Source organism: Dermochelys coriacea, chromosome 3 (assembly GCF_009764565.3).
Source record: "Dermochelys coriacea isolate rDerCor1 chromosome 3, rDerCor1.pri.v4, whole genome shotgun sequence".
Lineage (NCBI taxonomy): Eukaryota > Metazoa > Chordata > Testudines > Dermochelyidae > Dermochelys > Dermochelys coriacea.
This window is the reverse complement of record NC_050070.1, coordinates 11,333,186-11,404,641: the sequence shown is the minus strand read 5'-3', so window position 1 is coordinate 11,404,641 and position 71,456 is coordinate 11,333,186. Positions and strand designations below refer to the sequence as shown.

General features: G+C 47.3%; 2 protein-coding genes across 2 annotated transcripts; both read right to left on the bottom strand.

Annotated features, from left to right (window-relative positions):
- Positions 1-7,219: 7,219 nt before the first annotated feature.
- On the bottom strand, positions 7,220-11,806 carry IL17A (interleukin 17A). The gene is made up of 3 exons (XM_038396813.2): positions 11,780-11,806; positions 9,324-9,568; positions 7,220-8,216 (listed from the first exon to the last, which is right to left on the bottom strand). The coding sequence occupies exons 1-3, from the start codon at positions 11,804-11,806 to the stop codon at positions 7,979-7,981; spliced, it is 510 nt and encodes a 169-aa protein (XP_038252741.1). The 3' UTR covers positions 7,220-7,978.
- An 18,498-nt stretch (positions 11,807-30,304) lies between these two features.
- MCM3 (minichromosome maintenance complex component 3) lies at positions 30,305-56,315 on the bottom strand. Its single transcript, XM_038397120.2, has 17 exons — positions 56,059-56,315; positions 53,849-53,961; positions 52,576-52,784; positions 51,084-51,214; positions 49,945-50,183; positions 49,336-49,444; positions 48,087-48,240; positions 47,857-47,988; positions 46,929-47,137; positions 46,089-46,263; positions 44,119-44,245; positions 43,469-43,619; positions 42,564-42,704; positions 36,044-36,141; positions 35,415-35,509; positions 34,291-34,366; positions 30,305-32,251 (listed from the first exon to the last, which is right to left on the bottom strand). The coding sequence occupies exons 1-17, from the start codon at positions 56,137-56,139 to the stop codon at positions 32,053-32,055; spliced, it is 2,439 nt and encodes an 812-aa protein (XP_038253048.1). The 5' UTR covers positions 56,140-56,315; the 3' UTR covers positions 30,305-32,052.
- Between the last annotated feature and the right edge of the window lie 15,141 nt (positions 56,316-71,456).

The following is a 71,456-nucleotide window of genomic DNA, read 5'->3' as shown; positions in this document are numbered from 1 at the left end:
AGGCTGCTCACTAGCTGCTTGTGACCCCACGGGCAATTTCAGTAGCTGCAGCTTGAAGGGTGGCTTACGAACTCCTATTATTATTATTTCTATTACTGTAGCACTTAGGAGTCCAAGTCATGGACCAGGATCCCATTGTGCTAGGTGCTGTACAAACACAGAACAAAAAGATGGCCCCTGTCCCAAAGAACTTCCAGTCTAAGTGTAAGATAAGAGACAACAGATGGATGCAGACAGACAGAGGAATACAAGAAAGAAAAGTGACAATATTAATCAGCATGACAGGTTGTGATCTTTGCACATCCGCAGCTCTGTGCCACAGGACATGGGATCATCTGGGGCCTGGATCCACTGGCTCTAGGGCTGCTTTGCACCACTGGAGCACTGGCTTAGGTTTGTAAGATCCGCTGAGGTGGATGCAATTTGAAAAAAAGCAGAACTATTCTGATTTGGACTCATTTGATGGTGGTGGTGATGAAATTATGCTCTTGACAGGGAGTCAAGGACAGGTTTGTCTGCCATTTGGTTAGTTAGATTCCTGGCAACGAAAGCCAGTCAAATAGGTCATTGCAAATTTTGGCATTTGCTTTTAAATCAAATAATCGTTCACAGATAAATGGTCCTATTGCTCAGCCAACTCTCTCCAGGAAAATGGTCTCTTTAGAATGAAATAAGCCTTGGTGCTGGTTCTGTTCAGGCCCAGTCTACACACAGGTTTGCTCTAGTTTAACTAAAAGTGTGCTTTTGAATCAGTATAGTTAGACAAGTCCAAAACCCTGTGTGGATGCTCTTAATTACCTGGTTTATATCAATTTAGCTAAAGTTAATATGTTGCTGGCTCGAGATAAATTGAGATGTTAAATTGAATTAAGATTGTCCACACAGGCACTTGCATCAATTTATCTAAAATTATTTAAAAGCCAGTTTAACTCTGTGTTAAGACAAAGCCTCGGGCTGTTTATTCCAGCTCAGCAAATTAGCTGGGGTGGAAACCAAGAGAGGGCTTATCAGGAGGCAGAGTATTTAGGTCACCTTAAGTAACAATAACTGGTGCACAGCATGTTGCTTGCTTCCTTTTCAGATGGTTACTGTAACAAGGGAACTCATATCATGTGGGGAGCTGCCAGAGCGCCTTGGTGGCTTTTAGGTGCTGGCCACATGGAGGGCTTGGCAGTCATAAAGAAACTGCTCTGTTGTCACAGCCAACCAGATTTCGCTTTGCTTTGTAACTGAATGAGAAATGCTTCCCCTCTAGTCACATCAAAGTAGTGTGTTTTACTGGTGTGGCTAGACCCCACTCACACCCCACAGGAGAAACACACTGCAAACTAGATAAGGGCTAGGTTAGTTGCCCAGACCTACTTCACCTCCAATTCAGAAGAACACGAGGGCTCCAAACCACAAGTTTGGGTCACAGATTGGTGGGAAGCTGGGAAAAAGACAGGGTTTATCTGCATGAAAAAGTTTCACCAGTCTGAACTGAAACTGATTTTGTTACAGTCTTGTGTGGACACTCTTTTGATTTAAGAGTGGCTTCTCTCTCTCTCTTTCTTTTTTGGTTTCAGAGTAGCAGCCGTGTTAGTCTGTATTCGCAAAAAGAAAAGGAGTACCCATGGCACCTTAGAGACTAACAAATTTATTAGAGCATAAGCTTTCGTGAGCTACAGCTCACTTCATCGGATGCATCCGATGAAGTGAGCTGTAGCTCACGAAAGCTTATGCTCTAATAAATTTGTTAGTCTCTAAGGTGCCACGGGTACTCCTTTTCTTTTTTCTTTTTTGGCTTAACTTAAATCAATTGGGAAGAATTTTGGTTTATCTATTCCTAAACCAAAGGTAGAGTATTAGCACAGGGATTTACACCAGTTTAAAAACTGATTTCATTTAAAACCGGTGCAACTTTCCCCATGTAAACAAGGAAACAGCTGGTGTAAACTGAAGTTACAGCTACACTAATTTATACCAGGGAAGACTCTAGCTCCCACTATGTCTAGAAAAAGAATAACACTTTAAAGTAGAAACCCTCAACAATCTAATCAAATAATAATAATTAATAATAATTAACAATAAATAGCAAGTCTTAATTACCAGATTATTTCCAGACTACAAATAGGAGTAAAAATGTTCATTATTAAAGGAAAATGAGTGAGTGAAGAGTAGGATATGCTACTGCCCCACAGAAGATTCAGGGGGATCCCCCACACATTCCTGTAGGACATATAGTGATACATATGATAGCCCCAAGCTTGCAATCGGATCAATGTGACCCTTAAAACAATTTGGGTTTGATTTCAGCATCAGAACGCATGATTGAAACTGGCAGCTTCACACCCAGGGCCATATGCTGAAATAAGCATCACACAAAGGAAATACTCCGAAAACGCAAAGGTTTAGGGAGAACATAAGAGCAGATATACTGGGTCAGACCAAAGGTCCATCTAGCCCAGTATCCTGTCTTCTGACAGGAAAAAGACTTGGCCAATGCCAAATGCTTCAGGGGGAATGAACAGAACAGGGCAATTATACAGTGATCATCTGTTTCTAGCAATTAGAGGCTTAGGACACCCAAACCATGGGGTTGTATCCCTGATCATCTTAGCTAATAGCCATTAATGGACCTACCTGCCAAGAACTTATCTAACACTTTTTTTTAACCCAGTTCTACTATTGGCCTTCACAACATCCTCTGGCAATGAGTTCCACAGGTTGACTGTGAATTGTGTGAAGACATTCTTCCTTTTGTTTGTTTTAAACCTGCTGCCTATTAATTTCATTAGGTGACTCCTGGCTCTTGCGTTATGTGAAGGAGTAAATAAGATTTCCTTATTCACTTTCCCCACCCCACTCATGATTTTATAGCCCTCTGTCATCTCTCCCCCTAGTCGTCGCTTTTCCAAGCTGAAGAGTTCCAGTCTCTTTAATCTTTCCTCATACAGAAGCTCTTCCATACCCAGAATCAATGTTTAATTTTTGCCAGGGCATGGCAGTCCTGAACCCCGGCACCTCTGGGCTTGGCAGTGCATAGCCCCGGCACCTCTGGGCATGCTGCATCAGTTATGAAAGTAAAAAAAATTGCTTGAGCCCCTGCACCTCTCTGATTACAAATTAAGCACAGACCCTAATCATTTTTGTTGCCCTTCGCAGTACCTTTTCCAAGTCTCGTATACATATTTTTTGAGATGGGATAATGAGAACTGCATGCAGTATTCAAGCTGTGGGCCTATTGTGGATTTATATCGGGGCATTATGATATTTGCTGTCTTATTATCTATCCCTTTCCTAATGGTTCCTAACATTTGGATAGCTTGTTTGACTGCTGTTGAATATTGAGTGGACGTTTTCAGAGAACTATCCACAATGACTCCAAGATCCCTTTCTTGAGTGGCAGTAGCTAATTTAGACCCCATCATTTTGTATGTACTGCTGGGATTATGTTTTCTAATTTGCATTACTTTGCACTTATACGCATTGAATTTCACCTGCCCTTTTGTTCCTGTAGCGAAGTGCCAACGCACTGGCGCGGCGCCTCCTACTGATCAGCCTGGGAATTAGCTCTCCAGTGTATGGAGCACCCTCTGCTGGCTCCTCCCCTGCCGCTGGACCTCCTGGACTCCAGTGCCCCTTATCTTGGGGTTCTACCCCAGCAGTACCCTCTCGCTCTGGGTCTCTCCTCCCAGGGGACCCCCAACCCTCTAAACCCACCTTGCCTCAGTGGCTACTGCCAGTCATCATCTAGCCCCCACTTACTGGGGCAGACTGCAGTATAATGGCCCCTCATCACTGGCAAAGGGTAGGACCTGCTGCCTTTGCCTATCTCTGGGCTGGCCCTCTGCAGCCCCAGTACCTTTGTAGGTTTTCACCAAGGGCTGCAGCCTGGGATTTTACCAGGCTAGAGCTCGCTCGCTCGCTCACCCCCTCTGCCCTTCCCCAGCACTGCTCCACCTCAAGTATCTCACCCCCAGGCAGCTAACCTTTCCCACTCCAGGGCTAGCATGAGACTCTTCCAGCTTCTGGCCCACAGCCCTCTTATAAGGACCAGCTGTGGCCTGATTGAGGCAGGGCCACAGCTGTGGCTGCTTCCCCCAATCAGCCTAGCTGTTCCCAGCCAAAGCCCTCTCTAGGGCTGCTTTTACTGTTGGCTCCCCCAGGCAGCCCTCTCCCAGGGCTGTTTTAACCCCTTCAGGGTTGGAGTGGGGTGACCACCCCACTACAGTTCCCCAGTCACCCAGTTTTGTGAGATCCCTTTGTAACTCTCCACAGTCTACTTTGAACTTACCTGTCTTGAATAATTTTATATCATCTGCTAACTTTGACACCTCACCATTTACCCATTTTTCCAGCTCATTTATGAATATGTTGAACAGTGCTGTTCTCAGTACAGATCCCTGGGGACACCACTATTTACCTCTCTCCATTCTGAAAACTGACCATTTATTCCTATCCTTTGTTTCCTGTCTTTTAACCAATTGCTAATACATGACAGGACCTTCTCCGTTATCCCATGACTGCTTACTTTGCTTAACAGCCTTTGGTGAGGGACCTTGTGAAAGGCTTTCTGAAAGTACAAGTACACTATATCCATCAGATCACCTTTGTCCACATGTTTGTTGACCCTCTCCAAGAATTATAATAGATTGGTGAGGTCTGATTTCCCGTGTTGACTCTTCCCCAACAAATCATGTTTATCTATAAATCTGATAATTCTCTTCATTACTATAGTTTCAACCAATTTGCCCAGCGCTGAAGTTAGGCTTACCAGCCTGTAATTGCTGGGATCACCTCTGGAGCCTTTTTTAAAATTTGGCATCATTTGGAGCTATCCTCCATCATCTGGTACAGAGGCTGATTTAAGCAACATGTTACATACCATAGTCAGTTCTGCAGTTTCATATTTGAATTCCCTCGGACATCCTGGGTGACTACCACCAGGACCTGTGACTTATTACTGTTTAATTTATCAATTTCTTCCAAAACCTTAAGGAGGAAGGTTTAGCATATTTTTTGGACAAGGTGCATAAAATGTGCATCTTTATTCATAACATTACTGCAATTCATGTAATAAGTAACAATTGCAGGCGTGAGTGGCTGTGAGTCTCGCAGCACAGAGGTGTGACTGAAGCATCTGTAGGCACAATAGCTTGCTAAAAATAGCAGACTGAAAAAGTGAGTGAGGTCGTTTTTATTGGACTAACTGCTGTTGGGGGAAGGCACAAGCTTCCAAGCTACACAGAGCTCTTCTTCAGGTCTGGGGAAGGTAACCAGTGTCTGAACTAACTACAAGGTGGGACAGACTGTTAAGCATAAAGAGGTTCACAAAAGCTGTTGGAGACTACTTAAACTGAAGTGGGCAATAAAGGGTTAGATGGTTAAGCATAAGGGGTTCACACATGCTGCAGGGACTTCCCCTACCTTCTCTTTCTCATATCCTGGGACCAACACAGCCACAACACTAAAAATTGCAGGGTAACTATGGTAGCACCAGCACAAGCTGTGGCTCAGGCTAGCCTCACAAGTACATGCCCAGGGCTCCAGGAGGGATCATAGCGGGGCGGCTAGTGCATGTCACTGTGACTTCACTGCTATCTTTAGTGAGCTAGTGAGATCAAAGCCAGCTGGGGTATGTCCTCACCTGCTGCAGTCACACCTCCCAATTGCAGCGTGGACGTACCCTTACACCTCAAACCATCCAGTTTATCTCATGTCAGTCCTGAGCCAAAGCCACCATTGTAGTCAGCAGGAGTCATTTCACTGACTTCAAGGGGCTTTGGATTAAGGCCTTCGACCTTTCAGATTGTGGCTTTTAAAAATCAAGGGGCATCATGCAGAGGGTCAGTTTATCCTATTTCTACTCAGCGATGGCCCTGGCAGGAGGAAATGAAAAAATAAAGACACTTAAACCTATTTTTTGGTGGGTCTTGTGTTGAAGAGGGCACAATGGGAGTCTCTCTCTCTCTCTTTCTCTCTTAGTACACCCCAAGCCAGCATACCTGCCTGTCCTCTTATAAGGCAAGCATGCTGCACACTCTGACATGGCTGTTAAGCAGCTGTCGGGACACCTAAGTCACACTGCCCAATGGTACCTTCAAACCACAGTACACACAGCAGCTCAAGCTTCCTACAAAAGCCTGCAAAGCAAAAGCTCCATCTCAAGCCTGTCCATAACTCAGCCTGCTCCTGCCCTGAGAGCCACTCAATGGGCCGGGTGCAGAACGTACAGTGGGTGTTGCTCCTACTTCTTTTCTCTCCAATGTTAGGAGAATGTGAAGTAAACAGGCTGAATAAGCAAGCAAGAGAATGTGAGTGAAAGCACAAGGCTGCACCCCCCGCCTCTCCCCGCAAGCTGGTAGCCTTGAAAATAAGGGGCTAATACGGTGATACCAGAGGGGGGAGGGGCACTACAAGTATAATTAAGTTTGACAAGAAGAAGGGGGCGAAAGAGGGAACTCCATCAGCATGCGGAGCTAGGGGTTAGGAGAAGAAGGGGTTTCTATCAGCGTATAGAACAGTAGTTGGGGAAGGGGGGAGGAATCATTTTGGCGTATAGAGATAGCCCGACTGGTGCAAAGGGCTTCGGAAAATGCTTGCTTGTTTAGCCTGTTGAAAATAAAAGCAAGGCCAAAAGCCAAATTATTATTGTTTAGTCTCTATCCTATTTACTTCACATTCTCCTAACATCAGTGTAATATTGAACACAGCTTCTGACAAGGTGAGAGGCAGTGTCGTTCAGAGTGCGAGGGCACTGAACTGGATTCACAAGACTAGGGTCTTGTCCCAGCTCTGCCACTGACCTCCTGTGTGACCTTGGGCAAGTCTCTGGGCCTCTCTTTTCCATCCCATCATTTTCATGCATTACCTATTTAGACCATAATTTCAGGGCAGGGATTGTCTCTTACTATGTGTATGTACAACGTCTAGCACCATGGGGCCCTGGTTTTAGTTGAGATCTATAGGTCCCTACCGTAATACTAACAACTTTTAATTGCCTGATTGCTTTCCCTGCCAGGAAAATAACATTTTTTAAAAGAAAGAAAATAGTAGCAAACAGAACCCTGTCCTTGTCTTTATTGAATAAATACAAATAAACAAACACAATGTCCTTGTACTCTGAGCACTTACAGGGCCATAAATATAGTCATATAAATAGATCATATAAATAGAGATATAAACATGTAACAGTTCTTTGCCATTTCTCCCAGAGTTTTTCATTTATGTCATATTTATTGCTAAACTCCAGCAGAAGCCAGTGGGTCCACTTCTCTCACTTAATCACAGGAGTTATAACAGGATAAAACCAGTGTAAATGAGATCAGAATCAGGCCCAAAATCTCTTAGTCAGAGCTACACTAGAAACAGTTGCTGGAATAGCAAAGTTAATTAGAGGTGGGATTTTTTTTGGGGGGGGTGCAATATTTCTATAAGAAAAAGCCTAGTATAGATGCAGTTATATCAGCATAAAGATGCATTTGCCAGTATAGTTTATTTCCCTTGCTGAACCAGTATAAGCCATACTGGCAAAAGCACTCAGAGGGTGTCCTGGCAAACTCTTTCTAGTGTAGAGCTAGTCTTACATCGATTTACAGTTTTCTATGTCAGATACAGACATGTACACACACAAAACAATTTGGGAACATAGCTGTGCTCTCTCACAAATCAGAATTTACATCTCCTGCTTCCCTTCCTTTTGTATGATGCTTGTCTTCTTAGACTTCAAGCTCTTCAGGGCATGGTCCATTTCTACTTTTATCTCAGTACAGCACCTAGCACAAAGGGGTCCGTGATCAGAGCCCGGAGGCCCTACCATAATGTAAATATTAATCAGCACTGGAAAAAATTCCCACTCCTACCCCCAATTCTGTATTGAAATTCAGGTTAAATTTCATGAGGATCTGACAGATCAGAGTAATCATGAATTTGTTACACATGTCATTTGTTATATTGGCTAACTGTCCATGTCCTGACCCTCTTAGGATTGACCCTCTTAGGAGTGATGATGGAGAACAGGCACAGCGCAGGTACAGCCTACGGTGATGAGCTGCTTCTCCAGCCGGTAGGCGTGCTGGCAGCCTCTCTGCTCCCGTCGGAGAACAAGGATCTCCTGCTGGATGGGGACAGAGTTCATGCTGTAGTCCTTCTGCCCCAAGGCATTCATGCAGCTGTAATGGCGGCACTTGGCCTCGGCGATCACTTCGGGGAACCGGTTGGGATCCTTGGTCATGCTGTGAATCAAGACACAAAGAGAATGAATTCTGTGAAATTGCTATTCCTCGGAGGACAATGCAGATCGGCAGGGTCTGAGTCTCCTCCATGAATCACTCAACAGATCAGTGTTTATTCTCATCCAATAACCTATTTCCAAATTGGGTGACCAGACAGCAAGTGTGAAAAATCAGGATGAGGGTGGGGGGCATTAGGCCCCTATATAAGACAAAGCCTCAAATATCGGGACTATCCCTATAAAATTGGGAGAACTGGTCACCCTATTTCCAAATGAGGTCAGTGAAGGATGTTTCTGGAGAAGCATACAGATGATACACTTAGGAACCACACAGTCAACAATCTTGGGGCTAATTCATGAGCTTAAGCTAGTGATCAATTTTTAGCCTGAAGCAAACAGATTGATAGGCCTTGTAATTTTATTCTACTTAATAAATAGATGCTATTCTTAGTCTGGACATGGCTATGTTTACTGTAAATTTGCCCAGAGAATAGGAATATTGGAGTGACCACACAAGATCAGACCAATGGTCCATCTATCCCATGATCCTGTCTCTGACAGAGGCTAGAATATCCTGTAGCAGTGACAGGTTTCAGAGTAGCAGCCATGTTAGTCTGTATTAGCAAAAAGAAAAGGAGTACTTGTGGCACCTTAGAGACTAACAAATTTATTAGAACATAAGCTTTCGTGAGCTACAGATCACTTCATCGGATGCATCTGTAGCAGTGAGTTTCTTAGGCTCATTATGCATGTGCAAAAGGTACTTCCTTCTATTCATTTTATATTTTTATCCTTTTTGCCCCATTACATGCCTACTGATCCGCATTAGGAGACACAGTAAAAGGAGTCCCCCTGTGTTATTTAGTTTAGAGTGATTTCCTAGATATGGCTGAAAATTTAGGAGAGTGTTTTTAATTCCTCCGTACCAGATAAATGTAGCAGTGCTCTGGCTGAGGAGACCTAGTGGAGTTCCCTGGCAAATTCACCCAATACCCTTTGTAAATGCTGGAAGCACACAACGACCTTCTTGTTTACGATGGGAACATGCAGATAATTGTGCAGTGCAGCGTGGCCACTGCATTTCCAGCCAATGTGATGTGCACGTTACCTGTAATCCCAAGGAGATATAGACCGGTTCCTGACATCATGAGCCATTCTGATAGCATGACTGGGGCTGCTGATGTGTATGTTGACTTTCACACTTAGAGGGAATCTGGAATTCTTTTGGGTCGGGCAGTCGTCGCTCATTTTCTCATCAGTGCCTCCTTCCTTGTTGGGTACAGTCCGTACAGCCCTCCCGTGGGCTGATTTAGCTGAGAGCACCAGGATCAGCACTAGGAGCAGTGTCCTGAACTGAAAGAGAGAAACGTCTTTCTTGATTCTATTCAGATCAGAGTTTGGAATTGACAAGAGCATCAAACAGCTCCAGTGACACCTCACTCGGGAATCTCTTGTGAAGGAAGAGCAAAGCACAAGCGAAGCACGGTGAACAGTGATTTAGAGTGAAGGCCAATTCATCCATCCTGGGGAATCAGCGCTGGATTATGGTTACCATTCACCCGCAACTCTAGCTCAGCTGGGTATAACATACTGGCCAGCACAGCAGCAGAGGCTTATGCTGCCTCCAATGGAAGGCAATTCAAAGGTGGACAGAGCCCAGAGTTTTCAAAAAAATCTTTGTTTATGGTTATCTTTGTCTTTAAAATAAATATTTGCACTCAGCAGAGATGACTCTTCTAAGAACTATGACAGGTTCTGCTCTTGGGGGTTGATTATTATCAGGCTAGGATGCACACCACCACACCACCAAATGCATCCGATGAAGTGAGCTGTAGCTCACGAAAGCTTATGCTCTAATAAATTTGTTAGTCTCTAAGGTGCCACGGGTACTCCTTTTCTTTTTGCGAATACCGACTAACACGGCTGCTACTCTAAAGGCTGGATATGGAAGAGAAGCAGCTAGCTGCTCCGCACCTCTGGAAAATCAAGGCACTTAGGAGCCTAAATATGGATTTAGGTGCCTAACTTTAGACACCCACATTTGAACATTTTGGCTACAGTGACTTGCCCAAAGCCAGCGCTGGCAGAAATAGAACCCAGGATGCTTGACTGCCTAGCTCGATCCAGAAGGCCACAGCTGCCCACTTGCATTGCCCCAGTCTCTTTTACACTTCTCCCTTTCCTTTACTCCCTTTTACTGCATCTGGTAGAGTACTTTGCAATGCAAAGTCCAGTCCATTTTTCCTGGTCTCTCTGTGCATGCAGGGGGCTCCAGGGACTCAGCCAAACATTGGAAATGCTGGGGAGGAGGGCACAGTGAAATCCAGCAAGGGGGGAGGCAGACACCATCACAAGGAGCAAAGCTAAGGACAAAAAACGGAATCAGATGGTGGTGCTCTAAGCAGGGTAAAGGCAAAGGGAGCAAATCCAAGCCAATGAGAAACAGATCAGCCAAAGAAAATCTCTGTCCCTGGTAAGCAGAAAAGTAGGATCAGAGAAAGACAGCTCCACAGCGGTTGGATTTGGATCCAGGCCTGGATCGTTCCTATCCGATCATTTCCCAAAGTGCAGGGGTGTTCAGATCAGGGGGATTTGCTGCAGATCCATGTCTACACATGGCCCAGGACATGAAGTGAGCACTGGGTGAACAGGTTTGGATGAGATTCGAGGCTGAAGATTCAGGCAATTGAATCGCTCCTGGGGAGGTTATATCACACGCGGGCACCTGAGGAATGCTGTGCATTCTCTCTTGGCTGAAGCTTTCAAAAAGGGGAGTACAATGGTTAGCTTAAACTTGCAAGTGATCCAGGCCCCATGCTGCAGAGAAAGACGAAAATAACTGAGGGTCTCCTCCAATCTGACCCAGGAGAAAATTCCTTCCCGACCCCAAATATGGGGATTAATTTGACCCCGAGCATGCGGGCAAGATCCGTCAGCCAGACACTTGGGAAAGAATTCTCTATAGTCACTCAGAGCCCTCCCCATCTAGTGTCCCAATACTGTCTCTGTCGATGAATTTATACACTGCCACTCCCAATCCGGACCAGTAAGTGGCACTGTCATTACAACTAAATAACAATAATGCACAGTCCTGTCCCCCTCGGAAGGGCTCCCTTCAGAACAGGCTTGGGGTACATTATTGAAACAGCGAAGGGCAGCTTGCACTGCCTGTGCTGTAGCCCCTCTCTGGTAGAGAAATGGCAGAGGTAAGTCCCCAGGGCTGTCAACCCAGCACTTCTCACCAGCCCTAAATCCACTTGAGAAAGCTTTAAAGAAAATCCCAAACTCATCCCACTGCCCAAGGGCTTAATCATGCTGCCTGTGAGTAGCTCCCACTGCAGGCAAGAGGAGTCATTCATAAGCGCCGCTGGCATAAGTGGGCCCTTGGTAGGGTTACCAGATAGCAACTGTGAAAAAACGGGACAGAGGGTTGGGAGCAATAGGCGCCTATATAAGAAAAAGTCCCCAAAAAATGGGACTGCCCCTTTAACGGATGATCACCCTAGCCCTTGGTTTCCAAAGGAGTGAGATTTGTGGCCACCTGGGTTAAATAAAAGTACTCACCAGTGAGGGGTGTCTTGCAAAAGCCATGGCGATCTCTCTTCTGCTGCAGAGCTGGACTGTCTGAAGCAGTAGGTGAGTATCCTTCCACAGGAGGTCTTTCAATGTGAATATATCTATCATCCCAGCTACAGCTTCTTTTTATAATGGTTTTCAATCACTGCCATCGTTTCCATTGCAGCGAAGATGTGGCTTTTCCGCTCTTACTTGAGGTTCTGAGTTAGGAGGAGCTGACATTTCACGTTCTCTATGCCACATCCTCAAGCTGTCACAGGGTGGGAGGCAGACAGGAAAATACATGTGATGAACCAACTACCCAGATATCAGAATCCCAGACCAAATGATCAGATGCAGATAAAGTGATAAATAAGAGATAAAATAGCCCTAAAGAGATGTAGAATGGTGACATCCGTTTTTGCACTTGTGTTGTCAGCATTTTTTCTTTCTTCATATTAGTCAATTCACTCTCCATGCGTACTCCACAAACACACACACCTATGTAGACAGACCTATATACTGCCTACAAAAATCTACATAAAAGAACATTAAGATCACAAAGTCAAGCACTCAAAAGTTAGATTGCTGGTGCCACTTTAATTAAGCGCCCATGTACCTGAGCATGACAATACAGTCTTTAACTACATGATCACCTGCTAGTTCTTCTACAGGTCCCCTGCCTCATTCTGTGCACAGGATGGACAGTGCATGGGGCAGCAGGCTACAAGACAAGAAAGGATGTTCCCTTGTGGTTAAAGGCACTGGGGACTAGGTTATATTCCTGACTCATTTCTGAGACTAGAAGAAAGTATTTTGTTTTGCCCATGATAAAAAATTCCTTTGGAAAGCTCTTGGACCCCTATATTTTGGAGCAAGGACTTGAAACTTGTCAGGGGGGTGTGCCTTTCGGTGTTCCCATGAAAATCCTCCCAAATTTGGCCAAATTATAAGCCTTTGAAAAACCCCAATTCCCACATCCTCAGTAGAGACTTCTCAGAGCTGAGCCGTTAAAATCTCTGAAGATTCAGTCCTCACTGTGCATGTTGGAGCCTCTCTCAGATCCTAGTACCAGGATCAGACTGCGCGTCCTCACAAAGTGATTAAGTATGGTCCTTCCAGCTCAGGGCTACATGGGACAAGCTGGACTTCCCTGTAATGGCTGCTCAGGACCAAGGTGGGGCCGGGCACCAGAACTGAGAGCAGAGATCCTGCCTCTCCTATGTTCTCAGTGACTTCTCTGTTGGCAACCAGGCAGTGTGGAAGAGTAAGTCACCTGGTTCAAATGCAGAGGGGACAAGAGCTGGACCTAGGAGGGGAAGGTGTGGGAGGAGATTGGGACAAGAAGCTGGGGTGGAGGAAGACTGGGACTGGTGGCTAGTGTGAGGGAGAGAAGGAAAGTGGGATTGGGCAATGGGAGGAGAGTGGGATTGACTGGGCAAGGAGACTGGACTGGAAGCTGGGGATGGAAATGGGGGATACTGGGAGCTAGTGGGGGGGATACTGAAATTGGAGGAGGAGCCATTGCAGAATCTGGAACTGGGAACCAGTGGGGTGCGGAGAAAGAGGTGGGAGAGGAGAGACAGATCTGACAAGGAGCCAGAGTGCAAAGGGAGAACTGGGACTGGCTGGGCAAAGAGACTGGGACAAGGCACCAGGGGAGGTGGAAACATCACGATTGGACAAGAAGCCTGGGTAGGGAGATTGGGAGCTGATGGGGAACATGGGTGGGCGGTGACTGGAGGCCAAGGGGGAGAAAGATGGATTGGGAGGGCAGGGAACTGGGAGGGCAAGGAGCCAGGTGTGTGTTGTGGAAACGGGGAATGGTTGGGCAAGGAGACTGGATAGGGTGAAAGACTGGAATTTGCTGGGCAAGGAACTTGCACAACCTTAATTCACCCCCTTGTGCATACATATTATGATACAGTTTTTAGTTACATGGTCACATAGCACTCTTTTTCCCAGGACCTCTGCCTCAGTCAGTGCTCAGGACGGACTTGCCCTGGGCATGAATCAGGACTGTGCAGTGAAGGAGATTTCTCTGCAGGACCCCATCCTCCTTTGTTGCAGAAGCTGGAAGGTGTGCAGTGAATAAGGCAGGGGACTGCAGGAAGAGAAAGGATGGTCCCATGGTTAAAGCAGTTAAATGCTATCCTGGAGAACTGGAATCTATCCCTTCCTCTGCCAGAGTTCCTGTGTGGTGCTGGGCAAGTCACTTAAACCAAACTTTTCACAGGTGGTTACTAACTGCATGTGCCTCATTGTCTGGGTACCTGCCTTGAGACCCTGCAGTCCGATTTGCAGAAGTGTTGAACATGCATAGCTGCAAAGGGACATGTGTTTTGACCATGCAGAGGGCTGTACAATGATAAGTACCCTGAAAAATGAGGTTCCCTAAGCACCTCAAACTGGGCACTCAAAATGTATGGCTACTTTTGACCTTAAGCTCCCCGTACTTCAGCTCCCCATCTATCAAATGGGGATAATACCAGCCCCTCATCTCAGAGCGGGGATTGTAAAAACATATGAATTGATGTTTGTGTGAGCACTCCGATGCTATTGTGATGATCAGAGAAACATGGGAGGCACTCTTCTGGGCAGGGTTCATATTGAACAATGAGGAGAAATCAAAATATTGAATGATTCATCTATCCTCACAGTGAATGCGGAGTCTGTGGGGGAAAACAGCAGGCGATCACATAATTAAAGTCTTTTTCATAATGCACATGCACAAGGGGACCATATTAAGTTTGTACAAGCAACCTTAACTCTTGTATTTTCTACTTTCTGAGTGCTTGATTTGGCAACCTTAAATAATGTTGTTCTTGTTGTTTATCTCAGGAGGGTTTTGCTTGTAATTCATATCTAGGAGATGCATGAATATTGCAAAAAATCCAAAACACATACTTGAAAATTTGTTAGAATAAAGCATGTGCATCCTCTTTGACTCTATGATGGGGCATACAATCCCTCAGGGGCTGGGGAGGATCGGGGGATGACCAAGAAAGCCTTGTAGATTTCCCTTTATGCATACATTGTACTTGAGAGGGCATTTGCCCTGGGTTAGTGTTTCTGGGCAAGGGTTCTGAAGGGCCTGGGACCCCTGCATTGGAAGTTCATGCCATGCATAGAGGGCAGCATGGAGGATCCTAGTAAAGGAGCCCTCAAGACTGCCATCCTTGGCAAAGTGTCACCTGGAGCTAAGACGTCAGATATAAGCTGTGGGCTCGGGCCAACTTTTGCCAGGACTTGAAGGTAGGCTAAGGGAGTTGACCTTACTCTGGTGGGCAAGATGGAGCCACTGAAGGTATCTGAATAGAGGTGTGAAGTGAATGGCTGGGGGAAATAATTTTAGCAGCTGCACTTTGGATGGACTAGAGGGGAGCAATGAAGAGCAAAGAGGGCAAAGAGGAATAGCTGAACAGCCAGGCAATGGAGCCTAATGGTTAAAGCCCTGGCCTGGGACTTACGAGACTTGGGTTCTACTCCTGGCTCTACTCCCTGCTTGCTGGGTTATGTTGGACAAATAATTTCACTCTCTGCCTCAGTTTCTCTATCTATAAAATGGGGATAATAAGATTGCCCTTTCTTAGTAAAGAGCTTTGAGATCAACAAACACACTAAATAAGATTAGCCTTGGATCATTATAGTAAACAGAACCATTCAACTCCATTCAGCATACACCTATTGTGTAGTGAGCTTCCCGGATGGATCCTCATTCACTTCTGGCCAGAGCCCATTACAGGATGAGACCCTTGGGCCCGTTTTTTGCAAGAGCTCATCTTAGCATTGCTGAACATGTTTTTATTAAACACAGTGTAAAGGATCACAGTATGTGAAGTACTGAAAAGCAATGCTTATGTACCTGCCATTAACTCCACATGCGATGGGCTGGCAGCACTGAAAATACACAGAGAAATGTGGTAAAGGAACCCTGGATTTGGATCACTGATTGTGCATTTATGGTGATTTCCCAGATTTGAAATGAAAGCTCAAAAAAACCCCAACCCCCCAAAAGAAGTGGGAAAGTGAGAGACTGTCATGCCGTGAAACGGCAACAGACACCAGGCTGCCTATCTCGGGGTTTCATCCCAGAGCCATCACAGTTACATTAGACAGCTCATTTTCTTAGCATTGTATTTTTCTTTGGTTAGTGAATTTGGTGCCGGTGGACAGATGATTGCACTGGAGACTGGGGCCACTCTTTAGCCACTGAATTGACGTATCACGAGCCTTGCAAACTCTCCTCACAAGCGCCTCATCCCTGTTGCCCAGGAACCCTCTCTAAAGCTTTCTGTCTGTCTAGATATTTACATGGCCCCCATCACCATACATCTCATTGTGGACTTTGGCCTCACAACAGCCCCATGAAGTATTTGGGGGAACTGAGGCACAGCATAGATTAAGTCACTTACCCAAAGCCACTCAGGCAATCTGCAGCTGAGCGGGGAATTGATGACAAGTTGCCTACGATAGTGGTTTTCAAACTGTGGGTCGCAACCCAGTTCTGGGAATGGAAGGCACTGTGTCACGGCTGCTCTGGTCAGCATCGGTGACTGGGCCATTAAAAGTCCCACTGGCGATGCTGCCCAGCTAAGGCAGGCTAGTCCCTACCTGTTCCGACACCGTACTGCACCCCGGAAGCAGCCAGCAGGTCCAGCTCCTAGGCTGGGGGGGGCATGGGGCTCCATGTGCTGCCCCTGCTGCGAGCAATGGCCAATGGGAGCTGGAGGAGGGAGCAATGCCTGCTGGTGAGAGCCGCGCAGAGCCGCTTGCACAGCTCCACCTAGGACCCAGACCTGCTGCTGGCCGCTTCTGGGGCGCAGCATGGTCCAAGGTGCCAGGACAGGCACCTCTGCACCGCAGCTGCGCCGCTAACCAGGAGTCACCGGAGGTAAGCCTGCGCCCCAAACCTGTACCCTAATCCCTTACCCCAGCCCTGAGGCCCCCCAATCCTGGAGCCCCTTCCTGCACCCCAAACCCCTCATCCCCGGCCCCAGCCCAGAGCCCTGACCCCCTCTGGCATTCCAACTCCCTGCCCCAGCCCTGAGCCTCTCCCACACCCCAAACCCCTCATCCCCAGCTCCGCTGGGTCGCGGGCATCAACAGTTTTCTTCAACTGGGTCGCCCGAAAAAAAGTTTGAAAACCACTGGCCTAGGGGGCACACCCCAAACCTATGCACTCAACCATCCTACCTCGTGTCGCTCATCAGGAAGCGGATCGGTGATAAGCGTGATGGTGGTCTCTGTGCTGTGACCTTAGGGGAGCCCACCACGCTCGTGGCCATGCATAAGATTTCCTAGCAGAGCTGCCCAAAACAAGCACTCCTTTAGCTATTAATTTGCATGGCTTTTTTTGAGACAATAAGACCAGGCTCCGTTTCACCAACCTCAATGTTGAATCAAGAATTGCACAGACACTTTCCATATAACTAGAACTTGGATGCAAGTCTTTTCTCTCCGCCCCCACCATTAGGGGAAAATACACCACTGATAGAACGTGAGGCTGAGTTCTTGTTGACCTTTATTCACCCGGGACACGGAGGGACCATTTCTAGGTGTTCAGATACTATGGTGATGGGCCCCATACAATAACTAGTGTAGAATAATCTAATTGTTCTAGCATACATGTAGCACTTCACACGTTCAAAGCACTTCATTATTATTGATTTGGTTTGGGGTAGCAACCAAGGGGTCCCAGCCTACTTTGCTAGACACTATACAAACATATGACAAAAGATGATCCCTGCCCTGAAGAGCTTACAATTTAAGTATAAGATGAGAAACAAGAGGTAGATGCAACAAATAACTGGGGGAGCACAGGGCAACATTGAGACAATTACGATTATCATGATAAGCAGGGGTCACTCAGAGATAAACACTGCACAGATTATTTTAGAAGCCTGACAACATCACTGTGAGGTGGATGGGTAAGCATACTGCAGTACCAGGCATGGGGAGACACAGGAAACTGACCATAACAGCTGTTGCAGATAGCTCCCTGTGTGGACACTCTATTCCAGAATAAAAGTCACTTGATTCCAGAATAGTTACCCCCCTTTGGAAGCAGAATAATTATTCTGGAACAATAGTGACTTTTACTCCAGCATAGAGTGTCCAGAATAGCTATTCCAGTCAACTCCCTCCCTGTACACAAGCCCTGAGACAGAAGGGGAAGCAACTTTCCCACAGCCACATGGTAAATTCCAAGGCAGTGCATTAAAACACAGGACTTCCTAACTCAACTTTGTGTTCGTTCCTCCAGACCACACTACCTTTGTAGAAAGATAGGGACTAGAAAGCCAATTATAAAGTCAGATTTTTAAGACCAAGAAGTCCCATTATGATCAACTAGTCTGAACTCCTGCAGAATATTTCATTGTTTGCCTTACAAATTCCTCCTTAAAACTCTTCTTCACTGGCATGCAGAGTCCACTGCCCATCATGCTGATCAATGTTTCCTTGTGCTCCCCTGTCTGTCTGTATCCATCTGTTGTTTCTTGTCATATATTTTGTTTGTATGCTTTAAGTATCTGGAGTAGATGACTTTTTGCTCTGTGTTTGTACAGTGCCTAGCGCAATGGGCTCTTGCCCAAGAACCTTATCCATCAACCCTTAGAGTCATTGCCACTTGTAATCCTGATTTTTGGACCCGGACACTTGTCTGGTAGGAATCATGTTGACACCAGCCACTCGTGTCACATTAACTTTTGATATTTCAGGTCACTACAGTCACCATCACGCAGACTCCTCTCTTTGGATGACAGCAACTTTCATGACACATTTTCTCTTCTGACTGCTTCCTGTTTGCCAGTAATGGCCCAGACTGTCATCAGTCTCTACATCCACAGATGAACACAACGACGAATGGAACGTGGAAGGAGACCGAGTGACAGTAGAATTACCAACGTTGCACATTTACAGGTCAACAATTGACCTATTTTCTGGTCTTTTCTTTTTCCTAATTGACTGTTTGAGGTAAAGAAGCAGAGCAAAGCATTGCGTTGTATATTAGGTTAGATTTTGCAGGTATCATGTCAAATGGAAATAAGTACAGGCTGCGCAACGGTGACATTTTTTTAGGTTTCCAAACACTTTCCATTATCGCCCCCTATTTTCGATTATGTAACTTCACCAAACTTTGTAACTTCAGCAAATATTAACTTCTCGAGCTGAAATTTTCCATGCTCGGCACTTGCCTTGGGTTGAAATTTAATGACACATTCATCAAAAAGGTTGCACACATTTTCCAGAAGGTCCGTCCAAAAGAGGTGATTTTTTGATACATAAAACAAATCTCCAGGCACTGTTTGAACAACTTTCACATCACAGGCTATAGGAGCAGGGAATCCAGATTTGGCAGCAATGTAGTGCAGAGGTCAGAGGGGTGCCTTTTACTGGCGTCACGAGAATCTGCCCATATTTGACTGAGTTACAATTAAGAATATCACTATTTTCACAGTGGAATTCATTGCACTCTTTGGCTGAAGTTTTTATGGCACCTTATGGAGTTAGGTGATCAACATCCATTGAATTTCATAAGAACATAAGACCAGCCACACTGGGTCAGACCAAAGGTCCATCTAGCCCAGTAACCTGTCTTTTGACAGTGGCCAGTACCAGGTGCCCCAGAGGGAATGAACAGAACAGCTAATCATCAAGTAATCCATCCCCTGTCGCTCATTACTAGCTTCTGGCAAACAGATGCTAGGGACACCATTCCTGCCCATCCTAGCTAATAACCATTGACGGACCTATCCTCCATTAATTTATCTAGTTCTTTTTTGAACCCTGTTATGGTCTTGGCCTTCACAACATCCTCTGGCAAGGAGTTCCACAGGTTGACTATGTGTTGTGTGAAGAAATACTTCATACAATTTCAGTTGGATTTGCATGCCGAACTCCCTTAGATGCCTTTGAAAACTTCTTCCTACCAGCCCACTGAGCCTCCTGCATCGCTTTGAGACAAATGTATGCAGTGACAGCTCTGAACAGGACATAGACACTGCTGCTATTGAAATACCTTTTGGCACAGAGGAAGGCCTAGGAGCCAGGAGACTGTGAGTCGAAGACTCATCTGTTCCACTTACTGATATTAATAATTTTCTGCAATTCACCACCTTTCCTACTGAACAAGGCAGGTATCATTCCCAGATGGGTAGCTAAGAACACCCAGTGCACAAGTGCGCTGCTGGCAAAGCTGAGAATAGAAAGTAGGTGTACAATGTGGCAAACCCAAATTTCATCCACTTACTTGCCCTGCCTTTCAGAAGGACTATGCAGTATGTCTGTGCTGGGCTATGGCATGTCAGCTAGTTCTACAGAGCCACAAAGTATGTTGAGACCCACATGGTTAGATGAATGAGCACTATGCAACAAATGCAAATCATAATTAAAAAAAACAAAGAGGACCCAGGTGTCCCCGTTCTCAGCCCTTTTCTAAATTTCACCTCTAAGATCACATCCCCCTCCCGGAGTCGGGAGGTCTACTGCTGTCTAGCACACTGCATGTGATGGAATTGCTTTGTTTCTCCAGTCTGCTTTAAATAAACACACCCTGGAAATTCCACTCAAAAAATGAATTTCAAGCCCATCAAGGGGTGGGCAAACTTTTTGGCCTGAGGGCCACATTGGGGTTCTGAAACTGTATGGAGGGCCAGGTAGGGAAGGCTGTGCCTCCCCAAACAACCTGGCCCCCCACCCCCATCCGCCCCCTCCCACTTCCCGCCCCCTGGCTGCCCCGCTCAGAACTTCTGACCCTTCCAAACCCCCCTGCTCCTTGTCCCCAACTGTCCCCTCCGGGGATCCCCCCCACCCCTAACTGCCCCCCTGGAACCTCGCCCCCTATCCAATCTCCCCTGCTCCCTGTCCCCTGACTGCCCCAACCCCTATCCACCCTCCCGTCCCCTGACAGGCCCCCCAGGACTCCCACGCCCTATCCAACCCCCCGATCCCCATCCCCTGACCGTGCCCCCCCACTCGAACCTCTGCCCCATTCAACCGCCCCCTGCTCCCTGTCACTTGACTGCCCCCTCGGGACTCCCACACCTATCTAACCTGACTGCCTTCCGGGACCCTTTGCCCCTTATCCAACCCCCCCCCCAACTCCCTGCCCCCTTACCATGTCGCTCAGAGCACCAGGACTGGCAGCCGCCCTGCCCGGCAGGAGCTCGCAGCCACATCGCCCAGAGCGCTGGCAACACGGAAGCTGAGGCTGCAGGGGAAGGGGGACAGCAGGAGAGGGGCCGGGGGCTAGTCTCCCCGTCCGGGAGCTCAAGGGCTAGGCAGGACGGTCCCATGGGCCGGATGTGGCCTGTAGTTTGCCCACCTCTGCCACAAAGCTAATCACACATGGTCTTTAATCACCTGACCACACTCTATTTGTCACCAGATAGTGGCACGATAAAGTATGGGATATGCCCATTATGGAAAAGGTTGCTGTCAGGAAAGGTAATAAGGCCAACCCACGTTTTGCGCTGTGGCTGCCTTTTCTCAACCCCGTGGCCAGGGGCATGTAAAGATACCATGCACGGTGCCACTGCCACCGCCTGCAGCAAGAAGGCACGGCATCGGTAAAAGCAGCCTGTGTGTGTGCTGTAGCAACATTGTCATGTCAACTGTTATATGCCAGTAAAACTGGCCCTGGGAAACCTTTCCAGTGTAGACCCGGCCTTAGCAATCCTTGCCCCATAGGGATGGTTTTGTAGGGAAAGTATTTTGGCCTAGGTTCAATGCCCAGTTCTTCCACTGATGCCTTACTGACATTTAATCTTTCCATGCATGAGTCCCTCATCTGTAAAATGGAGACAGGAATACTTTCTTTGTCCATCTTACCAATTTCGATTGTAAGCTCTTTGGGATAGACACTGTTTTTCACTCTGTGCATGTATGTACAGTGTGTAGCACAACCTTAATACAAATAAGCAATACTTATTCTGAGTGATTTTGTTTTCCTTGACTCTACTACCCCCCGCCCGTAATATACCTCACCCACAGACCATGACTGCATCCGCATAACTCTACCTGCTGCTTCTTTCTCTTCGCTACCCGAGACTCTCTAAAATAACACCCTATCGGTTTTCCTGAAAGCTCTCCTAGTGCATAGACATTTGCACTTGTTTGACTTGCTTGCAGTTCTGAACAACATGGAAAATCAATGTAATCAAACAGCGAACCAATCAACAAAGAACAAATTCTGGCGGACAAAGAGGTTGCCTAAGTATTTTGTCTTTCCTAGCTCCCATTGAAGTCCACAGGAAAACTAGGTAAATTCATGGAGGATAGGTCCATCATTGGGAACTAGATAAATTCATGGAGGATAGGTCCATCAATGGCTATTAGTCGGGATGGGAAGGAATGGTGACCCTAGCTTCTGTTGGCCAGAAGCTGGGAATGAGCAACAGGGGATGGATCACTTGATGATTACCTGTTCTGTTCATTCTCTCCACAGCCAGGATACTGGGTGAGATGAACTCTTGATCTGACCCAGTATGGCCGTTCTTATGTTCTTATGTTCTGTCTGGGTTCTTAAACATTCACCTGTCTGGTACAACAGCCACGGCCAGCTCTGCCTCTGTATTGTCAGAACCAGCTTTCTTAAAAGATGAGGAGGGATTATTGTGGTGTGTGGCTAGAGCACTCTCCAGGGTTGCAATGCAAACCTCACCATTTACTACTTCTTGAGTGTGGCTTCACAACCTGAACAAAATTATGCTTTCAGATTCACTCTGTGGGTAGAGCGAAGCATTGAGCAGCTAAGCGTGGTCTCATAGTCAGTGGCAGTGCCTGGTCTAGATCTGGTAATCCTGACTCCCAGCCCCGTGCTCTAACCACTAGTTAAGACACCGTGCTCATTGGCAAATTCCCTTTTTTGGGGGGCAGAGGACAGTCGCATTTAGTTCCTGGTAATCAACACCAAGACATATTCATTTTAAATTAACTTGGTCATTTGTCAAAAACAGAAGCACATTTCACTCACCATAGCCTCAGTAACAGCTCCTTGATAGAGAGAGTGTCACCTAGTGGACAGATCGCTGGCCTGGGACTCAGATATTTGGGGTCTATTCTCAGTTCTGCTGCTGGGCGATCATGGGCAAGTCACATCACCTTTTTGTGCCTCAGTTTTCCCATCAGTAAAATGGGGGTGATGATACTGTCCTCGTGAGTAAAATGCTTTGAGATCTCCTAATGAAATGTGCTATGTAAGCAGTAGGTGTTATTAATTGTCATCCTTATGCTCACTAAGTGCCTAGGTCCATGGTCCAGATCAGTGCTGACTGTTCCTCCACTCCCAGCGATCTCAATGGAAGTGTAGGTTGCATAAGCACCTCTTAGCACTTAGCAGAGTCTAACACGGCAGGGAGTTTTTCTCAGTCTGATTGCCACAGTGAGCATTGCCACCTGACTCCTTTCCACTCAGACAGCTGTTAGTCAGCAAATTATCAAAGACATTCTGGGGAAAGTCCAGCCATGTCCGTATTGAGCTGCTCTTCTTCGAAGGATGCAGCTTGGTTTTGCTGTCTATGTACTAGCACTTGCTGATTTACTTACAGACAAGGGCCATTGTACTATGTGGCACTGTGGAACTAAATCACCTAGCCAATCCTCTTTTCCCCACTTGCAGCAGAAGGGGAGCCCTGAATTATGCAGCGATATCAATGAATATCAAAGCGAGTCTTGGCTCTTCAGAGACATCGGTGTATTTCTTAAAACATCCTGCAAGATCTGGCGCTCTCAGCGCCCGTCCCCACACAACACAGAGATTATTAGTGAGGCAATAGCAAGGGGAGAACACTTTTGGATTTTCTGATATTTCTGGAATGAGCAAAACCATTACAAAAAAGTGAAAGATGCCTCCAAAGGCCTTAGATCATGGGGGTCTGCTCTTGGGTCTGCTCGTGTCTGCCAGCAGCGGCAAATCATTGGTGTAGCTGAATCAACGCAATCCCCGAGTTTAGACAGGCAAACCCACTATATGCCCCAGTGCAATTTAACAGTGGTTCAAAGCAGCAATAAACTGCATCAGTGGAAATCACAGCTTACAATTGCTTTGCCTATCCACACTGCAGGTTTGCAGCAGCACAGCTAACCTGGTGATTAAACCCCTGGGTAGATAGGGCCTTACCAACTGTAGACGCTCTAACCAGAGATCTGGAAGACAGGGAGAGGGTCTGAGAGATGCACAGTGTCATCTAACCTTGTTAGACAGCATGGGGATAAAAAGCCAAAGTCTTAGGTATACTAGAGCGCCACCTGGTGTACTACATTTGGAACTGCATGATTACTAGAGTATATGTAGGTTTCAGAGTAGCAGCCGTGTTAGTCTGTATTCGCAAAAAGAAAAGGAGTACTTGTGGCACCTTAGAGACTAACAAATTTATTAGAGCATAAGCTTTCATGAGCTACAGCTCACTTCATCGGATGAAGTGAGCTGTAGCTCACGACAGCTTATGCTCTAATAAATTTGTTAGTCTCTAAGGTGCCACAAGTACTCCTTTTCTTTTAGAGTATATGTAGGCCTGAGAGAACATCCCAGCTCCTCAGCAATAAGAACCAGGAAAACATAACAGGGAACCAACCAGCTGGAAGAGCGGAAGATACAGCAAACAGCAGCTAATTACAAAATGGCCGCTCTAAGATTACAGCTGTCTGGCTCTGCTCAGTTTAAGAGAAAAGTCCCAGAAAGCCATGCTGGGGGGCAAGCGAGAAACGTCCTTACAAGATGGGAACCCTGGGCTGGTGAAAGTTAGGTGGGACCAAGGAGTCACTTAGAAAGAAGCTCCTGGAGATATTGCTATCACCGTTGTAGTCCAGGGTCCACAAGAGTGAGCACACAAAGGATGCTGTGGCAAAAGTCTTGGTGATGGTCCTTTCAAAACAAACAGGCTAGCCCTGTAGTTTTGTAGTGAATAGCCAAAGCCTCCATGCAAAAAACCAAATCTTATTCTCGGGCCCAGTGTCTCACTTTCCAGACGATCAGGAGCTGGGAGTGCTGTGAAAACAGTTCTCACCTGTCCCAGTAGTTCCAGGGCTACCAACTGTACCCAGCACTGAAATCACTTGCCACAACTTCAGGTGGGGATGGAATGGTGTTTTGATACAGCATTTTGGCATTACATCCCAACATAATCACACTGCTTCAGGAGCCTGCCTCTTTAGCTCCAAGGGTCCCCAGTTCAAATCCTGCTCCGGTGGCCATCCCAGCAAGAACACTGCAGAACTTTCCCCACCCACTCCTGTAATTGACCCATGTTCTACTCCTTGCTCTGGTGAGTTGATGCTTGTGCTGTGTGTATGGTGCCTGGTTCAGAGAGGATAAGGGCCCTATTACTAGTGTCAAGTGAAGGAAAATTTCTTTACCTCAGGTGGTTGTGGCCTATAGCATGGGAGCTAGAAGATCAAGGTTCCAGTCTCATCTCCCTAACTGGGTGAGTGTTGGTTGCATCTCCTCTCTGAGGCCAGCTTTCCCCACCTGCTCTTGGCAATACCGGCTCTCACAGCTGTGGGAGGTTGATGCTTGGAGTGTGGGAAATGTGCGTGAGTTTGAACTGGGTAAGGTGCTTTGGGAGACCATTTGTATAAAAGACTCCATAGAAAGTGAAGCTGTATTCAGTGTGTCACATCCTTATCCACTGGTTCTGTCTGAGGAGATGACGCTCACTTTGGGTCTAGAAATTAGGTGGCTGGGTGCTGAAAGTTGAGCACCTACCACTGCATTCAGGCACCTAAGAGCTAAATTAGTGCTGATTAAAGTACATGGAAATTGAGGGCACTTGGAAGTTCCCAAGATCTGGTCATAAGAGAGATGGGAACTACCCCAGCCATCTCAGTGGGCACAACTAACTGTGAAGCCTTATAAAAAATTAAATATCAACATTGTTAACCATTTTATTACTGATGTCTTCAGCAGAAACAACCAGTTACCGTGGGATTGTGGGCCGTCTGAGCAGAGAATCAGCAATGTAACCCTTGCTTTTGGTGCTAATTTGCTAACTGTTACTATTTTCCTTTGGTCCATCATTTGTGAGCTTGGTTCCTGATTGTGATCTGCATTTGTATCCAAGTAAGGAGAGGGATGGGGTCTGCGCTAACAATACAGAGAAAGCCACCACAGAGATGCAGCTCAAAGTCTAAGCCTAAATGTAGGGCAGGAACGCTTCGATCCCAGTTGCGGGGGAAGAATGCCTTCAATTGCGAGAGTCTTGACCTCAGATCTTTGACCCAAACAATCAAAATGTTGCTGACTTGATCAAGTGCATTCGCTTCATGAGATGGGAATCGAAAGTTTGGTCAGCATAATTAGGTTAAACTGTTTTCTTGATAGTACTGTATTTGCATATGACACAGCTGAGCTTCAGATTTTATCTGTAAATAAGCCCAATTTGGGGCCTTTACCCATGAAAGTCAATGGGGGGAGGAGGGACTGTCTAGGTAGACTTGGGTGTCAGATGGATAATCGCCCCATGACGGGTCCTAGAAATAAAGGCCTCCAACTGGATCTCATAGCAGCTATGCCAAGAAAAGAGCAAATGTGGTCTTTCATTGAATAGCAAGAATGCTATCCCAGCGCTCAGGAAACATGGTGATGTTAAGTTATAGCTGTACATTTCACTCATCTATTTTTTGCTACCATGATTATTTGTATCTGGGGAAACACAGAGTGATTACAGCTGGGTGGAATCTTGCAAATAAATCGTCTTTTATCAGGGAGGCAAAAAAATGACCTTTTCAAAAATGAAAAATTTTGCGAAGCCAGTAAGTTCGTTTTCTTTTGGCAATGCTTAACTTTTCAAAAGTTTTTAATAGAAACTGCAAATATTTTTTTTTTAAAAAACTAGCCTGTTGGGCTTTTGGCCTTCATTTTTTCAAGTATTAATTATTTTATTAATGAATATTATTTGCATTACCGTAGCACCTAGGAGCGCCAGCCAGGGACCAGGAACCCACTGTGCTAGGCACTATACAAAAACAAAACAGAGTCACAATCTTCATTTTAGTTTTTGACTTTCTTCTCCTTGTACATTTAGTTTTCCCACACAGTTGTCTTCTTCGAGCTGTGTGTTCTAACATCCTTATGTTCAGCCATCATTGAACCTTTGTGTTTAGTGGTTCTCACTATACCTCCCTTCTTTTTTGTGTGATTGTGTGTGACAAGCCTTCTTTGTGTTCAGGCATCGACATTGCTGGTTTGTTTTTGCTGTAATGCTGATTTTGATTGGACAGCTCAGCCACCGGGGAGGGGGATTTTTTTTTTTTTTTCCAAAATCAAACGAAGTGTCTTTTTGAAAACCTTTGATTTCAAACTAAAAAAAAAAAAATAAAAAATCATTTTTGAAGATGAAAAATGTGTGCGGCAGGGTGTATCTCCCTTCCACTGGGCCTGCAGGGGTTAATGCAGACTGAGGAAGCCACGCCCCTCCATCCCTGTTGGGCGTACTCAGCCTGAAGACAAAGTATAAAGGGAAGCCGCCCTGCTCATTTGGGCTGGACCGCCAAGGAGGAAGGATGTGTATTGCAAGTTCCTGCCGGAGCCCCAGTCCACACTGGCCAGGCACGCCAAACCCCAGGTGGACCCTGGACTGCCTACAGAGACCTGCGAGGGAACTGAACCTGTCAGAGACCTCTCCAGCTGGAGGCCTCTGGGACCCAAAGATCCACGGCCTGCTGCACTGAAAGACAGGATAGGAAGTGGCCCAGGGAAAACAGACACTGGCCCAGCCATAGCGTCATGGTGGGATCCCTGCTGACCCAGTAGCGGAACTGTCTGCCACTGTTCGGGGCCTGGGCTGAGATCCAGTGGAGTAGGGTAGGCCTGGGTCCCCTACCACCAGCTACCAACCCCACCCCTGGGGTGGCAGCCTCCCCCCATTAGGCCTGTGTATGTCTGCTGCCTGGCCAGGGCTAGGGCAACAGACTGTTTGCTGTTCCACCCTGCCGGAGGACCCCAGACTGCATGTTTGTTGCTCTCCACTGTCTGAAATCCAAAGACTGAACTCGTTTGGTGCTCCACCTGGCTTGAAGGTCTGAGACCCTGCGTAATGGCCCCCAAGAACTCTGACCTTTAGGTCACACTGCCCTGAGAGAAAAGGTAGCCCAAAGAACTGACTGCTAGGCCACACACTCCCGTTTTTGTGGCTTAGGCCATCAGAGAGACTAGCAGCTGGGGAGTAAAGGCCCCTGCCAACTGTACATGACTGGATACCCCTGAATAGGGTGTGTCTACCCTGTGACAATGTGCAATAAAAATTATGCAGGCGATGTCAAACAACAAATCATATTTTGAAAACAGAATGAAAATGAGCTTGGGGATTTTCAACCAAGGTAACAATCTAATTATGTGGGTATAGATAAAAAGGCATGTAGAGGGGGAGAACCTAACGTGGATGCAATTATACTGCTATAAAAAGTGCTTGTGGTGATATAGCTTATTCTGGTTTGGTGTAATTGTCTATGCTAGGGTTTTTACCAGTATAACTGTTGTAAAAAATTACATCCCTTCCCCATATAGTGACACTAGTAGAATGTCTATGTGCAATCTAGCCCTAAATAACAAGCGTGAAATCCAGGGAAGGTGAAAATGCAAGTTAGGGCTACTGCTGAGACTGCAGTAAAGATTTAGGTCTAGATTGTGCTTGAGTAGTTAGTTACATCCACAACCCCACAACGTCTCATTAAAGCCAGTAGGTCTATTTGCGTGAGTAAAAGCATTGAAGTGTGTAAGCAGTCCATAATTACACCATCTTACTTCTGGGATTGAGGCAAGAGCTGTTACATTTGCTTGTTGTCTGCACCAAAAATAGCAGGCTGGGATCAAAATGTTTTCTGTCAGGGACAGCCAATCTTTTTACAAACCCTGGGACTCAGAAATCTGTAATACAGCAACTTCTTTCACCCTACTCCAACTGCCTGGAAAAGTGAAGAGTTAGGCTAGTTCTACCACACACCCTTTCCCCTTCCCCATTTTCCTATATCTAAAAAAGAGTTTAAAGTTGCATGGGTGGAAAAACAAGTACTAAATAATTTTTAGAAATTTCAGCTGGCTGGAAAACTGAGAAAAAAAGACATTTTCATTGCAAAAGTTGAGCAATTCATCAAAAAAAGCAGCGCAAAAAAGTAAGATGGACCAGTGACATGAAGCCTATCAGAGAGAGGCTGTAACTGAGTCAGCTCCCTGCTGGCATCTGCTGCAAAGCAAGGGGAATTGACTGAGTGAGGGTGTACCTGATTTAAATACCGACTGCCTTCTTTGCTGTCATCTGCTGGAGAGCAAGGGGAGTCAGAGGCAATACCTCATTCACATATTAACAGGTAATTTTGGGGACATTGGGGTATCATTTGGCTACGTTTTGTACTTGGGGACAATATTTTGGAGATTATCCTGTTGGGAACCACCTGGGCAAAGCCTGGATACTGACTGGGTTGGGGTCACCCTGAGGGAGACTAATGTTTGCTGAGGCTGGGGACAAAGGCCTGGGACTTAATCAGACTTCAAAGAGAGAGTATGTTCTGCTTTGCTGTTAGAAATGTCTTTTTGGTGGCAGGGGCGCTGCTGGATTCTTTAGATCTGTGTTTCTCAATCTACTGGCACTGTTCCATGGCAACCTCTATGCCGGTCCCTGAGATTTCCCTGAGATATTTTAGGAAAGCAGCAAGCTGGTCCCTGGTATCAAAAAGGTTGAGAAGCACTTCTTTCAATTACTGGTCCTTTTGCAACTGAAAGAGCTGAGCTGAGAACTGCAGTTGCCTTTGTGAGCAGAGCTCAGCTGTGACTGTGACAAGAAGAAGGCAGAGCTCAGCAGCCATTTTTGTCAGCTAGCCAGCAGTAGGTAGAGCAAAGTGGCAGGTGGGTCCAACCACAGTGTTCAGCAGACATAGCAATGGGGTGGACTATGGTGGGAGCAGAGGAGTTTGCAGGCCATTTCACTGGTCCCCTCTAGTGAGGCCTCCCTGTCCTAGCAGCTAAAATCATTATAGCAGGACAGGTGGCAGAGCCTGAGAACTGCTTAAGAAATAGGGACCCTGATTTTCCTGGGACCACAAACAGAGTGGGGAAACTGGGGACCCATGAACTGCAAATAGGGGATTGGGAGGTGGAAAAATTGCATCAGCCACTCAGGATCTAATTGTTTGCAGCTGTGATGCATGCCCCCCTGAGGTAGTAAGTGACAAAGTGAAACTGCAAAATTTGTTCAAGTTCACCCTTTCCTTTCCCCAATAAAACTCATTTGGTTAAACCTCTGTTGAATGTGCTTGCAAGTGGGTCCAACTTTGCCTATCAAAGGTGTCCAGAGTGGATGTGGGTTCCCAGATTACTGGGGGGGGGGCTCCAGCCAATAGTAAACAAATGGTAGAGAATCCCCTAGAAAGAAGGGCCCAGTCTTGTTACTCCCAACACCATTGGCAGAAGTGTTATAGTACATTCACCTTCCCCCAACTGCTTCACAGCTAAATTACACCTTCACGACCCCTCTGCTTGGGTCAGGGCTGGTCCAATTCCACAGAACATCCGCAATATAAGGCACCGCACTGGAGACATATGATCTTGACATTTTATTATTTGAATAAGTATTGTAGCATCCCCATCACTGAACACAAGACTGAGATGACAATTACACAAAGGAAAAAGCAGTATTAGCTATACAGAGTAAAATAGTAAGGACCACTTTCAACATCCACTCCTGCTGAGAGCCCTTTATAGGGAGTTACTAGTACAATTCTGATAGACCTTGCACCAACACTGCTAGGCAGGCACTGGCACCATGAAAAAATTACTCAGGACAGGTTCCATTATACACAAGTCATCTGAAACATAACTCTGGGCATATGGTTTTAGAGCTTTCTATCAATATATTATCTCTCTGTGTATAAACCTATTACACCATATAATGCAGAAGCCCAAACCTTCAATCTTACAAATCACTGGGCAAAAGGGAGTTAGTAACACTTTGCATCCTTCTCTGCTTGCCCCTGGAGAACAGTGATAGAAATGAGCACTAATTCAGCTGACAGTACTTATGGAGTTGCTGGGTAAAGTTTTCATATGTGCCTGAATCCTGTTAACTTTAAGTGGGCCTTGGTGCTTAAATCCCTTTGAAAATTAATGGGACTTAGGCTCAAAAGCACCTAAAACAATTAGACATGGCTTTCAATGCATCATGTGTCTTGTTCTATTCATTCTACAGGAAGACTTATTAACATGGATGAGAACTCTGGACAGAGGTCTGAAACCACATGCATCCCTTAGAAATTCTGCCGCCTTAAATTCCTTGATATGTAGAACCCTGGTATTGAAACAGGTTGCCAACTCAACAGTTCCTAACCTTTCCAAACCCTGTCACCAATCTGGCTTTGAAATTCCAGATAGGGCTGTGAGATTCACTCGTCCTTGGCTTTTCTCACCTACCACCAAGTCTAACATTGCATAGCAGGAAGAGCCTTTGAATCACATCTGCTAAGTCAAACCTGCCTACTCCTGGGAGTGTCAATTAAAATCCAATTGCAGAATCATTGTTCAAAATGGTCCAAATATCACAGCTCAGGTTGAGTTTGCAGCGTAAGTATTCAGGGAAAAGGACAAATTATCTTGACTTGTAAATGGAGCAGATTCACGTCTCAAATCACTAGAGATGATGGAACCCAATGTCATTTTGACGTCATTTTCCTAAGTGCATATTAATATCCCATTTAAAAACTTTAAAGTATGAGAATTTATAAAACTAACCACCAAATGGTGAATCTGTGCATTGCCATTGTAAAAATTACACTTTAGGCAGACATTTAAAAAATGGAGGAGGGTTTAAAAGGACCACCTCGGAATGAGAAATCTATGCTACGTGAAAGCATATAGCAAAAACTTGTGTCCTGAGCTCTCCACACGGAGATAAAAATCTCAAATCAACCTCAACTATTGGTGTCCTGAATGAAGCTTGTTAGAGGTTGCATACAGCGGAGACTCACCTAAAGCACATTTAGAAGACAAGTAATTTGTACTTAAGGGCTTTTTGCTGCTCATAAAAACAAAAACATTCCAATGGTTTTGGAATCAAACTAACCAAAACAGACTTTGGATCCCCAGGCCTTCAAGAACCAGCGTCTTTATTTCTTCTCAAACTACATGAGACAGCACAGAGCTACAGCTGCAGAGTTCACCAATTCCAGCTTGGGCTATAAGTGGCAGAAAGTTCAGTTCTGCCAAGTAATGCATTCAGGATGGGTCTGAGGACTCAAAGGAGAAGCGTTTCCAACTCCAATTCATGAGAACTTGGCAACTCCCGCCCCGAAGCTCAGATTAAGAAGATAATGTCATCAGACATCATGATCTGGTTATCGTCTTGCATGCGCTCCAATGCCACCCTGACTTCAGCTGCCGAGAAGGGGTCAGGGTTGTCCCGGTTGATGGACTCCATCAGGCTCTTCAGACCCACCGACTGCGCATGGGCAGCTCTGAACACCTCCAGGAGACCAGCCTTGAAAGCTTTCAGCCTAGCCAAGCAGGAGGAAAGGTAATTAGAACCAGAAGCTAGATTCAAATCATTCTTCATTCACAGCCATTAGTTCTTCCCCAGAGAGAGTCACAGCTCTCAGCATGAGACCAAAGATTGAGGACCCTAGCACCTGCAACCTATCTTGGGAATTTTTAAGGGGTCTTATCACCTTAGTACCCTACCTGCCAACCACGTGAGTAGGGGTCAATGGTATCGGCTATCTGACAGAGTGCCTTCCAAGCAGTAGGATTCCAAAGTGCTTTACAAACTAGATAGAATTGCTGCACCCAACCTGGAAACGCTGTTCAGGACAGGAAGCAAATAATACCCAACTGAACTGCAGGTGGTATTTTACCACCCACTTCAGAATCTGGTCAGCTCATAGGGGTTAAAGTGCCCTAACTCTTGTGATAGCTATTAAATGTATGAATGTTTTGTGCATGATTGTGTTCTACTCCATGGGGGAAAGGTCACCACAGCTCCACCAAGAACTAAAAACACTGGGGTGATTAAGGCAACTCACTAAGACTGTAAAACTTCCCTAGAGAAGGACCATTTTCCGGGGTGGTTTGGTTCAGACTGGGTTTGCCAAAGCCCAAGCAAGAAAGAATGAACGTGGGATACATAAACAGACCCAAGGCTTCAGCAAACAGATAGCGACAACTCTCATGGAAGAGCTGGAAAGCATGCTGGCCAATCAGACTTCCTATGTGGGAGACGGGTGATTTCTGACAGGTTTAGTAAGCATGTATGACCTGTCATTCGATATGTTTCCTCTGCAATGCTTTTACTCAAAGAATAAAAGTACTTTGCTTTGGAAAAAGCTGTGTGGTGACCTGTAACAGTCTTTGGTGACAACGCACAGCCCAGATGCTGGCTGTAAGGCAGACTGGCTGGCTGGAGCTATCACAGTGCAAGGCAAGGAGCTGGGCTGCCTTACAACCACCAGTTAGAAGGGAGTGGGACATGGGACCCTACTCAGAGACACGGGATGGCTGGAGACCTGAGAACACAGGGGTTATAGACACTCAACTGTCACAAAGAGTGCCATGTGATCTCCTGTGACCATAGGCCCTGACCATATCTTACATCTGTCCTAAGTGGCAGCATGTACCTCAAACAACACAGTCCCGCCCCTTAGCAACATGTGGGGCAAGGGCTCGGTACCTAATCAGAGATGCTAAATGGGTCACTCATACCCCTTCCTGGGTATTTACCAGAGGTTTCCCATTCAAATACTGCTCTAGCCTGGCGCTGCTGAGTTTATAAGACTTAAGGGGATTTAAGCCAAGATGGGGCTATGGATGCATAATATAGTAATTAACTTCCACCTCAGGCAGACTTAGTGCCCAGAAAAAGCACTGTGCTCTGGCTATATCTGAGCTGGCTACATCTGGAACCGCAGGCTCAGGTGAGACTTGCAAGGCCACAGCCGGTCTCCTTATTCTCTTTACTCTATGGAATGGACATCGTCCAACTCCCAGGTTGCTCCCCCAGCTGGAGTTAAATCCCATGAAGACAGCATACATTATCCTAAATTCTGTGTACAATATAAGCCCCTACCCCCCACCCCCCAATTAAGACTCAATATATTGTGAGCAGGGCAAAGAATCTGTTACCTACACAGGGGCTGACCCAAATCCACCCAAGCCAGTAATGACCAGGAGTTGCTATCATCCAGATGCCTATTTGAAGTGAATCAGGGCTAGTTAAGTATCTGCATCAAAAGCAGCCTTTCTATACACACTCAGCAGGAAGGGGAAGGTCTGGACTACCTCTCCTTTTCCCCAAGCAAGGAGAGAGGCCACACAGGGTGGGTCAGCTCATACTGCCCGATTGGACTGAACCCATTTTGTGAACGTCAGTCTCCAGGGTTGTCACGCTGGCAGTATTTTATTTAAAAGGAAGAGTGGTGAAATCCCCCAGGATTTCCATCTTTGTTTCTGGATAAGAGTTTATTTGATGCTAAGCCACAGAGCTGACTCCTTTGAGATCCAATGACACAACTCCCCATGGCTTCTTTAGCCCACCACTCACCTTGAGTCAGCCAACTCGGTCTTTTTGCTCCCTCCAGTCTCCGCAGGTTCAGGGGTCTTCGGGGTATGTGCCTGGACTAGAAGCAGAAAGCGAAGATGAGACATCTAGCAACTAAGAGCTACATGTCATCCCTCCAATGCCTGCGTGCACTCAAGATATAGTAGCATCTGCTGCAGCAACCAGGAGATTAGTACCATCTTTTAGCCTGTATCTGTACAGCATCTTGCAGTGTGGCGCTGTCACTAACTTCTTTCCAGAGCAAGGATATTATTCCTTCCATGTAGTTTTACAGTGGCTAATTAGTCTTACTGTTAATGCAGTATCTAGCACAACGGGGCCCTGGGATGCTACCATAATAATTAATATCCCTCTCACCAAAGCCATGAAAGGAATAATGCAATTGGTACACACCGGTGATTTCCATAGCTGTATCTGATCTCTGTAGTGGTTACATTCAGATATCTGGGGAAATGGGACCATGACGATGAGACAGCATTGCTACCTATAGCATAACACCCTGGTACTCAGTTTGGATTTTAGAGGTCTTTAGCATTCATGTGCCCATCATGGCCAATAAACTGTTCCTCAGCCCAAGAGATCTCCCTCCCAGGAAGACTTGCCCTATGCACACTCTGAGATGGGAGCAGGGTCTTCATCCCTGGTTGGACAGTGCCTAAAAACAACAGCCCCTTGCAAGTGGGCCCTTGTAAAGCACCGCAAGAATTTAGAGTGCAACATCAACGTGTAATGCCCACGGTAAACTTTGCTAACAGCAAGGGTTGCTATATCCTGGACCAGTCTCCCAAGCAAAGCAGTGGAAGCCCACTTTCTACAACTGGACAGAGGCTGTAGGGAACAATCCTGCACTGGCCCCCAGGGGTTGGAGCTGATCATCCAAGGTGTCTTGCTCCCACCTTCCAGTGTCCAGAGAAGCTCAGTTCATCTGTTGCCCCAAAAGCTGCGTCAGCAGGCAGCTTGAAACACAGCATGCCATCCAGTGGACTCTTCCACGGCATGCTCAAGTCCAGCACCAGTGCCCTTCTCCATCAGCATCAGGCAGGAGACAGCAACATACAGCCCCTTGTACACACAGGATCCAGGAAGAGGGAAAGAAAGCCGCTCACCTTCCGGCATTTCCTCTTCTGTATCACTGAAGTCATAGGGGTCATAGGACTCCCCCTCCTTGGCTTCCTGATCCCCAGGGTGCGCCTTCTTCCTCCTGCAGGGCAACAGAAGGTTACTGCCACTCCTCACCACTCTAGGCAAAACACCTCCAATGCCACAGGGGAGGCACTTCACACCTCTAACCACTGGGCGGGGATACAGCTGCGCCACCTGCAGATTATTGGTGAACCTCAGTGCTTCTCTTCAAACACTGAAGGAAGACACCTGGGTTGGTTCTGGTAACAAACGAGGAGCAGCCCTGAGGCTGGCCAAAGCTTTTGGAAGTTTATAAAAAGATTCAGATTTCCACCCCTCTAAAAACATGACTTTTCTAAAGCTTTCTCCTCTGCCCCCAAGTCCCAGACAGAGGTTCCAAGCCTACAGACAGTTGGTGAAATCCCCTGAGGCTGTTGGCTAGAGGGTATTTAGCTTTGTTAAATGCAGTCTGACCTCTCCAAGAAAATCCATTCCTGGGGTTGTTTCTGCACACAGTTGCGGCTGGTCAATTTCAGTCTCTCCCACCCAGTTGGGTTCGTCAATCCCAGCTAATTCTCCCTCCGAAGATGCATCTCCAGCCCCTCCAACACACCTCTTTTTCTTTCTCTCTCCACCCTCTGGTTCCTCATCCTCTTCAGTCTCTGTATCATCCTCCACCTGCTTCTTGCGTTTCTTTTCCTTCTCCAGCACCTGCAAAAGGGAGCCAAACAACCCAACCCAAGAAGATTAACAGGAGAATCAACCCCTCAGGCATTGAAGTTTTGGAATAGCCTTCCAAGGGAAGCAGTAGGGGCAAAAGACCTATCTGGTTTTAAGATTAAACTCAATAAGTTTATGGAGGAGATGGTATGATGGGATAATATGATTTTGGCAATTAACTGATCTTTAAATATTCATGGCCCATGATGGGATGTTAGATGGGGTGGGATCTGAGTTACTACAGAGAATTCTTTCCTGGGTATCTGTCTGGTGAATCTTGCCCATATGCTCAGGGTTTAGCTGATCGCCATATTTGGGGTTGGGAAGGAATTTTCCTCCAGGGCAGATTGGAAGAGGCCCTGGACGTTTTTCCACCTTCCTCTGTAGGATGGGCCATGGGTCACTTGCTGGAGGATTCTCTGTTCCTTGAAGTCTTTAAACCATATTTGAGGACTTCAATAGCTCAGACAATTGCGTCAGGGAAGCCTGGCTGTTTAAAAATAGCCGGAGCCTCGCGAACCAGCGGAGCGGCAGCGAACCAGCGGAGCAGCGGGGACAGCAGAGCAGCTCACAGCAGGAGTTTGCCTGGGACTGGTAAGTATCCGAGTGTGTGTGTTTGCTTGCTGAGGAAGTATCCGAGCGTGTGTTTGCTGGGAGGGAGCCTGAGTGAGTGTCTGATTGGCTGCTAGCCTGCAGGGGGCGGGCATTAGGGTGTCTGTGTGTTTGCGTCAGGGAAGCCTGGCTGTTTAAAAATAGCCGGAGCCTCGCGAACCAGCTGAGCGGCAGCGAACCAGCGGAGCAGCGGGGACAGCAGAGCAGCTCACAGCAGGAGTTTGCCTGGGACTGGTAAGTATCCGAGTGTGTGTGTTTGCTTGCTGAGGAAGTATCCGAGCGTGTGTTTGCTGGGAGGGAGCCTGAGTGAGTGTCTGATTGGCTGCTAGCCTGCAGGGGGCGGGCATTAGGGTGTCTGTGTGTTTGCGTCAGGGAAGCCTGGCTGTTTAAAAATAGCCGGAGCCTCGCGAACCAGCTGAGCGGCAGCGAACCAGCGGAGCAGCGGGGACAGCAGAGCAGCTCACAGCAGGAGTTTGCCTGGGACTGGTAAGTATCCGAGTGTGTGTGTTTGCTTGCTGAGGAAGTATCCGAGCGTGTGTTTGCTGGGAGGGAGCCTGAGTGAGTGTCTGATTGGCTGCTAGCCTGCAGGGGGCGGGCATTAGGGTGTCTGTGTGTTTGCGTCAGGGAAGCCTGGCTGTTTAAAAATAGCCGGAGCCTCGCGAACCAGCTGAGCGGCAGCGAACCAGCGGAGCAGCGGGGACAGCAGAGCAGCTCACAGCAGGAGTTTGCCTGGGACTGGTAAGTATCCGAGTGTGTGTGTTTGCTTGCTGAGGAAGTATCTGAGCGTGTGTTTGCTGGGAGGGAGCCTGAGTGAGTGTCTGATTGGCTGCTAGCCTGCAGGGGGCGGGCATTAGGGTGTCTGTGTGTTTGCGTCAGGGAAGCCTGGCTGTTTAAAATAGCCAGAGCCTCGCGAACCAGCTGAGCAGCGGGGACAGCAGAGCAGCTCACAGCAGGAGTTTGCCTGGGAGTTCGCCTGGAGTGAGCCCAGTGAGGCTTACATCTTGCCAACGTCTCTGAGGAAGCTCATAGTAGGTAGGTGATATGGAAGGGGGGGTTTCAGCTGTTGTGACCTGCACTGGATGTGCCATGTTTGTCTTTCTTCCACAGGACAGAAGCGACTTTGTCTGTACAAAGTGCAAGCTGGTCTCCATATTGGAAGAGAAGATTGAAGGTCTGGAGCAACAGGTAACGACCCTGCGTTGTATACGAGAGACTGAGGATTTTCTGGACCAAACTCAGGATAGCCTTCTAGGGGCACAAAGCTCTAAAGATGTAGAGCAGGTTGCACAGAGGAGCCAAGAGGCCAGTGAAGAAGCTTGGCAACATGTGACCTCCAGAAGAGATAAGCGGAATGTCCGGGTTCCAGTAACACAGACACAGGTAACTAACCGCTTTCATGTTCTCTCCACAGGTACCAATGCGGAGAGTGGACCAGATGATATGTCTGGGGGGAGAAAGCGGAAGGAGACTCCGCTGGTTGGGAGGCATGAGATGCGATGTCCTGAGGTTGGGGGTTCCACGACCACCACTCCCAAGAGGAGAAGGCGGGTGGTGGTGGTCGGGGACTCTCTCCTCCGGGGGACTGAGTCATCTATCTGCCGCCCTGACCGGGAAAACCGAGAAGTCTGCTGCTTGCCAGGGGCTAAGATTCGTGATGTGACGGAGAGACTGCCGAGACTCATCAAGCCCTCGGATCGCTACCCCTTCCTGCTTCTCCACGTGGGCACCAATGATACTGCCAAGAATGACCTTGAGCGGATCACTGCGGACTACGTGGCTCTGGGAAGAAGGATAAAGGAGTTGGAGGCGCAAGTGGTGTTCTCGTCCATCCTCCCCGTGGAAGGAAAAGGCCTGGGTAGGGACCGTCGAATCGTGGAGGTCAACGAATGGCTACGCAGGTGGTGTCGGAGAGAAGGCTTTGGATTCTTTGACCATGGGATGGTGTTCCATGAAGGAGGAGTGCTGGGCAGAGACGGGCTCCATCTTACGAAGAGAGGGAAGAACATCTTTGCCAGCAGGCTGGCTAACCTAGTGAGGAGGGCTTTAAACTAGGTTCACCGGGGGAAGGAGACCAAAGCCCTGAGGTAAGTGGGAAAGCGGGATACCGGGAGGAAGCACAGGCAGGAAGGTCTGTGAGGGGAGGGCTCCTGCCTCATACTGGGAATGAGGGGCGATCAACAGGTTATCTCAAGTGCTTATATACAAATGCACAAAGCCTTGGAAACAAGCAGGGAGAACTGGAGGTCCTGGTGATGTCAAGGAATTATGACGTGATTGGAATAACGGAGACTTGGTGGGATAACTCACATGACTGGAGTACAGTCATGGATGGTTATAAACTGTTCAGGAAGGACAGGCAGGGCAGAAAAGGTGGGGGAGTAGCACTGTATGTAAGGGAGCAGTATGACTGCTCAGAGCTCCGGTACGAAACTGTGGAAAAACCTGAGTGTCTCTGGATTAAGTTTAGAAGTGTGTGCAACAAGAGTGATGTCATGGTGGGAGTCTGCTATAGACCACCGGACCAGGGGGATGAGGTGGATGAGGCTTTCTTCCGGCAACTCACGGAAGCTACTAGATCGCATGCCCTGATTCTCATGGGTGACTTTAATTTTCCTGATATCTGCTGGGAGAGCAATACAGCGGTGCATAGACAATCCAGGAAGTTTTTGGAAAGCGTAGGGGACAATTTCCTGGTGCAAGTGCTAGGGGAGCCAACTAGGGGGAGCGCTTTTCTTGACCTGCTGCTCACAAACCGGGTAGAATTAGTGGGGGAAGCAAAAGTGGATGGGAATCTGGGAGGCAGTGACCATGAGTTGGTTGAGTTCAGGATCCTGACGCAGGGAAGAACGGTAAGCAGCAGGATACGGACCCTGGACTTCAGGAAAGCAGACTTTGACTCCCTCAGGGAACAGATGGCCAGGATCCCCTGGGGGACTAACATGAAAGGGAAGGGAGTCCAGGAGAGCTGGCTGTATTTCAAGGAATCCCTGTTGAGGTTACAGGGACAAACCATCCCGATGAGTCGAAAGAATAGTAAATATGGCAGGCGACCAGCTTGGCTTAATGGTGAAATCCTAGCGGATCTTAAACATAAAAAAGAAGCTTACAAGAAGTGGAAGCTTGGACATATGACCAGGGAAGAGTATAAAAATATTGCTCGGGCATGTAGGAAAGATATCAGGAGGGCCAAATCGCACCTGGAGCTGCAGCTAGCAAGAGATGTCAAGAGTAACAAGAAGGGTTTCTTCAGGTATGTTGGCAACAAGAAGAAAGCCAAGGAAAGTGTGGGCCCCTTACTGAATGAGGGAGGCAAGCTAGTGACAGAGGATGTGGAAAAAGCTAATGTACTCAATGCTTTTTTTGCCTCTGTTTTCACTAACAAGGTCAGCTCCCAGACTGCTGTGCTGGGCAACACAAAATGGGGAAGAGATGGCCAGCCCTCTGTAGAGATAGAGGTGGTTAGGGACTATTTAGAAAAGCTGGACGTGCACAAGTCCATGGGGCCGGACGAATTGCATCCGAGAGTGCTGAAGGAATTGGCGGCTGTGATTGCAGAGCCCTTGGCCATTATCTTTGAAAACTCGTGGCGAACGGGGGAAGTCCCGGATGACTGGAAAAAGGCTAATGTAGTGCCCATCTTTAAAAAAGGGAAGAAGGAGGATCCTGGGAACTACAGGCCGGTCAGCCTCACCTCAGTCCCTGGAAAAATCATGGAGCAGGTCCTCAAAGAATCAATCCTGAAGCACTTAGAGGAGAGGAAAGTGATCAGGAACAGTCAGCATGGATTCACCAAGGGAAGGTCATGCCTGACTAATCTAATCGCCTTTTATGATGAGATTACTGGTTCTGTGGATGAAGGGAAAGCAGTGGATGTATTGTTTCTTGACTTTAGCAAAGCTTTTGACACGGTCTCCCACAGCATTCTTGTCAGCAAGTTAAGGAAGTATGGGCTGGATGAATGCACTATAAGGTGGGTAGAAAGCTGGCTAGATTGTCGGGCTCAACGGGTAGTGATCAATGGCTCCATGTCTAGTTGGCAGCCGGTGTCAAGTGGAGTGCCCCAGGGGTCGGTCCTGGGGCCCGTTTTGTTCAATATCTTCATAAATGATCTGGAGGATGGTGTGGATTGCACTCTCAGCAAATTTGCGGATGATACTAAACTGGGAGGAGTGGTAGATACGCTGGAGGGGAGGGATAGGATACAGAAGGACCTAGACAAATTGGAGGATTGGGCCAAAAGAAATCTAATGAGGTTCAATAAGGATAAATGCAGGGTCCTGCACTTAGGATGGAAGAATCCAATGCACCGCTACAGACTAGGGACCGAATGGCTCGGCAGCAGTTCTGCGGAAAAGGACCTAGGGGTGACAGTGGACGAGAAGCTGGATATGAGTCAGCAGTGTGCCCTTGTTGCCAAGAAGGCCAATGGCATTTTGGGTTGTATAAGTAGGGGCATAGCGAGCAGATCGAGGGACGTGATCGTTCCCCTCTATTCGACACTGGTGAGGCCTCATCTGGAGTACTGTGTCCAGTTTTGGGCCCCACACTACAGGAAGGATGTGGATAAATTGGAAAGAGTACAACGAAGGGCAACGAAAATGATTAGGGGTCTAGAGCACATGACTTATGAGGAGAGGCTGAGGGAGCTGGGATTGTTTAGTCTGCAGAAGAGAAGAATGAGGGGGGATTTGATAGCTGCTTTCAACTACCTGAAAGGGGGTTTCAAAGAGGATGGCTCTAGACTGTTCTCAATGGTAGCAGATGACAGAACGAGGAGTAATGGTCTCAAGTTGCAATGGGGGAGGTTTAGATTGGATATTAGGAAAAACTTTTTCACTAAGAGGGTGGTGAAACACTGGAATGCGTTACCTTGGGAGGTGGTAGAATCTCCTTCCTTAGAGGTTTTTAAGGTCAGGCTTGACAAAGCCCTGGCTGGGATGATTTAACTGGGACTTGGTCCTGCTTTGAGCAGGGGGTTGGACTAGATGACCTTCTGGGGTCCCTTCCAACCCTGATATTCTATGATTCTATGATTCTATGACATAGGTGAGAGGTTTATCGCAGGAGTGGGTGGGTGAGATTCTGTGGCCTGCGTTGTGCAGGAGGTCAGACTAGATGATCAGAATGGTCCCTTCTGACCTTGATATCTATGAATCTATTGGATACATGCCGAGTCTCCAACAGAGAAGTCACAGCCGTGGTCTGGGAACAGAAAGTGTTTTACGTAGCAGTGGAGATCTTAGAGTGTTGGGTATCGTAATTAAGCCTCAACACCCCATCATGCCCATTTCACACAGGGAAACATGCACAGAGGTGGAGTCACCTGCCCACAGTTAGCAGCATAACCAGAAATAGAACCCAGGAGCCCTGACACCCAATATTCCAAAATTACTACAATACTTACTCCTATAGTACCTCTTGCTGCAGTCTCCAAGCACCATGACCCAGGATTAAGTCAACTCGCCACAAAAAAAGAGCAAAGCTCCAAATCCCTCCCAGATTAAGACCGCCAAGAGCAACCACCATTGCTTGCTTCCTAGACCACGCCGCGAAGAGCCCATCGCAGCTAGGGTCTTGGAAGGTGGCTCGCAGCAGGGAGTCTTCTACCCCACGCTACAGCTGCCAAGCCCCAGCACTCAGCCTGGACTCCAGCAACAGCCAGCACCACAGCTGAGAGCCAAACAAAGAAAAGCCAGATCCTGGAAGTTCCAACAGGGGGTTTTCCCCTTTAATTTAACCCTTTGGCACCCGGAGCCCTGGGGGGTTCCCACTACCTGCGGGCACCTTGGCTACATTCTCACCTTTTTGAAGTAGGCGAACTGCACCAGCTCTACGGCAGCTTCCGCGTCCTGCAGGTCAATCGTTTTGTTCATCCTGGCCTTTGCGTGGGCCGTGGAAAGCCTGATCAGCGTCTCCAGCGTACGGGCCGTGACAGGGGAGGTCTGGGAGGAGAGAGCAGAAGACAGCCCAGCAACTGAGCGATCAGACAATGGCTCCATGTTGCAGCAATGCCCACGTTCATTATGGTCCATGCTGGACAGCTGCAGGCAGTCCCAGCACAGATCAAGCAAGGCCACACCCCCGAAAGCCTTAGTCACGTGCATCTTTGCTGTAGTCTACATATGTCTTAGGATGCAAAGGAAGCCTGTGGAAGACACGCCCCTCAAAGAGTTGAGGGACAGTGCCAGTCATGAAACAGGAATAGTATGTACATGGTATGCTGTGGGCTATAGCCTCACGTGATCCATAACATCCCAGCGTACTAGGCCAGAGTGAGCCTTTGCTTGAGGCTCAGCATGTGTCTTTGGAGAAAGGACCATGTAAAACTAAGTGCATGTGATTTCCTCCTCTGTCCCCCCTGCCCCCCATCTCGGGGAATCAGCATCGGAAATGTGCTGCTCTGAAAAGCCCTGGCAGGCTCCAAACTGCAATTCAAGGAAAGAGACACTGCTTGAAAGCCAACTTTAGGGCAAGGGAAATAGGTCTCCCCCCACCCCGAGAATTATTAGCAAAAGCCTGGGAGCATGAGAGGAGCTCCAGAGAGGTGAACATCACCCCCCTAAGTGGGCGTCTCACAAGAGAGAACAGCTCAGGGCCGGATGTGTGACTCTGTTTCCTTGGCCCATGGGAAAAGGATGGAATTGACCCATTCTGGTCTCTTTCCTTGTCTGCTCCTGCCTCCCACACCCCGGAAAGATTTGCTCACCCTGGCAATGTCGGAGCTCATCTGGTCCTGGCTGCGGAGGCGGGAGTACTCCTCTGCTATGTAATTCGCTGACTCTTGGGTCAACACCGGCTTGATGATCTTGGCCACGTGGATGTATTTTCTCATGAACTCCATGCTAACTATCTTCTCTCTGGCAGAGACACACAAACATATACACAAGTTATGGAATGGGACCAGGAGACTCCATTTTTACTGTGCCACTCCCTTCCAAAAGGAAGTCGTCCCCCCAGCAACATGAGCCACACATAAAGAACAGGAACACTGCGGGCTGCACTTGGAACGTACACGTGCATGGAATGCTCAGCCACATAACAATGTTCTCCATGATCCTCTTTCAGACTTGTGGTATGGGCCAGGTGCAGAACGGCTGCTGTGTTCCACCCCAGGGCAGGACGTCTGTCAGCAGTGGGCTAGTGATCCTTCCAGGGATCCTTCCACACAAATGCCACTATATAAAGGCAAGGTACTGCTGCTGCAGGCGACATTTCTCCCACTCCCTTGGCAAGCCCACAAAGGAGCTTGGATGCCAAAGCCCCAGCAGTTTATAACCAGTCATACCGTGAACCTCCTCAAAGATGAAAACCGTGACTGAATCACCACAGGGATGGGGCAGACAGGGATACACTCACTTGTGCCTCTTGGGGCCATGCAGAAGGTTGTCGTGTTTTTCATACACTTGTAGCTCCTGGTCCTCCTCCTGCACCACATTAGGATCATCCGTAGCCAGGATCTCTATTGCGCTGCCCAGGGGCATGGCTGGGAGACACATTAGGAGAGCAGGATTTACACATCATCCAGGCCCGAACCCTTGAGAGGCTAATACATAGCTTGGCTAAGCCACAGATATCACCCCAGAAATCTCTACAGCTGACTAGCACCGAGGAGAGAGAGCCATGGTTTAGGGTGGTAACAGGGCACGTATAACTAGGCAAAATAGGATGCGACTGAACAAAGCAAACTGAAGACCAGACATCAGGTAAAGCTTATTTCCTGCGAGATCTGAGTATCCTTCCAAGGGGAGCGGAGGAAACGCCCAACTGGATAGGACAAGCCACTGGAGAATGTGCTGCAGACAACAGTCTTGCACTGGCCGTACCCCGGAGATGGACTAGATCCAATAGGATTTTCCTCTCATTTAAGACTCTGGGAAAGGAGAAGCTTGAGACCAATTATGCTGCAGGTTTTGAGCCCCCAGGAGTTTTGCGCATCACTCAGCTGAGCTCACCCTGTCACTAAATTAAGACAGAACAATGCAGAAAAGCACTTGAGATTAGTATGGCTCTGCCTGAGTCAAATACCTCAGCCATTCCTAGTAGCCCAACCTGCTGTTTATTCTGCTGCTGGCTTTCATCTACCACATTTGCCATGACTGTTCAGATAACCCGGCATGCAACAAGCTACTGGAGGGCGAGAGCTAGTCTGCTTAATGGTCAATGCACTGCAATGGGCGAGATCAGAGTCCAGCCCCTCAGGGCACAGGAATAAAGAGAAGCTTCCGACCAACCGAGTACGGGTCCCCAGATGGCAAGTGCAACATAAAGCCTAGAGAAATTTGGGGGTGAGGTGGGTAAGAGGAATCCCACGGTCTTGGGAAAGGGAGAAGAAACACTGTCAGTTGTACTGGGTCAGACCAATGGTCCATCTAGCCCAGTATCCTGTCTTCCGACAGTGGCCAGTGCCAGGTGCTTCAGAGGGAACGAACAGAACAGAGCAGTTATCAAGCGATTCATCCCGTTGTCAAGTCCCAGCTTCTGGCAGTCAGAAGACTAGGGACACTCAGCATAAGGTAAGGAGTACTTGTGGCACCTTACAGACTAAAATTTATTTGAGCATAAGCTTTCATGAGCTACAGCTCACTTCATCGGATTTATTCGGTAGAAAATACAGTGGGGAGATTTATATACACACACACAGAGAACAACAAACAATGGGTTTTATCATACACACTGTAAGGAGAGTGATCACTTAAGATGAGCTATTCCCTGACCTTCTTGGCTAATAAGCAGGGATGGACCTATCCAACTCTTTTTTGAACCCATTTATACTTTTAGCCTTCACAACATCCTCTGGCAGTGAGTTCCGCAAGCTAACTGTGCGTTATGTGAAAAAAATACTTCATCTTTGTTTTAAACCTGCTGCCTAATAATTTAATTGGGTGACCATTGGTTTCTGTGGTATGTGAAAGGATAAATGACACTTCCTTATTCATTTTCCCCACATCAGTCATGATTTTATACATCTCTATCACCCTTAGTCGTCTCTTTTCCGAGCTGAAAAATCCCAGTCTTTTTAACCTATCCGCATATGGAAGCTGTTTCATACCCGAATCATTTTTGCTGCCCGTCTCTGTACCTTCTCCAATTCTAATATCTTTTTTGAGCTGGGGCGACCAGAACTGCATACAGTATTCAAGCCGTGGGCATACCATGGATTTATATAGTGGCGTTATCATTTTCTGTCTTATTATCTATCCCTTTTCTAATGATTCATAATATTGTTAGCTTTGACTGCCACTGCACATTGAGCAGATGTTTTCACAAAGGATTGGGGAGTCAGGATGAAAGCAGGTGGGGGGAAAAAGAGAGAAGACTCAACTCACCATCCCCATCCTGCTCGCCAGGTCCTCGGTACCGGTGCATTCGCAGGACGTGGTCCGAGATCTCCCTGTCGTGCTCAGGGTCCATCTGATCCAAGACGATGAAGAGCAGATCGAATCGGGACAGCAAGGAGTCTTGAAGGCCAATGTTCTCCATGGGAGTTTTGTACTGATCGTACTGCAAAGAGCAGGGAGATGAGTTACAGGAGACCCTGAAACTATCAGAAGTGCTTGGACTTCGTTGCTTTTGAGGGACTGGGTGTCACAGGATTTAAGAACGAAGGTGCTAACACATCATCCCGGTCTGAACGCTGCACATTGGAAAATAAATGCTGCCTGGAAAATAAACCCAGCAGCATTGCCCCGCCCCACCATGCCTTGTTGCCCCATTTACAAAGGGAACTGGTACATTTTACACTCTGCCTCCCCCAGAGTCAACACCAAGCCAGGCGCTTTCCAGATCAGAGCTGAAAACCATGTGTTGCTTTAATTGCTCAGTTTAACAGCTCTTGGGCTGAGCTCCAGAAAATGGGCTAGAGGCCATGTTCAGTCTCCAGCTCATTGATTTCAAGATGCACTGGGGGTGCACTGGATGTGAGAGCAGAGTCTGGGCCCAGCGTGGACATTAGGATATGTTTTTGGCATCCGCAACTGCACGGAGACCTACCCAGGACCCTGTTATTTGGATCAAGCGTTTGTACCATCTAGAATTTCCATCAGGGCCTCTTGCTCACCCCTCAGGAGATCAGATGATCCTCTCCTGGAAGGTGGGTCGGGTCTCAGTAGCTACTAGGAGAAGAGCTGATCCAAGAGAGCCCCCCACCAGCACTCGCCCTGACTCACCCTGCCGTAAACAGGATTGGCTGCAGCCAACACACTGCAGCGGGCGTTAAGCCTGGCATGGATGCCTGCCTTGGCAATGGTCACGCGGCCCTGCTCCATCACCTCATGGATGGCCGTGCGGTCGATGTCGGACATCTTGTCGAACTCATCAATGCAGACCACGCCCCGGTCAGCCAGGACCATGGCTCCCGCTTCCAAGCGGCGTTCACCTGGGGGGTGGAGCAGGGAGTAGTCCAGGGTTATGTACGGGCCATCATCCCCAAGCCCTCCCCTTCGCTCTGAAATTCACAGAGATCTGACAGGTCCCCGGCATCTGGGGTTCAAATCCCCAAAACTCAGGTGCCCAAGGAGTACATGAAATCCTGGCTTCAGAGACAGCTCTGCCTAACTCTCCGCAGTGGAGAGCAGTGGGGGTAACGCAGGGAAAGCCAGTGAGATGAATCTTCAAGACAGACAGGCATGGGAGGACCTGGGGGTGGGATGGGACTATCTTGGGTGGAAAGTAACCAGATCCTATTCAAAGAAGCAGGTACCATTAGTTCTCGCACAGGTAGTTCCAGCAGCAGGAAGGTCAAGAACATCTGTGCAGTGATTTAGGGACATGGCACAACCAGCTCCTGCTGCCTATTGGGATCCCACACAGGATATGGAAGAGCCGAGAGCCATCTGCCTAGCTGCCCGAGCAGGTGCCTCTCAGAGACATGCAGCCTGAGAAGATGTAAGAAGCTGCATCCCAGCAGACATCCACCAACAATGCTCTGGCACCGGAGAAGAGGTTCCCATCATGTAAAAGCTTCCAGCAAGAGCAACTAATGGTTCTGTGATGGCTGACAGATGTTACAGCAGCCTCACATCTTACAGAGCCATTCCCTTTACTTCCTTCCTCCCAGCATCCTCTGCCAGCAGAGCGTTTCAACGATAACCTTACCAGTTTCTTGGTCCGTGGTGACGGCAGCAGTCAGACCAACTCCAGAGGAGCCCCTGCCGGTGGTGGGGATGGCCCGGGGGGCTGTGGAGAGCACGTAACGCAGCAGCTGAGACTTGGCAACTGAAGGGTCTCCTGGAAAGGACGAGTCCGAGCAACTATGAAGCGTCCCATCACACAGGCTTTGCCCTCCCGTCACCATAGCATCCCAATGCCACTCCCCTCCGCCCTACCTATCAGCAGGATGTTGATGTCTCCTCTGATGCGGCTCCCATTCTCCAGGACCTTCTCCACGCCTCCAAGCAGCATGCAGAGAATCGCTTTCTTGATATACTCATGCCCATGGATACTGGGGGCCAGAGACCTCGAGAGTTGGTCAAAGACATCCTAAGGCAGAGGAAACGAGGTGTACCACATAAAAAAAATCCAGCCGACAAGAATGGCTTCCTTTTCAAAGGACACGATCAGGTAGTTTAGGCTTTGCTAGTCTAATGAGTGGGCTTAAAATCAACAGGAAAGGTCACTGGCAACTGTTACACATCAGGCACGTTCCCCTGCAGGACAGGAGCTCCCGACAGCATGGGACTAGGTCAGGAGAACTAGAAAGAGAGACACTGATTCAGCTAGTCCAGCTGAGAAAAAATGGGTGTTTTAAATCCCTTCAGCAGTGACCTAAGGGGAAGAATTTTTACAATGCGATTTTAACCTGCGTGCACTTCTGAGAGACAAAAAAGGGAGGTTTTTTCTTTTTTTTGTTTTGTTTTTTATATTGGGCCAGACCTTGCATCGATGCTATTTACAGGAGAGATTCTGAGCTTCCTTTAACATTCCTGCCCATTGCTCAAGTTCTCTCCTCCATGGTAAAGCAGCAACCCCTTTAAGAGCAAGGTAGGCTGGGAAATTTCTCCAGGATATGGTTCTAAAGGGGAGGTCAATCGGAGGGCACTCTCTGGTTAAGAAAAGAACTGCAGGCACTGCAGTAAGAGAGGAGGGGTATGGATTAGGGTTGATTTGTTTCTCTAATAGAGAAGTGTAGGATTTGACCTTGTATCCTTTGAGTCTTGGCAATGCTCAAACTTTGATCAGCTAAGGAGAAGGGGAGGGTCTGAGAGTGAAGAGCAGACACGATTGGATTCCAGCGTGATCAGTGCATGCACAAGAGAGACGTCTGATCAGATAGATGCTGAGCTAGTATCTGAAGAGCATCAACATGAAGCAAAGGAATTGTTTATGCTGGGCCGAAGTGATGAGAAGAAACTAAGCAAATGATACTGGGACGACCGAGTAAGAGCCCCCCTACCCCCGCACAGAATAAGTGGGGGAAGCTATATCTTTAGAGCCATTTAAAGCTGGACAAAGTACTAGAAAACATTCAGAGCATCCTGTCTTGCGCCATGGGGATGGGTTAGCTGACCAGTGTTTATGTTCCTATCTCTAATATACAACTTTCTACAAGGTGTGTTTGAAAATAAAGCTTAATACCTTTGAACGACTTTTGCTAAATCTCTTGATCTTGGCCACATCAGAGGCAGAGTAAAGAGGCCGAACCTCTTTGCTCATCTGCTTCACATGGCAGGCGATCAAAATGGTTCTGAAAAGGAGAGGGAGCTTGGTCAAGTGTAGAACACAAAAACCCTGCAGACAGCCCAACCATCCAAGGACCTACAGATTACAGCAATCACCCACAGCGTCCTTCCATAAGGGTCAACTCCTCAAGCTGAGTCTTGGAGACTGGAAAGCTCAGAAAACGATGTATCCTGATGCCCTCGTGTCTGCTTAATTAACTGAGCAATAAGACCATTCTTCATCTGTGTCTGCAGCACTACATCCCTATCCTTTTTTTGGTCCTGGCCATCCACAGTCACTAGAAAGCTAATGGGACCTTCCAAGAGATTCAGGGTGTTTGACTCGATGTTCTGGCCCAATTACAACACCATACTGCTGTTCAACAGCTATTACATCCCACCCCAGAGCTGGCTGCATCTCAGTGGCAAGTGAAGTGCTCCTCCTATAAAAGGTACAGAGCATTCTGGGATCTTTCACAATGAAAGCAGCAATATGAAGGGAAGGTGATTATACTGTGTGCCTCACCTGAATGTCCCTGATGTGTAGCCCCCCTTCTTCCCGGGCAGACAGCGGTAAGTTCCAACAACCTGGATTCGGTCCCCAGGCTTCACCCTGTCCACCAGGTCATCATCCAGAACAATGTCCACAGAGCGAGGAAGCTGACCAGCTGGAGCCTTCTCAGGCATCTCCTGGATGGTGATGGTTTGATGGTCCTTGTAGACAGAGAGGCCAAATTCCGTCTCCAGGGGATTGTTCTCTTCATCCTGGATGAGCGACACAGTAATGAGATGCCTCATTCACAGGAGCATGGCAAAGGAGTCTCTGGGATCAGATGGGGTCACCCACACAGGGAAGGGAGGCTGGAGTGTCCTTGTGATAGCAGTGAGACAGGACTGTGCTGCAAGGGGATTCTTTATTGAGGCTGCTGGACACAGAGACCTTGTGGTTCACCCAGGCTCTTCAGCTCCCAGACTAACAGCCAGTTCTACCTTGCGTGAGCCCCTTCGGCCTACTCAAGTACTAGCACAGACTAAGCAGTCATGAAGAGCTCTGCTGGCTACACCAGACAGGCAGTCACAGATCACCCATGCAAGAGCAGTTACATGAGCAAGACCTTCAGGTGAGAAGAGTGTTATTTGGTCACTGGCAGCTCAATTACCCACTATGGTCTCCAGAGACCAAGTGATCACTCTGCCTAATAGACCATTTGATCCAGTCTGATTAACAGATGCTTCCATCTGACCAAGAGCCTAGGTTTGAACTCCATCAAATCCAGCACAGACTACGAAACAATTCATAAGCTGCCTCCTTTGCACTGCTGCCTTCAGGTCTGAAACGGTGTTAGCCGATGCTGATGTCTGTTTCTTGGGAGGGCATTCAACTGGCCACTAGGAGGGGCTCCAAATACATCAGCACCTCTGCTACAGCAGAGCCTATACATTACTGTTGTTTAATCAACATGCATGCCCCACAGATGAAGCCAGAGGGAGGTAACTCGCTCCCAATAGCTATATGGGTCGACTGCAGTGAGGTCCACTGGACTGGGACTCAGGAGACCTGGGATCTATACCCAGCTCTGCCACTGGCCTACTGTATGGCCTTGGGCAAGTCACTTCCTTCCCCAGGTCTCTGGCAAATATTTGACACTGCCTCCGTTTGCTCACCTTAGTGGGGTAGACAGAGCTGGATGGAAAAGCTTCGAGAGTCGTCATGTCCGTGTATCGGCGTTCAATGGTCTTCTTGGTAGCTGGGCAGTAATGGACGCTGCGGACGATCTTCGGGCGTACCAGAGAGCCTGCATTCAGATTTGTTTGGTGGGAGGAAAAAGTTAGGAGGGAAGAAACCCTGTAGACCTTCCCCACTCATAGAATCTCAGGGTTGGAAGGGACCTCAGGAGGTCATCTAGTCCAACCCCCTGCTCAAAGCAGGACCAGCCAGGGCTTTGTCAAGCCTGACCTTAAAAACTTGTAAGGAAGGAGATTCCACCACCTCCCTAGGTAATGCATTCCAGTGCTTCACCACCATCCTAGTGAAAAAGTTGATCCTAATATCCAACCTAAACCTCCCCCACTGCAACTTGAGACCATTACTCCTTGTTCTGTCATCTGCTACCACTGAGAACAGTCTAGATCCATCCTCTTTGGAACCCCTTACAGGTAGTTGAAAGCAGCTATCAAATCCCCCCTCATTCTTCTCTTCTGCAGACTAAACAATCCCAGTTCCCTCAGCCTCTCCTCCTAAGTCATGTGTTCCAGTCCCCTAATCATTTTTGTTGCCTTCCGCTGGATGCTTTCCAATTTTTCCACATCCTTCTTGTAGTGTGGGGCCCAAAACCGGACACAGTACTTCAGATGAGGCCTCACCAATGTCAAATAGAGGGGAACGATCACATCCCTCGATCTGCTGGCAATGCCCCTACTTATACAGCCCAAAATGCCATTAGCCTTCTTGGCAACAAGGGCACACTGTTGACTCATATCCAGCTTCTCGTCCACTGTAACCCCTAGGTCCTTTTCTGCAGAACTGCTGCCTAGCCACTCGGTCCCTAGTCTGTAGCGGTGCATGGGATTCTTCCGTCCTAAGTTCAGGACTCTGCACTTGTCCTTGTTGAACCTCATCAGATTTCTTTTGGCCCAATCCTCTAATTTGTCTAGGTCCCTCTGTATCCTATCCCTACCTTCCAGCGTATCTACCACTCCTGCCAGTTTAGTGTCGTCTGCAAACTTGCTGAGGGTGCAGTCCGCGCCATCCTCCAGATCATTAATGAAGATATTGAACAAAACCGGCCCCAGGACTGACCCTTGGGGCACTCCGTTTGATACCTGCTGCCAACTAGACGTGGAGCCATTGATCACTACCCATTGAGCCCGACGATCTAGCCAGCTTTCTATCCACCTTATAGTCCACTCCTGTTCACCATGACTTCAGCAGTGGGGTTTCTATCTGTTCCACTGGGAGATCATCCCACAGAATAGCAGCTCTCGGGGCATGTTCCCTGACAACAAGCCTAAATTTCTCAGCTACCTTTCACTCCATGACTCCTAGTTATACCCTAGAGCATCCCTGACGTTCCCACCGTTCTAGTGCCTACAAATAGCTATCAATCCCACGTGTGCATTCGGAGGGAACATCTCAGCCCCCACACACCATACTCACATTTTGTCACAATGCCCTCCACGCAGACCATGCAGCCCAGAAAACAGGATGTCAGTGTCCGGGGCGTCACGTGTTTGGAACCAAAGCTGCCCTCGAGCCCGATGTAGAATTCCTCATACTGCTTAGCGTATGTGGCATCGATGGACGCAACAAAGTCCTTCAGGGCGCGCTGAAAGGCAACTAGCTCCTCGAAGGCATTGCTCAGGAGCCTGTAGCAAAGGGCAGCAGGACTCTGGTCAGTGCAGCTGCTAGGAGTGGATCTTGCCAGCACATCCGCAGCAGGAAGACCCTTCTTTCACACAGTGGCAATTCCTAATGCCTTCACAGGTTAATAGCAGAGCTGGGCAAACACCAACAGATGTTTCCCCATCACTCACATGAGAATTTACTTCAGTCAAGAAGTGAATGTGCAATGGACATTAAGTCCCTAACCAGGTTACGCACCTAACTCCCACCGCAAGTCTATGGGATTTAGGAACCAAAGTGACTGAGGCAGTTTTGAAAGTCTCACTGGGAGCCTATCTGTAGGTGCTGAAATATTTGTATAAGTCTGGTCCTAAGCCCCCATTAGATTCCTAAATTACTTGGGTGCTTTTGAAAGTGTTCCCATCCCCTATATTCGCTTTCTGCTTGCCAATGTCAAACCAAGGAGGGGAGTATAGTGTTGACATCATCTAACTACATCATGATAAAAGCTACCTGTGCCTCATCTCCTGTGATTTTACATCAAGATGGCTAATGCATGGTAAAAAAAAAACAAAAACAAAAAAACACACTATACACGCACCCCTTTTTGGCAGTGAAGACATAACCTTAGGTCAGGTCCACACAAGAAACTTTTGCCAGTATTGCAAGTCTGTTTGTGTTAAAATGGTTGTCCACCCCCCCCCCCCCAAAAAAAAATTAATATGGCCTATTGTAGATGGTTAAGTGCTTTGGCTGATGCATCTTCTGTTGCTCAGGGACCGTTATAAGATATAGTGGCAAACACACTTTAGATGTCGGTATAAGCTGTGTCTACATTAGGATGGTTTGCTGGTATAAGTACACAGACAAACCTTTTCTAGCGCAGACTAGGCTTTAGAGACAAAGTAAAAGCTTAACCCATTGGCCCGCCTACAAAGTTTGCCAACAGGGCAACAACTGTAATGGCTCTCCTCTCATGCCAGTCACAAAACCTAAGGACATTCAGAAGGTTGCATGCTATGCAGTAGCCGAATGGAAAGTATCTTGCTAACCGCTCTTATCCAGTCACTTCAGAGGCCACTCTTACCGGTTGGCTCTCTTCTCATTCTTCCTCCGCAGGTCATTGATGCTGACAATCAGACGATACTGATTGTCACTGATCACATCCCGGACTTTGCTCTGGTAAATCCCCTGATCCTCCTGCAACATGCCATGGGAGAAGGGATCCATTTTATAAAGTTAAGCCAGTGAGATGTAGCCCCTTTGATCTGATTCCAGAGGAATGTCTTTAGTGGCACAGAAAGTCCCCAACTGTTATTGATGTCAGAATATCTTTGTTGCAAGGAGTCAAATATAAAGGGAAGAGTAAACACCTTTAAAATCCCTCCTGGCCAGAGGAAAAACCCTTTCACCTGTAAAGGGTTAAGAAGCTAGGATAACCTCGTTGGCACCTGACCACAATGACCAATGAGGAGACAAGATACTTTCAAAGCTGGGGGGGGGGGGGGGGGAAGAGAAACAAAGGCTCTGTCTGTCTGTGTGATGCTTTTGCCAGGAACACATCAGGAATGGAGCCTTAGAACTTAGTAAGTAATGTAGCTAGATATGCGTTAGATTCTGTTTTGTTTAAAAGGCTGAGAAAATAAGCTGTGCTGAATGGAATGGATATTCCTGTTTTTGCGTCTTTTTGTAACTTAAGGTTTTGCCTAGAGGGATTCTCTATGTTTTGAATCTAATTATCCTGTAAGGTATTTACCATCCTGATTTTACAGAGGTGATTCTTTTTACTTTTTCTTCTATTAAAATTCTTCTTTTAGGAACCCAATTGCTTTTTCATTGTTCTTAAGATCCAAGGGTTTGGGTCTGTGTTCACCTATGCAAATTGGTCAGGATTTTTATCAAACATTCACCAGGAAAGGGGGTGTAGGGTTTGGGAGGATATTGGGGGGAAAACGTTTCCAAGCGGGCTCTTTCCCAGTTATATGTTGGTTAGATGCTTGTTGGTGGCAGCAATAAAGTCCAGGGGAAAAAGGAAAATAGTTTGTACCTTAGGGAAGTTTTAACCTAAGCTGGTAAAAATAAGCTTAGGAGGTTTTCATGCAGGTCCCCACATCTGTACCCTAGAGTTCAGAGGGGGGAAGGAACCTTGACACAAAAAAAGCCCAGATAGAGGGAGGCACTCTCAATCCCCCTCCCCACCCTGGGGTACGTCTGCACTTTGAGTTGGAGGTGCAGTTCCCAACTTGTGGAGACATACCCACACCAGCTCTGATAGAGCTGGTTCACTAAATATAGAGCATAGCCATGCCAGCGTGAGACGCAGGAGGGACTAACCACCCAAAGCATGGACCCCTCTGAGACCAGAGGCACATACTTGAGGTGGCTAGTAGCCTCCCGCCACCAAAGTTACAATCTATTTGTAGCACGTTAGCTCAATCAGAGCTAGCACAAGAATGTCTCCTCCAGCTGGGAATGGCAGCATAGGAGCAGTTTGTAATGGGGGGGCGGGGATCTCCACCCAATAGAGGCCAGGGTGAGAAATGGGGAGGGTGGGAGAGAGCTGAGAACCCCCAGCTCACTCTGTGGGGCTGGAGAAGGAAACAGGAAACCCAGGAACAGCCCTCCTCTCCCCCCAGCACCCATCCCCTCTGCCGCCTCCCCCCCAGCACCCCTTCCCCCCATCCCTCTGCCGCCTCCCCCCAGCAACCCCTCCCCCCCATCCCCTCTGCCGCCTCCTCCCACAGCACCCCTCCCCCATCCCCTCTGCCGCCTCCCCCCAGCAACCCCTCCCCCCATCCCCTCTGCCGCCTCCCCCCCCAGCACCCCTCCCCCCCATCCCCTCTGCCGCCTCCCCCCCAGCACCCCTCCCCCCATCCCCTCTGCCGCCTCCCCCCCAGCACCCCTCCCCCCATCCCCTCTGCCGCCTCCCCCCCAGCACCCCTCCCCCCATCCCCTCTGCCGCCTCCCCCCCAGCACCCCTCCCCCCATCCCCTCTGCCGCCTCCCCCCCAGCACCCCTCCCCCCAATCCCCCTCTGCCGCCTCCCCCCCAGCACCCCTCCCCCCATCCCCTCTGCCGCCTCCCCCTCCTCTCCCCCCAGCACCCCTCGGCCTTTCTCCAGACCACCCCCCCCACTCGTTCCCTTTCCAGCCCCCCACATCCCTTCTGCAGCCTCTCCGGCAGCGGCTAGAGGCGCTACTGGCGCAGCCTGGACCGGCCGGACTCGGGGCTCCCCGCCGCCCCGCAGCAGGGCCGGGAGCCCGGGGACTCCGGCCCCCCCGCGCCGCTGCCGCCTCACCTCGTCGTCCAGGAAGTCGAGGTAGTCGCGCTGCGCCTCCCGCAGCTCCGCGTCCTCCAGCCCGGCCGGGGGGGCCGCCATGCTGCCTGCGCTGGGGAGCGGACCCGGCGGGACGGGACCGGAGGCTGCTCGGGGCAGAGGCTGGAGGGGCGCAGGCCGGGCCCGCCGCGCTCGCGATCCCGCTGGCTCCACCCCGGGCGCCAAAACGCGATACGTTTTCCCGCCAAGGCAAAGGTGACAAAAGGCTCCCAGCCTGGCCTTCTCCCATTGGTCAGCCTCTGACGGCGCCGGCTGGCAGCCAGCCAATAGTAGAGCGCGAGGGGAGGAGCCTAGCCGGAAGGACGGGAATGGGTCCCAGCTCCAGCCAATCACCGGGGAGGGCGTATGGAACTGGGGGGCGTGGTAAACCGGAGGGGGGGTTCTCCCGAGCGAATGAGAGGCCTCCGCCGAGAACGGTATGGCATGCTGGGATATGTAGTTTCTGCAAACTTCTCCGAGTCGGAGAAAACATTGCATGCTGGGAGATGTATTCTGGCCAGAGGCATCCTGGGATATGTAGTCCATCAGGGTTGGCTGGTTTTGGATCAGTTCTGATTCTCTGAAACAGCCAAACAGGCACTGAAACGTTGCTAACCCAGCCCCTGTCACTCAAAAGTCAGGAGTGAGGCCCCCAAACTCATGAGATTAGTAATAATAATAAATGGAAAGTTTGTGCTATTTGCCTACAGGTTGCTCACCTTTAGTGTGAACTGGGGGTCACATTTTCATGCTTTTCTCCACCTCACCTGACCCCCAAGGGATGGAAACATATGAGTTATTAAAATGGAAACAGAAATTCTTACGTATTCACATGACTCCGGGAGCTAGGGCTTTCAGAAAATCACCAGTTATCACAAGTGAGGCTCACAATAAAGTAGCAAGTGTTGGCAACGCTGCTGACTTAGACCCTGATTTTGAGAGGTTCTACATGCTGACATCAGTGGGAATTGCAGAGGCCCACCGCCTCTCAGCGGCAGGCCACTAGTTTTTCCCCAGAGAATTTCCTTGACTTATGTTTATAAGCTGCCCATTGGAATCTCTTTTTTTAAAAACAGGCTTTGTTTCACTGCAATTAAATATAGATGCAAAAGAAAAAAAAGATAGAAAGACTGTCTTTCCGTTGAATGCATCCGATGAAGTGAGCGGTAGCTGTAGCTCATGAAAGCTCACGAAAGCTTATGCTCAAATAAATTTGTTAGTCTCTAAGGTGCCAAAAGTACTCCTTTTCTTTTTGCGAATACAGACTAACACGGCTGCTACTCTGAAACCTGTCTTTCCGTTGTGTGTGTATTGCACCTAGCATAGAGGGTCCCCAATACTTCTTTGGGGCTTCTAGGCACCACTATAATACAAAATGGTAGTGGCAGCTGTGATGATAATAAATGCCCATCTACGATAGTGGAGAGACAAGATGGGTGAAGTTATGTCTTTTATTATTTTTAATATCTTGTTAACTCACTCATCTTGTCTCTCTGATATCATGAGACCAGTGTGGCTACAACAACACTGCAAATATTGCAACATGTTGTTTGCAATATTTAGCACAGATGCTCTGCTTCCCCAGACCTGAAAAAGAGGTCTACGTAGCTTGAAAGCTTGTACCTTCCATCACAGAAGTTGGTCCAATAAAAGATATTATCTCATCCTCCTTGTCTCTCTAGCAGTCAGGATATTATCAGCTCTGTAAAATGCTACATCAAAATCTTCATTCATTCCTATCCAGTCCCACTAAGGGAAGCAGCTTCAGATCGAACACATCTAACTGTTGTCTGTGTGTCCAAATGAGAGTATATAACAAGTAGGTGTCTTGTTTCCTCTTTACTGGGTTAGGTATCAGGATCAGCTCCACCTAGACATCTGAAATCTGCTAAATAGTTATTTTTACTAAATTAGAATGATATCCAATCCTCAAGTATAATCACCCCACTCCTGTAATCCTTTTTACTGGTTCCGCAACTGAAACTGTACAGCTCTGACCCTTCTTGCTTCTCATCTCTGGGTCCAATTCCTCTCTCCTCTCCTCTTGGAATCAGAGTAGCAGCTGTGTTAGTCTGTATCCACAAAAAGAACAGGAGTACTTGTGGCACCTTAGAGACTAACAAATTTTTTGAGCATAAGCTTTCATGAGCTATAGCCCACTTCAGCCTACCGTTTTTTTTCGTGAGCTATAGCCCACTATAGCCTACTGGTTTTTCAATGTTATGATTCCTGATGTCAGATTTGTGTCGATTTATTTTTATTTTTTTTTATGGCTGACTTAGAACAAGGCTTCCTCAGCTCTCATCCCTAACGCCCCTACTCTACATGTGCTACATCTTCATGACATCTTCATCATCTGGACCCATGGAAAAGAAACCTTGAGGAATTCCACCAGGATTTCAACAATTTCCATCCACCATCAACCTCAGCTTAGACCAATCCACACAAGCGGTCCATTTCCTGGACACTACTGTGCTAATAAGCTATGGTCACATAAACACCACCCTATACCAGAAACCTACTATCCGCTATACTTGCCTACATGCCTCCAGTTTCTATCCAGGACACACCACACGATCCATTGTCTACAACCAAGCTCTAAGATACAATCGCATTTGCTCCAATCCCTCAGACCGAGACAAACACCTACAAGATCTCTATCAGATATTCTTAAAACTACAATTCCCACCTGCTGAAGTGAAAAAACAGATGACAGAGCCAGAAGAGTACCAGAAGTCACCTACTTCAGGACAGGCCCAACAAAGAAAATAACAGAACACCACTAGCCATCGCCTTCAGCCCCCAACTAAAATCTCTCCAGCGCATCATCAAAGATCTACAACCTATCCTGAAAAATGATCCCTCACTCTCACAGATCTTGGGAGACAGATCAGTCCTCACTTACAGACAGCCCCCCAACCTGAAGCAAATACTCTCCAGCAACCACACACCACACAACAAAAACACTAACCTAGGAACCTACCCTTGCAACAAAGCCAGATGCCAACTCTGTCCACATATTTATTCAAGTGACACCATCATAGGACCTAATCACATTAGCCATGCCATCAGAGGCTTGTTCACCTTCACATCTACCATGTGATATATGCCATCATGTGCCAGCAATGCCCCTCTGCCATGCACATTGGCCAAACCAGACAGTTTCTACGCAAAAGAATAAATGGACACAAATCTGACATCAGGAATCATAACATTCAAAAACTGGTAGGAGAACACTTCAACCTCTCTGGCCACTCAGTAACAGATTTAAAGGTGACAATTTTGCAACAGAAAAGCTTAAAAAATAGACTCCAACAAGAAACTGCTGAGCTTGAATTAATATGCAAACTAGATACCATTAACTTGTGTTTGAATAGAGACTGGGAGTGGCTGGGTTATTACACATATTGAATCTATTTCCCCATGTTAAGTATCCTCACACCTTCTTGTCAACTGTCTAAATGGGCCATCTTGATTATCACTACAAAAGTTTTTTTTTCCCTCCTGATGATAATAGCTCATCTTAATTAATTAGCCTCTTACTCCACCTTTTCATATTCTCTGTATGTATAGATATATATATCTTCTTACTCTATGTTCCATTCTATGCATCTGATGAAGTGGGCTGTAGCCCACGAAAGCTTATGCTCAAATAAATTTGTTAGTCTCTAAGGTGCCACAAGTACTCCTGTTCTTTTTTCCTCTTGGAATAACTCAGTTGAAGTCAATACAGCTTCACTAGTGTAAAATTGGTATGAGTGGAGAATCAAGCCTCTCCTGCAATTCCTCCACTCAGATGCTTCGTTTCACCAATTCTGCTTCTGTTCATGACCATTTTGCTATTTCCTGTGCAGTCCCCCTACAATAGCCTGCCTGATCCCATGTTCTCAGCAGCCTCCTGGTCCTTCAAATGTATCTCTTTCCACAGTAGCTCTTAGAATGAGCTAAATTCTCTGCTTAGTTGTAATGACTTCAATGGGGCTGTGTAACTGAAGGGGAGGATTTGGGCCCAATGTCACACACCTCCAAGCTAACCTTTGGCATCCTAGGCAAATCTAAACATAAATTCTAAGCTAATGCAATGTAACATGACCCTTGTAATGCGCAAATGCATAACCGTATTGCATATCCCATGCTTCCCCCTCTGTCATGTCTCCCTCCAGCATTTCATCCTGTGTCTAACCTAGGTTGGAAGATGTTTGGAGCTGTGACTCTGGACCTGATACTCCACAAAGTAGGTATAAAATGCTACCCCGGTCAGGATGGTAACTCATGGCAAATGACTACACAGTATGCAGGGGAGAGGAGAATTAGGTCCTATTGATCAGGTTCTGGTCTGAATGCTTTGTGTCTTTCTGATGGCGTGTAGTAGCTAGAATACATTGCTAATGAAGCTGGAGATTCCCCTCAGATAAGGGCATAAACGCAGCTGTAGCTGACTCTATACCACCTGCCTTGGATCCACTGACAAGGAAGCATGTTGGAGGCAGAAGGAAGTATGGCCAAAGCACAATGCACTCCAGGGATCTGGGGTTAGCAGAACAGCCCCAGAAGGCCATTCCAGCTGGTGCCACTTAGAGCACCTTTGAGGGTGAGGCTGCTCCAATTCATGCTTGGGGTCAAACTAGCTCTTGGCAGCCTTCAAAATCAGAGGTGATGGAAAGGTGGTAAAAAGCCATATGCTCCCTGCTGGGGTGCACCAATCAGGGCTCAGGTTCACCTGTGGATTTGTCCCCACATCTTTATTTTCTCTGTAAAGCACCATGCACACCCGTGTAACCATGGGGAAGAAAAACAGCAGTAGCAGAAGAAGAAAGGAATAAGGACCTGCTCCTGCTCCCACCGAAGCTATTAGGAGTTTTGCTATCGACAGAAATGAGACTAGGATCAAGCCTTATATTTTTACAGTTGAGAAACTGAAAAGAGCTTGCTGGGTTTTGTGCAGGATGGAAACATCCAGGAATATGCTGACTAATGCATGTGTAGATAACAGCCCCAGCCCCTGGAATGAACTGATGTGTGCAGTAAACACAGGTGACAGGCATTGGCTAGAATGGGGCAGGAGCAGACAAACCATACGTCTGCAATTTGGCTGGCAGATTCAGCTATCATAACAAATCACTGGAGGACATTTGGAGCTGTTGATAAATGTTATCAGGACATGACATTAAATATCAGTTCTGGAGCAACTTTCTCTCTTTGTAATGCATGGCATGTATTCTCCACTCTCTGTAATAGACAGCATAGACTGAGTATCCTACCTTAAATGGTCACTGACGGGAAAGTTCTTTCACTATAAACAGAAAAGATACGCAAAAAGAAGAGGAGTACTTGTGGCACCTTAGAGACTAACAAATTTATTTGAGCATAAGCTTTTCTGAGCTACAGCTTACTTCATCGGTTGCATATGAGCGTTTGATGGATCAGGAAGAGATCTGACTGCATATCTGTTTCAGTAGAAGCCAGTTCTCAGTGCACCCGTGGATCTGCTTACAAAACGAGCCATGAACACCAATAAAGACAGTAGTGACTCATCGTAAATTGCCAGCATGTATTGTATTTATAACATATGTCATCAGAGAGGTTATGGGCTTTGCTCTACACTGCTTTGCCCCTTATGTGAAGTTATTTACATCTGTGCAGAGTGTAAACTACTACCACCAATGTGAGGGAGAGGAGGGTGCTGATTTTTTAGTATACATTCTGATTAGGCACCACTGCCCAACAGTGGGTTGACTCAGAACTGCTCTATTGAGCATTATAAGCCCTATACTGCTGTTAGCTGAGGGAAAGTCTCCTCTGGCTTAAATGGTGGGGTCCTGTGCTTTTGAGTAGTAGGATCTGAGTTCTATCCTTGTTGTCACAGTGAACCTCGTAAAGGTTGTGGTGTGAAGCAGGGGAACCTATAAATCCCTTAGTGGCTATGATTTTGTTCTGACATTAAGAACAAATACTAACATCTTTCCTCGCCCTAACACACAACAGGTAGAGCACCTGAGAAGTCAGAAAGGACTATGGCTCCAAGCCTCAAAATAACAAGAGTGAGGGCTAAAAATAGCAACCCATTGTTATTCATGACAGTGCACCATGGCAGCTGCTCATGTACTGTAGCAGTTGTATTAATAATTTATTTGAGCAATTCAGTCCCTAGGAATGAAAAGAGACAGAGAGAGCAGGGATAATGGAATTGACTCCTATTACTTTGTGCTCCGATCCCAGAGCAGGTTCAGAGATCACCATGGCACCATACAAACTAAGCTACTATTCAATCTAATAATAATAATTAATAATTAGTAATGCTTTACCTTTATATAGCATTGATCATCCATAGATATCAGAGCACTTTACACATGATAATGAAGCTTCACAAAATCCCTCTGAGTGGCACAGTTTGCCTGTGTAACCCACTGCCACATGATGTTTTGACGCCAAGAGCTTAGCAGGATTTTTAAAAATGGACATTTATATGGATACCAAGAAAACCCAGAGTTATAGTCAATAATAAAAATAAAGAGTTTGGATGGGGGTATAAGCCCTTATGCTTCAAGGCTTAGGCCAATCTCTAAATTTTGGGAGTCAGGAGGAAATTTTCCATGCGGACAGGTTATCTGACAACTACTTCCTTCAGGGTTCCTTGCACCTTCAGCTCTTTTTGGCCATTGTTGGAGATGGTAAGAACAGCACAATCTGCCCCACAGTGAAATTAATTGGCTCACCTAAAAGCACAAAAAGTCTATGCCAGAAGTAGGAACGGAAACCAGGCCTTCTGACTGAGCACAATGATTGGTGCTATGCCCAAGCGTGTGCTAGGCACTGCACAGAACAAGCAGGCAGTCCTGCCCTGAAGTACTTACAACAAGGATTGGCAACCTTTGGCACATGGCCCATCAGGGAAATCCGCTGGTGGGCCAGGACAATTTGATTACCTGCAGCATCCGCAGGCTTGGCCGATCACAGCTCCCACTGGCCGCGGTTCACCGTTCCAGGCCAATCAGGGCTGTGGGAAGCAGCGTCCAGCACATCCCTCAGCCCGCGCCACTTCCTGCAGCCCCCATTGGCCTGGAACAGTGAACCGTGGCCAGTGGGAGCTGCAATCAGCCAAGCCTGCGGATGCTGCAGGTAAACAAACCATCCTGTCCCACCAGCGAATTTCCCTGATGGGCCATATGTCATAGGTTGCTGATCCCTGATGTACAGTATAGGATTATAAATTATAAAATATCTGGAAAAGGGGGTAGACAGGTGGCAAAATTTGCAGATGATAAAAAATTACTCGAGATAGTTAAGTCCAAAGCTGACTGTAAAGAGTTACAAAGAGATGTCACTAAAGTGAGTGACTGGGGAACAAAATGGTAGATGAAATTCAATGTTGATAAATGCAAAGTAATGCACATAAGAAAACATAATCGCAACTAGACATACAAAATGATGGGGTACAAATTAGCTGTTATCACTCAAGAAAGAGATCTTGGAGTCATCATAGCAAGTTCTTTGAAAACATCTGCTCAATGTGCAGTGGCAGTCAAAAAACGCTAACAGAATGTTAGGAGCCATTAGGAAAGAGAAAGATAATAAGAGAAAATATCATAATGCCATTATATAAATCTGTGGTATGTCTACACCTTGAATATTGCATGCAGTTCTGGTCACCCTGTCTCAAAAAAGATATATTAGAATTGGGAAAGATACAGAGAAGGGCAACAAAAATTAATAGTTTTGAACAGATTCTGTATGAGGAGAGGTTAAAACGACTGGTAGTTTCCAGCTTAGAAAAGAGGAAATAAGAGGGAATAAGATAGAGGTGTATAACATCATGAGTAGTGTGGGGAAAGTGAATAGGGAAGTGTTATTTGCCCCTTCACATAACACAGGAACTAAGGATCACCTGATGAAATTAGTATGCAGCAGGTTTAAAACAAACATAAAGAAGTACTCCACACAACTCACAATCATCCTGTGGAACTTGTTGTGAGGGGATGTTGTGACAGACAAAAGTATAACTGGGTTAAAAAAAGAATTAGATATGTTCAAGATCCACCAATGGCTAATAGCCAAGTTGGTCAGGGACACAACCCCATGCTTTGGGTGTCCCTAAACCTCTGACTGCCAGAAGCTGGGACAGGACAGTAAGGGATGGATCATTTGAAATTGCCCTGTTTTGTTTATTCCCTCTGAAGCACCTGGTACCAGCCGCTGTCTGAAGACAGGCTACTGGGCTAGATGGACCATTGGTCTGACCCACTGTGGCCTTGTGTTCTAGGAGTTAGACATGACCCAGCCAGTGAGGGCAAGATCAAAGAAGACGGGAGGAGAAGGGGAGTTGACTGGAGCAATAAGGTCATGCAGCAGTGACTTGGTTAGGTCAGGTACCCTTCCCTTTTTGTTTTCATTTTTTCACTTCTCATAGCAGTGGAAGTGAGTTTTAAGGAGGCATCTGGCCGAGCCTGGCAAAATGGTTGTGGGAGAGTGTTCCATCTCTTGGGGCACCATGGAAAAGGGGCTTTGTTTCTACAGACTCAGGTAGGCTGCTACCCCTGGAGTGCTGACCCTTGGTGGCTAATGTAAGCTCTTGAGTAAAAATAAACAGTGGCCTTCCAGTGAGCAGAACCTGTATTGGAACAAGCTGATGGTGTGTGGTTTGTAGTCTAGAGCTGTTAATAATTAACGTGGAGGCTTAAAGAGCGATAAAAGGGGTCTCAGAGGCTTGGCAAAGAGTTTCCACTGAGAAATAAAAATGTGTCCATCAAAGTATGTGCAGAACAGAAGGGACAAATGGTCACCATGCAGCAGGCGAATCTGACTTAGAGTACTGAACCTGGCCACTTTCAAACAGATGATCTCTGGACGTGCAATAGAATCAATCATAGAATCATAGAATCTCAGGGTTGGAAGGGACCTCAGGAGGTCATCTAGTCTAACGCCCTGCTCAAAGCAGGACCAATCCCCAACTAAATCATCCCAGCCAAGGCTTTGTCATGCCTGACCTTAAAAACCTCTAAGGAAGGATATTTCACCAACTCCCTAGGTCACCCACTCCAGTGCTTCATCACCCTCCTAGTGAAAAAGTTGTTCCTAATATCCAACCTAGACCTTCCCCACTGCAACTTGGGACCATTACTCCTTGTTCTGTCATCTGCTACCTCTGAGAACAGACTAGATCAGTGTTTCTCAAATTTGGGATGCCGCTTATTCAGGGAAAGCCCCTGGCGGGCCGCGCGGCGGATGGTACATCCCTCGGCCCGCGCCACTTCCCGCAGCCCCCATTGGCCTGCAGCGGCGATCTGCGGCCATTGGGAGCCGTGATCGGTTGAACTTGCAGACATGGCAGGTAAACAAACCCGCCCGGCCTGCCAGGGGCTTTCCCTGAACAAGTGGCGTCCCAAGCTTAGAAAACACTGGTCTAGATCCATTCTCTTTGGAACCCCTTTTCAGGTAGTTGAAAGCGGCTATCAAATCCCCCCTCATTCTTCTGAGAATGCTCCCAGAGAGAGATCCAGCAAGCCTTGTACACACAGAAAAGCAAAGCCCTGAGCGCAAGTGGATTAGCGTAAACAAGAGAAGAATTTGACTCATCGTTCCTAGGATGGCTAACATTTTTGGTTTGAATTAGTCTATATCACCCTGTCGAAAAGTGCTGGACGATTTGACTTTAGATAACAAAACAGGCAAGGGAGCCAGTGGAGAGGTTGAAAAGTCCTTGCCCACCAGCCCCGGAGAACAAAGTTATTAGCATACCACAGCAGAGGTACAGTTCAGGTAGCAGGTGCGGAAGCTTCCCCTATGCAGCTACAACCTGTGTGCCTCAATCCTGATCTATGGTGGGACAGCTTCTTTGAGTCCTAATTGTGTGTTTATTTCTTCAGTGTATATAGCCATATAACTGTTATTATTTTTTTATGTGCTGTGCCTTTAAATTTATAGCAGTGACCTGGAGACATCTGCCATTTTGTGCTGGGTTCAGATGCAACCTGTTATGAAGGAGACACACCCACACCAAGCACTATCTTGGTCTTTACCTGTGTTCTTTCTTGTTTGATTGGCTTCCCTTCATCTACAGTAAAGGTCAATTGGACAAAAAGGAAAGAGCTACTCTGGGTCATGTTCACTCCCATCCTCATTGCCAGTTGTCTTTGCTGAATCTTCCATACCCAGAGCAACTTCCCATGGTAGCCATGTTCCACTTACACAACAGAACTGTACACAAATGTTGGGGGCAGCTCACGAGTGCAAGACGTGCAGGAACTGGACTCAGACTATGGAACACGCTCCTGCAAGAGAGAAGAATTATCACGGATCTGACTGTGCAAAACTCGTTCAATAGATTTTAAAGCCAGAAGAGTCCATTATGACTAACTAGACCGACTTCCTACGTAACACAGGCCAGGGAATTCCACCCAGTGATTCCTACATCCAGTTCAGGCATCTTTGACTTTGCTTTCCCTCAATATTTGCATCACACACACAGTACACCCATTCTCCCTCTTAGGCTATGTCTACACTATGCAACTTTTAGTGACACAGCCGTGCCGCTACAGCCATACTGCTAAAAGACACTCAGTGTAGCCACTGTTTGTCTGCAGGAGAGAGCTCTCCCACTGATAAAATACTTCCACCCCAAGGAGCAGCAGTAGCTTTGTCAGCAGGAGAGTTCTCCTGTGGACAGTGATGTTCACACCAGCACTTTTCATCAGTAAAACTGTTGTTGTTCAGGGGGGCAGGGAGTTTACACCTCTGAACAACAAACCTTTTGTCGTTCAGGTTCCAGTGTAGACAAAGCCTTAGTCTCTAGCTATTTCCTCTACAGACTGGGAAGAAAATAAAACCATCATGAGACTACTATTGGTATTTCTGTATTAAAATGCTTGAGAAAGTGCACAGATTTAAAATTTTTATTAAAGCTAATGTTTAAAATCAAATTTACACAAGTTAAGAAGGAAGGTACTGTACATCTGGGGCAGGTGTGAGTTATGAGAGATTACAGGTATCGCTTATAAGATTCACAAGATACATACATAGTACCTAACCAGCATAGACCCAGATTGGGGTGCAGGAGTTTTTTGAAGCATCAGTGATCTTGGGTACGTACTACAATGCTATCCTATATTCTGGCCTGTTGTGGTTCGAACCCTGTTGTTAATGCATGGGTGGACATGCTACCTCCAGATGTTGCTGTGGGGTGTATGTGTTGGGATTGTTGCTTTTTTATTTCCAGATTGTCTGGGACAATGAATAAAACAGCAATAAAAAAAAAATGTCACCACCATGGCAAACAAAACTGAGGAGTGGTTGGATCAACAAAACTCCCGATAGCATAGATGACAGAGTGTGTGTACGTAATTAAGAACGTATGTGTCACCTTTCATCTCTGTGCACTGAAGGCGGATCACCTGCCAGAATTCACTGTATATGGAGCCTCTGAGGTTTTAAATAGCTATTTTTATTTTCTTTTGGCTAATTCTCAAAATCAATGGCTTATCTTTAAGAGTAAAAATCATTGATCTGTGTTTAAAGCATAATTTTCTTTAAGTCATATCAAAAACTGCCCCCTGCTTCAGCTACAGCACTCTCCAGGATTAGCTCCCAGCAGGCATGGGAAATCTGTTGGGGGAGGGGGATTTCCCAGGCCACTTCCAAGAGCTATTTTCAGCACTGGAAAAAGAGTAAATGTCAGAAACATGGCTGGGTAATTCTTTAAGCCATAATAATAATTGTAGAGTAACAATAATTATTTGCAAAAAGAAAAGGAGTACTTGTGGCACCTTAGAGACTAACAAATTTATTAGAGCATAAGCTTTCGTGAGCTACAGCTCACTTCATCGGATACAGTGATCACATCGATGAAGTCAGCTGTAGCTCACGAAAGCTTATGCTCTAATAAATTTGTTAGTCTCTAAGGTGCCACAAGTACTCCTTTTCTTTTTGCGAATACAGACGAACACGGCTGCTACTCTGAAACAAAGAAAGACAGTTCCTGCCCCAGATAGTCTCACCTCCTTAGAGCAACACGATTTATGTTACAACTGCTGTGTGCTGAGAGATGGTTGTATGAATTACGAGTTATCAAATCACATAATTAGGAACATAGGAATTGCCAGACTGGAGTTGATCAGGTCCATCTAATTCAGCATCCTGTCTCCAACAGTGGACAGCACCAGCTGCTTCCGAGGAAGGTGAATAGAAGTGCCAGATTTGCCTTCTCTGGACCATTCATTACTTGTAATATCTTTGTATTGTGTTTGACAGAGTAGCTGATACATTCTACCTGGATGTGCCTGGAAACAGTCGGCATCATGACAGGTGCATTCTACCTAAGAACATCTGTCGGCAGGGCAGGTGTGATCTTCCTGAAAATACCTATAGCATAGAGCATCACAGCAGGGGTTTTCTATCAACTTAAACCGGCACATTCAGCAGGATTCTGGGTGCACTCTCTCCATATGTACCTGTAGCAGAGCTGGTATAGAATCATAGAATCATAGAATATCAGGGTTGGAAGGGACCCCAGAAGGTCATCTAGTCCAACCCCCTGCTCAAAGCAGGACCAAGTCCCAGTTAAATCATCCTAGCCAGGGCTTTGTCAAGCCTGACCTTAAAAACCTCTAAGGAAGGAAATTCTACCACCTCCCTAGGTAACGCATTCCAGTGTTTCACCACCCTCTTAGTGAAAAAGTTTTTCCTAATATCCAATCTAAACCTCCCCCATTGCAACTTGAGACCATTACTCCTCGTTCTGTCATCTGCTACCATTGAGAACAGTCTAGAGCCATCCTCTTTGAAACCCCCTTTCAGGTAGTTGAAAGCAGCTATCAAATCCCCCCTCATTCTTCTCTTCTGCAGACTAAACAATCCCAGCTCCCTCAGCCTCTCCTCATAAGTCATGTGCTCTAGACCCCTAATCATTTTGTTGCCCTTCGCTGTACTCTTTCCAATTTATCCACATCCTTCTTGTAGTGTGGGGCCCAAAACTGGACACAGTACTCCAGATGAGGCCTCACCAGTGTCGAATAGAGGGGAACGATCACGTCCCTCGATCTGCTCGCTATGCCCCTACTTATACATCCCAAAATGCCATTGGCCTTCTTGGCAACAAGGGCACACTGCTGACTCATATCCAGCTTCTCGTCCACTGTCACCCCTAGGTCCTTTTCCGCAGAACTGCTGCCGAGCCATTCGGTCCCTAGTCTGTAGCGGTGCATTGGATTCTTCCATCCTAAGTGCAGGACCCTGCACTTATCCTTATTGAACCTCATTAGATTTCTTTTGGCCCAATCTTCCAATTTGTCTAGGTCCATCTGTATCCTATCCCTCCCCTCCAGCGTATCTACCACTCCTCCCAGTTTAGTATCATCCGCAAATTTGCTGAGAGTGCAATCCACACCATCCTCCAGATCATTTATGAAGATATTGAACAAAACGGGCCCCAGGACCGACCCCTGGGGCACTCCACTTGACACCGGCTGCCAACTAGACATGGAGCCATTGATCACTACCCGTTGAGCCCGACAATCTAGCCAGCTTTCTACCCACCTTATAGTGCATTCATCCAGCCCATACTTCCTTAACTTGCTGACAAGAATGCTGTGGGAGACCGTGTCAAAAGCTTTGCTAAAGTCAAGAAACAATACATCCACTGCTTTCCCTTCATCCACAGAACCAGTAATCTCATCATAAAAGGCGATTAGATTAGTCAGGCATGACCTTCCCTTGGTGAATCCATGCTGACTGTTCCTGATCACTTTCCTCTCCTCTAAGTGCTTCAGGATTGATTCTTTGAGGACCTGCTCCATGATTTTTCCAGGGACTGAGGTGAGGCTGACCGGCCTGTAGTTCCCAGGATCCTCCTTCTTCCCTTTTTTAAAGATGGGCACTACATTAGCCTTTTTCCAGTCATCCGGGACTTCCCCCGAGTTTTCAAAGATAATGGCCAAGGGCTCTGCAATCACAGCCGCCAATTCCCTCAGCACTCTCGGATGCAATTCGTCTGGCCCCATGGACTTGTGCACGTCCAGCTTTTCTAAATAGTCCCTAACCACCTCTATCTCTACAGAGGGCTGGCCATCTCTTCCCCATTTTGTGATGCCCAGCACAGCAGTCTGGGAGCTGACCTTGTTAGTGAAAACAGAGGCAAAAAAAGCATTGAGTACATTAGCTTTTTCCACATCCTCTGTCACTAGCTTGCCTCCCTCATTCAGTAAGGGGCCCACACTTTCCTTGGCTTTCTTCTTGTTGCCAACATACCTGAAGAAACCCTTCTTGTTACTCTTGACATCTCTTGCTAGCTGCAGCTCCAGGTGCGATTTGGCCCTCCTGATATCTTTCCTACATGCCCGAGCAATATTTTATACTCTTCCCTGGTCATATGTCCAACCTTCCACTTCTTGTAAGCTTCTTTTTTATGTTTAAGATCCGCTAGGATTTCACCATTAAGCCAAGCTGGTCGCCTGCCATATTTACTATTCTTTCGACTCATCGGGATGGTTTGTCCCTGTAACCTCAACAGGGATTCCTTGAAATACAGCCAGCTCTCCTGGACTCCCTTCCCTTTCATGTTAGTCCCCCAGGGGATCCTGGCCATCTGTTCCCTGAGGGAGTCAAAGTCTGCTTCCTGAAGTCCAGGGTCCGTATCCTGCTGCTTACCTTTCTTCCCTGCGTCAGGATCCTGAACTCAACCAACTCATGGTCACTGCCTCCCAGATTCCCATCCACTTTTGCTCCCCCACTAATTCTACCCGGTTTGTGAGCAGCAGGTCAAGAAAAGCGCTCCCCCTAGTTGGCTCCCCTAGCACTTGCACCAGGAAATTGTCCCCTACGCTTTCCAAAAACTTCCTGGATTGTCTATGCACCGCTGTATTGCTCTCCCAGCAGATATCAGGAAAATTAAAGTCACCCATGAGAATCAGGGCATGTGATCTAGTAGCTTCCGTGAGTTGCCGGAAGAAAGCCTCATCCACCTCATCCCCCTGGTCCGGTGGTCTATAGCAGACTCCCACCATGACATCACTCTTGTTGCACACACTTCTAAACTTAATCCAGAGACACTCAGGTTTTTCCACAGTTTCGTACCGGAGCTCTGAGCAGTCATACTGCTCCCTTACATACAGTGCTACTCCCCCACCTTTTCTGCCCTGCCTGTCCTTCCTGAACAGTTTATAACCATCCATGACTGTACTCCAGTCATGTGAGTTATCCCACCAAGTCTCTGTTATTCCAATCACGTCATAATTCCTTGACATCACCAGGACCTCCAGTTCTCCCTGCTTGTTTCCAAGGCTTTGTGCATTTGTATATAAGCACTTGAGATAACCTGTTGATCGCCCCTCATTCCCAGTATGAGGCAGGAGCCCTCCCCTCACAGACCTTCCTGCCTGTGCTTCCTCCCG

Coding starts and splice junctions, on each gene's coding strand:
- IL17A (XM_038396813.2), bottom strand. CDS start 11,806: ATGGCTTTTGCAAGACACCCCTCACTG. Junction 9,569..11,779: donor TTGCAAGACACCCCTCACTG/GTGAGTACTTTT, acceptor TCTCTCTTTCAG/TTCAGGACACTGCTCCTAGT. Junction 8,217..9,323: donor ATATCTCCTTGGGATTACAG/GTAACGTGCACA, acceptor CTTGATTCACAG/CATGACCAAGGATCCCAACC.
- MCM3 (XM_038397120.2), bottom strand. CDS start 56,139: ATGGCGGCCCCCCCGGCCGGGCTGGAGGACGCGGAGCTGCGGGAGGCG. Junction 48,241..49,335: donor TTAGCAAAAGTCGTTCAAAG/GTATTAAGCTTT, acceptor CCTCTGCCTTAG/GATGTCTTTGACCAACTCTC. Junction 43,620..44,118: donor CATGGCCCCAAGAGGCACAA/GTGAGTGTATCC, acceptor TGTCTCTGCCAG/AGAGAAGATAGTTAGCATGG.